This window comes from Nelumbo nucifera, chromosome 1 (assembly GCF_055504915.1).
Source record: "Nelumbo nucifera cultivar China Antique chromosome 1, China Antique-T2T, whole genome shotgun sequence".
NCBI lineage: Eukaryota > Viridiplantae > Streptophyta > Magnoliopsida > Proteales > Nelumbonaceae > Nelumbo > Nelumbo nucifera.
This window is the reverse complement of record NC_142649.1, coordinates 133,821,462-133,893,550: the sequence shown is the minus strand read 5'-3', so window position 1 is coordinate 133,893,550 and position 72,089 is coordinate 133,821,462. Positions and strand designations below refer to the sequence as shown.

The following is a 72,089-nucleotide window of genomic DNA, read 5'->3' as shown; positions in this document are numbered from 1 at the left end:
CTTGAGTGTTTCTTCGTTTCCATGCATCACATTTATTTTTTTCCAGTTCTTTTTTGAATTTTCTAATTGCCACTAAATTTAGTTTTCATGATTTCATATTTTGTAGGCTATTAAATGCTTTCTTGTTGTGTAACATACATGTTCATTAATGTTACTTTAACATTTTTTTTCTTTTTTTATTTGCTAAAGTGCATGACCATTAATGATGTTGCATCCATTATATAGCATTATTGGCCAAAGTATATCAATTTTGTTGGTCTTCTCTTATATTTGACAAGACATTTTTGTTTTGGATGGGATTTGGAGGGTTATATAATCATGACTTTAGATTTGGGTGTGTGCGTTTTTTATATTTTTGTCTAAATATACTGAAATCTAAAGAGAATGTTCTCCACAAAGACTTATAGAATTTCTTCTTCTTCTTCTTCTCCTAGGATTCGTCTCATTTGTTATGGGCTTAAAGATCCTATTTTTTTCATTTTGGTAAAGTAAACGTATTTATTTTTTAATGTTTGCTTCCTCATTACTAATTTGGTTTCTAATACCACTATGATCTTTTTTTGCATCATATTTAATGTCCTTATTTTGTTTCGGCCATCTATTTACTACAAGAAATCAACTAATCACAAATTAACTTTTTATGATTTTTTTTTACAACAAACTCTACTTTACAACCTATAATTTCTCCTATCATTTATTACCAACATCATTTTAAATCAGTGGACTTTTAATATATATGCAAGATATAAAAATATACAAAATATCTATATTTCTTTAACAAATTTTGCATGAGTTCTTATCTTTGACATTAACTTTGACACCCCCTAATTAAATAAAACACTTCATTTGAAAATTTCTTCACTTTATCACTAGCCCTTGCAAATGTAGGGGCATTCTACTAATAGCAAATTATTATAAAAATTCAATTGATTTAACTTTATAGGGCCTATGCTTACCAAAAATAAAATTACCAAAATTGTTCCTTATCCAAACCTGAGTTGTTCAACCCCTAGTTTTGAGTTGGTTTTCTTTTATTAAAATATTCTTTTTCTCATATTTAAAATCATCTCATCAAGGTTAGTTCAATTTAGTAATATTTTTCGCACATAGAGATATGGTCATTACCAAAGCGAAAAAACAAACAATTTAGGAGTATTATACTTATTTTATAATAAAAACATTTTTCTTTAAAATATTTTATATTTATATAAACACAAATTCTTGAATTTATAAGATATAACTGCAATGTACATACATACCTATATGCATGTATGTATACATACGATATTTATACATACAAATATGACAACGCATCAAGTTAAATATGGGTCAAGTTGCCCACAATCTTAACCCTAACACAACCCATAGTTAAATCCGATTCATAATATTCAACCCTAACATGAACTTCAACCCAACCCAAATTAACCTTTAGGTTAGGATCAGGCTAACTCAGCCCAAGTTGTAGCCCTTAGGATTATGGAATGCAACTTGAGCTATCAAGTCCCAAGAGCAGTACTCATATTCTATTCTTAGTGAAGTCCATACTTACATTTTTCCAAATTTAACTAGATAAATGGATTGGGTTTTGGTAGGCAATCATAAACAGAACCCAAACCAAACCTCCATTAATTCAACCCAAAGTTGATTTAACATGATTGGGGTTCGTAAGGCAAGTTTACCAATTAACTCATCTCTAACTTCACAAATCAGGGAATTCAACCATTTGTTTATTCAATAGAGACCTTACTTTACAAAGAGGTTGGTGCCTAGGCATTAGTAACTGTCATTAAAAAGAATTGCTAATTCTCATTATCTAAAGTCCAAACAGATGAAAATAGTGAATTCGGATCTCCTAAACATAAGAACCCTACCCACGCCTCACTATACTTGTACATTGAGAACATCTTCCGTTTTTGCATCTTACCATTCATGGGGAGATGTTTCCAATGTACAGGTGTAATGTCATGTGAGTAGAAGATCTGAATTCAAACATAGTGAATATTAGACTCCAAAATTTTAGGTCAACTAGTATTTTTGAATATTACATCAACACTTCATAGGCGCATCCCACAAGCACCCCATATGGATATCTCAACATGCATTGGTAACATCTCTCATACTTAACATTGGAAAATGTTCTCAATACACAGTTGGGATGTGTTTTGAGAAGCCAATGTGAGCTCATATTCTTGCTATGTTAATAGATTAATTCCAACAGATCATTACGTAACATTTAAAATAAAAAATGAAAAGAAAATGAGTATGAGATGAGATCAATATCAATTTCTTCACCGCTACTACTACTTCTAATCCTATTGATTAACATACTTCTATAATATCACTACAAAAAAAAATGGAAAAAAAATTCTAGATATGATATTACTTCCCTTTATTAATGTTAATTTCTCTCACCACTACTACTTTTAATCCTAATCCAACTAGAAATTACTCTTATTCTTGTATTATAAATAGATACCTTACCTCTCACTCTTATTTGTATATAATACCGTAATCATTCATTACAGTAAGAGTCTCTTCTCCTCCTCTCTATCATTTTTTACATGTTCTTCTTTCATTTTCTATTACATATGATTTATCTTTTCTTTTGTGTTCTGTTATGTTCAAATATAAATGTGTCTATAACAAAGAATCCCTATAATAATTAATGGTTTATTATTGGTTAAGTTTACATTTTAGCAGCAATGCTTTTTTAACATTATTAAATTGTGTGAAATACGATTCATTTGTTTTATTAATAGAGGAGTCTCATAAAATTTTTTCTTTTTTTTATCACTATAATACTTTGTTTTGTTAATAGAGAACTTGCAACAATGTTTGCAAATGGTTAGTTAATAGGTGCTTTCCCATTTCATACAATAAGTTTCAACATGATGCAATTTCACAACAAATTTAGGTAATACATTTTACGTGACAAATAAAATCACATAAACACCAAAAAATGATAGTAGATGCTTCATGGAGAATACATGAATTAACACTTTTCACATTTGATCATTCAACTACCACTCTAATAAAACTTTAGAGTTCGGATTATTATTCGTTTGTACATCAATAACCCAAAACCTAATAGAGAAAATATTACAAAAATTAGAGATTTAATATATTCAAAAAATATATTTGAATAAATATATCAAAATAGAGAAAAGAAACACAAAACATAGGTTAACTTATTCGATTAACATGAACTTAACATGCTTGAATAACACAAAACAAAGTATAATAATAGCTATGTTAAAAAACAAGTACATAAAAGCTCATATAGGTAACAATAGCAATTGTTATAGTGGCGAGCGACAACGATGAACCTCTTTTAAGTGATGAATCAATAGCAACAAGCCTTGAAGACTAACTAAAAAAATTAATAATAGGGATATGTTACAATGATAAAACAAAATAGTAATATAATGGAAAAATTAAGTTGAATCACTTACCCCAGCAATTTAGTGAAGCAATGGTTGGAATATCAATAACGCCTTATGTGAGATTATGATAGTAATAGTGAGACCTTAAAGAATAACAATAATTTTATAATGGTAAAATGTTATATGTTTTATAGTAAAACACACCATGAACTGAAAGTGCGGATAGGATCATCAAAGTAAAAAACTTTCAAAATAACATCAATCAATCAATGAGAAAAAACCATTGACAATATATTGCCCTGTGGTATGGATTGATCCATAATATAGCATAATTCAATCCACACAATGCGTTCACTGAACGTTGAATCTTGTCATGACAAATTTTGAAACAAAATATATAATTGTCAGACCATAATACCGAACACCACACTAATTGGTTATTTTGGTCAAATCTCTTCCATTAAAATGTCTTTCCAATGTCATATTTTTTTTTCTAAAATATTGATTTTGAAGATTGTTACATTTTAAAGAAAATAATTTTTTTATTACTTTTTAACACACAAAGATTTACGTCTTTAATTGCTATACCAAAAAAACATAAAAAACATGATTTAAACATAAGTCACTCACCGACTGAAAATTGAATGAGCCTTAAAAAATTAAGCTTAAGCCATCAAGTTATTTTCTATTTCTATTCCGTCCCTCAATTTCTCTATTTATATATAACTTCAATCTTGATGCGGCACGATCCGAGCACTCCTAGCTGGCTGCTAACTGGCTCCTTGCTGACAACGAGCGGCACCTGAGAAGATGAAAGGAAGGATTCCCGGGGATTTGCCCGGTGGGAATACTCTGATGCTTAAGTTAGTATTGTGTATGGGAAGTAAAGAGAGAAACGAAGGCTAAGAGTGGAGGTCGCGCTTTATCACTATACTCGAGAGATTAGAGGTCTCCAGAAGAAGTTTCTCCTCTGCCCCGAGGGCTTTTATAGGAGCGCTCTTACGAGATCGGGCATAACCGCCACTGGGTCCCTGCCATAGCCGTTACCTGTTAGGGTTGCACAGGTGGTCGTTGGGACGTACCCCTTGCTCGGGCGAGTGACAAGTCCCCAAAGTGACAGGCACGCCTCCGCCTACTGAGAGACGTGAGCGCAGACTGTCAAAAGAATAGGGACTGCGCCGTCAGTTAGGGACGTGGCCCAGTCTGACTGGTACGGCTTATTAAATAGAAGCTTCCTGAGGAATGCTCGTGCGGCCCATTCGCGAGCTACTTTGCAACGAGCTTCAAATACTTCAAAAGTACCCCTAGTAGAATTGGTCCTCGGGATGACTTGTCTTGTTCGGGAGCTCGGGCGAGCTGGTTTTCTTAGCTCGCAAGTTAAGGTTTGCCACGGAATATCCCCTTAGAGGTAGCTCGGGGAACCCGAAGCTCGCGTTGTGGCGAGCCCCTCCTTTAGCCCGCTACCATGTAGCAAGTTGCTTTATGGGCCCATCACTTAGCTGTACTGGGCCACAATGTTGAGCTGTCGCTTATGCTGAGTCAGCATCCATGTATCGTCATTTCATAGGTCGGGTCAAATCATCCTTCATCAATTGCCCCCCACTCCTCGGGCTAAGAATACCACCTTAGCACGGGGAGTTTATGAAGCGCGATGGACTGATTTGACCGAAATTCAAACTTGATTGACTATCCCCATTAAATGCATTTGCGAGAATCAAGAGATCTTCTGACTTCTCTGAGTTTTCGGATTCCGAAAACATGCTGAGGTGGCCTTTAATTCCGAATGTCGTGCGGCTACGACTACCTTAATCGTGGAAGATGAGCCGCCAATCGCCTTCGGTTTTCAGAAGGCATGCGGTCAGGGCGCCCACGGTCCGTTGGATCTGCTTTGATCCGGGTCATCGGTTTAAAAGGGCGAGGGCTATAAATAGGGAGCCCCCTCGGCCCTATCTCCTTCCATGCCATCTTGCTTTGGACTCTGAGGTCGCGTACTTCGCCTAGTCTACTCGAGTTCCTCAGTCCGCTCTGTTCCGTCTACTCTGGTGAGTCCCAATCGCCGTCAGCCATGTCTGGGTACCCACGCCATTCCGATCACAGGGGCGAAAGCTAGGATGATGATGCTCCCTCGAGCTCGGGGGGAGCCTGGGAGCAGATCCCGGAGGCTCGGGAGGCCTCTGGCAACATGGCATCCACTTCTAGGGGGAGGGAGCCTAATACCTTTGGCCCTTCCTTAATGACAACAGAGAGACTCAGGTCTCTGATCCGCTACTTTCGCCTTCCTGGGGACCAGGTTTATAGCCTCCCTACTAGCAACTTCCCCTAGGAGCATGGTCTCAATGACATAGTAATCTTTCAGGAATAGCTCGAGGCTGGTCTGCGTCTTCCCCTACACCCTTTGATAGTGGAGGTGCTAAATCACTTCAACGTCACTATTGACCAACTTCATCCCAACGCTGTTCGAAACATGGTTGGGACTATATCCCTGTGCCACGAGTACTGCCTCCCTTTGGACCTTGACATTTTCGTCTCCATCCTTTGTATAAAGAATGTTGTTCCTGGGGTTCCTCTGGAGAGGCGCTTTTATTATCTCTCTCCCCGTCGCGGCTATAAGTTTCTGTACGAGCTGCCGAATAAGATTCCCGCCTGGAAGCGGAACTACTTTGTGGTCCATAACCCCGAGGGGTGGCCCTTTCCCACCGCTTGGAGGAGCACCATCCAGGACCCCGGGGCCGAGCTAAACCCTGAGATTCGGAAAACGATGCTGTCCTGGGCATCGGTAGGCTTCCTTTGCTCGGACTACTTGGCCGAGGAGAAGCTCGTGTAGGCAGGCTTAAGCCCGGGTAGGTCGGCCTTTTAGGTCGCGTAGTGTCTTGTGACTATTGTGTACACATGCATTTTGCTTCCTGTTGGACTAATATCTTGTGGTCTTTTGGCAACCATCATGTCTAGTGCCGATTCGCGCCGCCTTCTCTTGGGTAGCCAGAGATGCCAGGTGAAGAGGACGTGCCCCGACCGGACCCCTCCTTCGGAAAGCACTGAGTTCGGGTCTACCGAGCCGGTCCTGCCCTCTCCTCCGCCCGAGGTTCCGATGTCCCCTCCTGAGGGGACTAGTGGGATCAACCCTGGGGGAAGCGAGCCCTCTCTACCGGGGGAGACCCCTTTTAACCCCCTTCAGCCCCGTCCTTACCCCCGGTTCCCAGTGGGAAACTGGGAAGGGGTAAACGATTATCTGGTAGCTCGCCGGAGGAGTCGGAAGGCGATCAATAATGACGAGATCGCTCAATGGGGAAACATGGAGCCCGGAGATCTCTCTGCATTCGCCTCTGCCCACTGCATGGTGGTAAGTGGCCTTTTTCCCTTTTCCCTCTCATTTTTCCCTTTTCCGCTATCTTCTAATCTTCTTTTCCGTCGATAGGTAAATTCCGCCATCCATGCCATGGCTCTCCAAACGCGCATCCATCACGTCGACACCCTCGACCAGCGTGCTGCAAACCAGAAGCTCCAGGTTGAGCTTGACTGGATCTGGGGCGAGCTCCATCACACTCGCAAGGGGAGCGAGTCTCAAGAGCTGCTCGTTCACGACCAGGAGGCACAAATCGCTCAACTTACTGAAGAGAGCGCACGCTATAGGGAGGAATCATCGAGGATGGCGGGGGAGAAGGAGCTCCTCAGGCAACATGTGCGGGACTTGGAGTCCACTCTTCTGAACCGGACCAAAAACTTTGACCAGATGGTGGAGGCTGAGTGAGAGAAAGCGGTCTGAGATTTTAAAGACTCCCAGGAATTTCATGACCTCCAGACGGAGTATGGTTCGGGTTCGTACCGCTCAGGATTTAAGCTCTGCCGGTGGCTGGTTCAGAAGAAGTTCTCCGGGCTTAACCTCGATGGCATCACTATGAAGGGTCTGTCCCCTGAGATAGCAGACCAAGCGGATGAAGAGGAGCCTGACTCCCCGGAGGATGAGAAGGCGGATCCTTGAGGTGGCGTTTCTCTGGGCTTCTGTGGCTTTCGGGTGCCGTAAACCCGGTCTTTCACAAGTTTTTCGGTTGGGCGGTTGCACCCCGTGATGATCAAACCTTTCCCGAGCTATTTAGCTCGGTTACTGCACTTGTTGTTTTCTTTTTCTGCTCTTTCTTCTTTTTGACAATGAAAGTTTCTTCCTTCTTCCGAGTATAATGAACTCCCTTTATTTCTACTAAAGCGATCTCATCATTTGAGCTATTGAAGTTACATACCCGAAGTAGGACTCTTTGTCACGTTTAAGGCCTCCGTGGTATACCATGAAGTGATTACTACGTACGTCCGAACTAAGCATTGGTTGGTTATTCCTCAGTTTGACCAACGTATCGAGATGAGTTACACTTCGTAGGGTTTGAACCCGAGCTACTTATGCCTTTAATATTTCATACCTTGCCTTCACCACAGAAGTGACTCTTTCTTCACGCCGAGGTCTTTGTTAGCTCGGTGTTTTGGCCCTTAGGCTTTGAGAGTGACTCGTGGCCCACTCTCGGAGTTTGCCCATGCCATAGAGGCGACTGGGTCCTCTTGTGGCCCTCAGGCTTAGGGAGGAACCCGTAGTCCGCTCCTGGATTCTCCCAGGCCAAAGTGGCAACTGTGGTCTTCTTGTGCTGAGGTCATGTTAGCTCAGCATTCTGGCCCTTAGGCTTTGGGAGTATCCCGTGGCCTACTCGCTTCTTACAGATAATATTGCCTCAAGTTGACAATATTCCATGCTCGAGGTACTTGTTTCCCTTCGAGGGTCTCGAGCTCGTATGTTCCTTCCCCGAGCACTCATTTCACTCGGTAAGGACCTTCCCAGTTGGACCCGAGTTTGCCAGTGCCGGGCTCAGGCACCATAACTTTACGAAGGGCCAGGTCACCAACGCGGAGGTTCCGCTTCTTGACCCTGGCATTATAGTACCGAGCTACTCTTTACTGGTAGGCTGCGGTCCTAATGTACGTGAGGTCCCTTACTTCGTCGAGTAGGTCGAGGTTGGTGCGTAGCTCATCTTCGTTTGTCTGATCACTGTATGCTTCTAGGCGCAACATAGGTACTTCGATCTCTGCGGGGATCACTGCTTCGGTGTCGTAGGTGAGATTGAAGAGTGTCTCTCCCGTTGCGGTTTTCTCCGTGGTCCGGTAGGCCCATAGGACACTAGGTAGTTCATCTGCCCACAATCCTTTAGCTCGGTCTAGCCATGCCTTTAGTCCGCGGAGGATGGCTCTATTTGTGACTTCTGCCTAACCGTTTGCTTGAGGGTGCACGACTGAAGTAAAGTTCTGTTGGATCCCCATGTCTCGGCACCAGTCTTGAAATTTGATGTCCTCGAACTGTTTTCTGTTGTCGGAAATCAATACCCGAGGTAATCCGAAGCGGAATACAATGTTCTTCCAAAAGAAGTTTTGGACATTCCGGGTTGTTATCGTTACGAGGGGTTCGGCTTCTACCCACTTGGTAAAATAGTCCATTGCTACCACTAAGAACTTCCTTCCACCCGTTGCTGGCGGGAATGGCCCGAGTAGATCAATGCCCCACTGTGCAAAGGGCCACAGACTGGTGAGGTATTTGAGGTTGGCAGCGGGTTGGTGGTGAATATTGGCATGTCTCTGGCATTTATCACATTTTCTAACGAGTTCAATAGCATCTGCCTTCATTGTTGGCCAATAATACCCTTGTCGAAGCGCTTTCTGGGCAAGGGCCCTGCCCCCCAAGTGTCCGCCGCACAGACCCTCATGAGTGTCACGGAGTACGAGCTCGGCTTCGGTAGGTCGCAAGCAACGCAGGTAGGGGAGCATGTAGGATCTCCTGTATAGCCGCTCGTCTATCATGACGTATTTAGCTGCTTGGCGTTGCACCCTTCTGACTGCATTGCACTCTGCAGGGTCCCGTGTAACAAGAAGCTCATGAGTGGGTCAATCCAGCTCGGATCTGCTTGAACGACGGGAGCGACCTCCTCTGCCCCCCCCTGAGAATGCTAAGCCGAGATAGGTCCTCTATGTACACGGTTCTCATGGTGATGTCGCTAGTGCTGGCTAACTTGGACAGGGCATCGGCCTCGGTGTTCTCCGACCTAGGGATCTGTCTGATGAAGTGTGACTGGAAATTGAGCAGGGCCTCTCTGACTTTGGCTAAGTAGGCGACCATGGTCGGCTCGCGAGCTTCATACTCGCCCGTGACCTGGTTGACCACGAGCTGGGAGTCACTGTAGATAACGATGTGCTTGGCTTTTACTTCTCTGGCTAAGGCTAGTCCGACTATCAACGCCTCGTATTCTGCTTCATTGTTAGACGCCTCAAACTCGAAGCGTAACGCATATACCAGTTTCGTGCCGCTTGGGCAGTGTAGAACTATTCCGGCACCGCTGCCCTGTTGGTTCGAGGAGCCATCTACGTGAAGGATCCAGGGGTCCTCATCCCAGCTTGCGGTTGGCCGAGCTAGGAGAGGTGCCACACTGGCTACTACTTCACGGGGTTAGGACTCAACCGACCCAGGAGCTTCGGGTTCACCCGAGGTGAGAGCCTCGCGCTCAACCGGCCTGGGAACTTCGGAGCTGAATGTGCATTCGACTATGAAATCTGCTAAGGCTTGGGCCTTAATGGAAGCTTGCGGCTTGTACTGGAGGTCGTACTTGCCGAGCTCAATGGCCCACTTCATCAACTGACCAGAGACCTCGGGCTTAAGCAATACTTGCCTCAGAGGTTTGTCGGTAAGGATGATAACAGTATGAGCTTGGAAGTACGGGCAGAGCTTCTGAGCTGCAATTATCAATGCGTATGCTTGCTTTTCCATCTTCAGGTATCTCGTTTCTACTCCCTGCAATACTTTACTAACATAATAGATGGGTCGTTGGACCCGATCTACTTCCTTTATTAGTACCGAACTGACCACCTCGTCGCTTGCTAAGAGGTAGAGTTCTAAAACATCGCCCTCATCGGGCCAGGTTAGGGTCGGCATGATAGTAAGGTATTCCTTGAGCTCGTTGAACGCGAGCTGGCAATCTTGGGTCCATTCGAACCCTTTGCTCGTTATTGCCTTAAAGAACGGCAGACAGCGGTCCGCCGATTTAGACATGAAACGACTTAGGGCGGCTATGCGGCCATTCTGAACCTCCTTCAGCTTCCGGGGTGGTTTCATGTCTAAGATGGCCTTAACCTTATCCGGGTTGGCTTCAATGCCGCGCCGGTTAACGATGTATCCTAGGAACTTACCCGAGGTTACACCGAACACACACTTGTTTGGATTCAATTTCATATTAAACTTACGCAAAATTTCAAAAACAGAATGCAAGTCTTGTATTAATTCATGTGAGAATTGGGTTTTGACGACCATGTCATCTACATAGCAGTCTACTTTTCTGTTGATTAACGGCGCAAACAATTTATTTACAAGCCTTTGAAAGGTTGCCCCTGCGTTTTTCAACCTGAAGGGCATAACCTTGTAACAGTACAGGCCGAATTCAGTGATGAAGGCAGTCTTTTCTTCATCCACTGGGTCCATCTTGATCTGGTTATAGCCCGAATAGGCGTCCAAGAAACTTAGCAACTCATGCTCTGAGGTCGCGTCCACCAAACAGTCGATTCTGGGGAGCGGGAAGCAGTCTTTCAAGCAAGCCCGGTTCAAGTCGGTGTAGTCAACGCACATGCGCCACTTGTCGTCGGCCTTTTTTACCAGGACGGGGTTGGCTACCCGGCTCGGGTAGTGGACTTCTCTTATGAAGTCCGTCGCGATGAGCTTCTTGACTTCCTCGTCGACCGCTTTCCACCGTTCCGGGGCTAGGTTGCGTTTCTTCTGTCTAACGGGCCTAACTACAGGATCAGTGTTCAGCTTGTGAGTTATGAGTTCGGGGTCTATACCAGGCATTTCTGCCGCGGACCATGCAAAAATATCTAAATTTTGAAGTAAAAAACTTACTAGTTCGGACCGTAGGGGCTCCTGGACGGAAGCGCCGATTTGGAGCGTCCGAGCTGGGTCTGCTGTTGAGGTCGGGACCGTGACTGTTTCTTCTGTGGGCGCGGCTCGTTCTTCGCCTTGCTTCGTGGGTCGTTTCAGTTCAAGGTCATCAGCCACCTTGGTTTTCCCCTTTAGGGCGACAACATAGCACTTGCGGGACTCGAGCTGGTTGCCCCGCGCTACTCCCACACCAGAGTCTATTGGGAACTTCATAGCCAGTGGTAAATAGAGACCACCGCCCGTAGGACATGGGTGATCGGTCGACCTATTATGGCATTGTAGGGAGAGGGGGTCGCTACCACCAGGAAGTTGTGTTCGAATCTGACCACGCAAGGCCATGTGCCGATCTCTACAGGTACTCTTATTTTCCCAAGGGGCCGGACTTCCTCTCCGCTGAAGCCTACCAAAGGAGTGTTTGCAGGCTTCAGGTCGTTTCTCTGCAACTGGAGCTGGTCAAATGCAGCTTTGAAGAGTATGTTGGTCGAGCTACCTGAGTCGATGAGTATGCGCCTGACCTCGAAGTCGTTGATCCTCAGCTTTATTACGAGCGCGTCGTCGTGGGGGTAATGGACCCCTCGCACATCGTCTTCTGTGAAGAAAATTGGCTCTTCCGTTCTCAGCCGCTTTGGGGGGTTCTACTCCTCCTGGGTGACCTCACGAACCAACGTTCGAGCTGTTGCCGAGGTGCAACCCGCAACGATCGAACCTCCCACTATCATGTGGATGGTCCCCCGAACTGGTCTCTCCTCTAGAGGCTGCCTCTGCGGTTGTTTGGTCGGCCTGCTACTGGACTCGGGAGCGTCTTTACCATGCTTCCCTTGCCGACCTGTTCTATTACTATTATTATTGTTATTATTATTTTGTACAAAGTTTCTCAAATATCCACGACGGATGAGCTCCTCTATCTCGTCGCGGAGGTTTTTACAACTCTCGGTACTATGGCCGTGGTCTTCGTGAAAACTGCAATACAGACTCTTATTCCTTTCATTGGGATTCCCCCTCAGACGGGGTGGCCACTTCACGTACGGGGCGTCCTTGATTGCCATCAGGATTTCGGCCCGCTTTGCGTTCAGTGGGGTGTAATCAGCTCGGTCTGGAGCAGGAACCCGGAACAACTGACCCGGCTTTGCACCCCGAACTGTTTCCTTTTTTCTTCGGGTGTGCCCTCACCCTTCTGGTTGATCTCCTCTTCAGTGGCTATGAACTTATCCGCAAGCTTTAGAAATTCGGTTATGGTCACGGGTTGGTTGACGACCATGTGCCACTTGAACTCTTTGTGCTTCACACCCTTCTTGGCTGCTGCAAGGCATACGGCGGGGTTCAGGCATGGTATCTGCATACAAGCGTCGTTGAACCACTTGATATAGCTTCGGATGGACTCTCCCTCTCTTTGTGCTACGTTGAAGATGCTTTCTTCAATCTACGGGCACCGTTTGCTGGTGACAAAGTGGGACGTGAAGACTTGTGCGAACTGCGCCCAACTTCTTATCGACCCGGGTGCCAAGTTCCGGTACCACGTGCGGGCTGCTCCCCTAAAAGTAGTGGAGAAGGCCACGCACATGCATGACTCACTGGCTCGCACCAGGTGCATCTGTGACTGAAAGGCATCTACATGATCATTCAGGTCGAACGACCCGTCATACTTGTCAAGAGGGGGAAGCTTGAAATCCTTAGGCATCGGGACTGCCAAGAGTTCGGAAGACAGGGGGGACGGAACCAAGAGGAGGGGAGCCTTGGCTTCAGCCGAGCCTACCTCTTCTTTGCCCATGAGCTCAGGCAAATCGCGGGTGACAGATCGGCGAGCTCGGCGGCAGCGTCTTTGCTTCGTAGTGGGCTCGGCGTTCGTGCTGCTCACCTCCGTGCTGTCCAGAATGGTTTGCGCCAGGAGTAGCCCGGTCTGCTGGTGATGGCTGGGGACAGAAGGGTCCTGCTTGGAATCTGCTGCCAGGATCTCGAACCGGTTTTCAAGGATCGGGGTTCCGAACTTCGACTGTCGAGGCGACGTTGACCTGCCGAGCCGGGGTCCTCCCGACCTGTCCACCCGCAGCGAGATCAGGGTAGCCGGTCTCTCCCATCTGTCATGGGGGGAAGCCTGGTTTTTTGGGAGATTCTGGGGGGCCTCTCCTCGGCTGGAGTGCTCGCTCTGGCGGCAAGATTTGGCTTGCTGCGAGGCCAGGTGCTGAGGCTGGAGTTGAGGCTGTTGAAGCTGGGGTTGGGGCAGCTAGGGGAACTGCTACTGATACTGGTACTGGGAGACTTGGTGCAGCACGTGCTATTGATAGAGCTGAAGTTGTTGGAACTGTTGCATTTGGGCCTGCATGGCCTTCATGCACTGCATCAGGTCCTCCAGCTGGTTCGGGCTGGCCGCTGGGGGCACAACCGAGGGTTCGGTGAACGTCGTTCCAACTGTAGCGGGGAGTGGGGCGATGACAGGTGCCATTGTGAGAGGCACGTTCAAGTTGGGGATTCTGTCCGCTGAGAGGGGGACGGTGAACTGTCCGATACAGACAGTAGGAAGCTGGGGTTGCTCCCTGGAGTTATCCATTTCCGTGCTTCGTCCGACGTTGCTAGAGGAAGCCATGAGCAATGGATTGCTTCAAGGAAGAAGAAGGAACTGAAAGAGTTTAGAGGGAAAGACCTTTTGAAGCGATTCCCACAGACGGCGCCAAATGATGCGGCACGATCCGGGCACTCCTAGCTGGCTGCTAACTGGCTCCTTGCTGACAACGAGCGGCACCTGAGAAGATGAAAGGAAGGATTCCCGGGGATTTGCCCGGTGGGAATACTCCGATGCTTAAGTTAGTACTGTGTATGGGAAGTAAAGAGAGAAACGAAGGCTAAGAGTGGAGGTCGCGCTTTATCACTATACTCGAGAGATTAGAGGTCTCCAGAAGAAGTTTCTCCTCTGCCCCGAGGGCTTTTATAGGAGCGCTCTTACGAGATCGGGCATAACCGCCACTGGGTCCCTGCCACAGCCGTTACCTGCCAGGGCTGCACAGGTGGCCGTTGGGACGTACCCCTTGCTTGGGCGAGTGACACGTTCCCAAAGTGACAGGCACGCCTCCGCCTACTGAGAGACGTGAGCGCAGACTGTCAAAAGAATAGGGACTACGCCATCAGTTAGGGACATGGCCCAGTCTGACTGGTACGGCTTATTAAATAGAAGCTTCCTAAGGAATGCTCGTGCGGCCCATTCGCGAGCTACTTTGCAACGAGCTTCGAATACTTCAGAAGTACCCCTAGTAGAATTGGTCCTCGGGATGACTTGTCTTGTTCGGGAGCTCAGGCGAGCTGGTTTTCTTAGCTCGCAAGTTAAGGTTTGCCTCGGAATATCCCCTTAGAGGTAGCTCGGGGAACCCGGAGCTCGTGTTGTGGCGAGCCCCTCCTTTAGCCCGCTACCATGTAGCGAGCTGCTTTATGGGCCCATCACTTAGCTGTACTGGGCCACAATGCTGAGTTGTTGCTTACGCTGAGTCAGCATCCATGTGTCGCCGTTTCATAGGTCGGGTCAAATCATCCTTCATCAAATCTCATTATATTATTTACAAAATTCTTTATCATCATCATCATCATCATCATCATCATCATCATCATCATCATCATCATCATCATCATTATTATTATTATTATTATTATTATTATTATTATTATTATTATTATTATTATTATTATTATTATTATTATTATTATTATAACAATTCTCATACCATAAAAATGTTGAATCTCACTAATTAATTCAAGTGCATTTACTATACTTGTGAATTTATAAATGAAAGCACATTTATGCAACATTATCATGATATGCACGATAAATACATTAACATTTGTAACAAGTATATAAAAAAGTAAGCCTATTAGTGATTTGGCTGAACACCAAAGGGAAGAGGTTGAGAAAGAAGTAGAGAAGAAGGTTGAGGAGAAATCATAAAATAAAATTTATTTTCTTGTTGTTTTTCTTTTATAGAATGCAAATAGAGCCTTAATAGGAAAACATGCATAAAATGATTACTTCAACTATTGGGATTAACAATTATGAAAATAAGATTGATGAATTAATCTTTGTATTGATTTACTTTATAAAAATTTATGGGGTTGCTTTGATTGGTTTTTGGTCAAAGCTCTTCTATTAAAATGTGTTTTCAATATAATAGATTTTTTTTTGTTTATAAAATAATGATTTCGGAAATTGTTTTATGTTAACAAGATAAAAATTTTTATATTATTTTTTAACACAAAGATTCATTTCTTTGAATGCTTTACCAAAAAACACAAATGGGGTGATTTGAACATAAGTCACTTATTGATTGAAAATTGGATGTGCTTTGAAATATCAAGATTAAGCTATCAAGATATTTTCTATTTTTCCTTCATACCTCACTTTTTCTTCTCTATTTATACATAGTATTAGTTACATTACATTATTTATAAAACTCATTATTATTATTATTATTATTATTATTATTATTATTATTATTATTATTATTATTATTATTATTATTATTATTATTATTGTTGTTGTTGTTGTTGTTGTTGTTGTTATTATTATTATTATTATTATTATTATTATTATTATTATTATTATTATATAGGTTTATAACAATTCTCAAAGCATGGAAATGTAAAATCCTGTTAATCAGCTCAAGTGCATTTACTGTAATGGTGAATTTATAAATAAAAATGCATTAATGCAACATTACCATGAGATGCACGGTGAATATTATCACAATTGTAATAAGTATAAAAAAATTTAAAACTATTAGAGATTTAATTGAATATTAAAGGGAGGAGGTTGAGAAGGTAGCATAGAAGAAAGTTGAGTAGAATGCATAGAATAAAAATTATATAGGGTTTGAAACATTATTACTTATAAAAATTTTTATTAAGTTTGAGTAAAAAGTATGAAACGATTATTTTTTTAACTATTAGGTGTAACTATTATAAAAATAAAATTGATGAATTAATATTTGTATTAGATTGGTTTATAAAAATTCGCGAGGTTGCTTTGATTGGTTATCGGTCAAAGCTCTTTCATTAAATTGTTATAATTGTTATAACAACTTTTAATTGTTTGATTATACATGCTTTTAATTGCTATAATAGCTATTGGTTCAAGTAGAATTTATTGACCAACAGGTTATCATTATATTTAAACCAATCTCCATTTTATCATCCTTAGCCACTACAACTGGTTGTGTTCATTTGCTTTGAAAGAAAACAAAGAAAATAAGAAAAATATTTTGTCAGTCCACCAAATACAAACTTGACTATATATGGAGGCAAGATTGATAAGAGCGATATGGATTATTTATGTGAGCAATAAAAGTATAATTCTCATTAATCTATAATTAATAATAATAATAAATATTTAATTAATAATTCATTTACTATTAATACGAATTTTTATAATTAATAATTGATAATTATGAATTAATCATTAATAATTAATAGTAATAATTATTATTAATTAATAATAATTAACAACAACATCAACAACAACAACAACAACAACAATAATAATAATAATAATAATAATAATAAAAGTTTTTTGTGTTTTGGAGGTATGATTGGAAAACAAAGAAAATGAGAACTAAGAGACAATTATAAGAAAGTAAAGAAAAACAAAAGTAAACAAAGATATCAGACCCCATGGATGGAAAAGCAGAAATATATTATTAGATTGATATATCCAGATATAGTAACTCAATTGAAACTATCTAATCTCACTCTTTCATCTTTATCTTAACACATTTTAATAATGCAACTACAATATTCTCTAATACATTGATAACTATAACTAAATAACAATCGTTTCATCTAAGCTAATAGTCATCGTAAATCGTTTCTCCTTTTTACTTCATGTTTAGCTTCTTGTCTCTAATGATCAACCAAATCTCCTTTGCTTTTAAATCTATTTTTAATTTTTTTTTTACATTTATGAGTCTATTGTTGATGCAAATTATAATGACTCATGAAACCCTTCTCATATTTAAATTCACTTTCACATTGAAGACACTTAAGTTTATTGGTAGGGTTCTGAACATCGAAGGGATTTTCCATTATTTTGAAAGAATATGCCGATTAATGTTAGAAAATTATGATAACAAAAAATGTCTTGCTTGGGGTTGAAGTTCTGCCATATAAATAGAGGAAGGGGGAGTGGAGCAACATATGCATGAAGAGAAAATCATATATATTGATCATGGAAAATCATGAGTATCTTATTTCAACATTAAGTTTTTTCACATTAATGTATGCATGATCGAAGAGAATCAATCATATACATTGAGTAGTGAAAACAACCCTATTTCCAAGCGAAGATATATTTAATTTCAGACTGTTTGGGCAACAAATAATACAAAGAAAATGACCCTAAAATAACCATTTCATCCCTAGCTACAACTTTTTTTCATTCTTGGCCCTTGATTTTTGTCTTGTTTGAGTGAATTAATTCCTTTCTCTCTTCAAAATCTATACTAATTATAAAAGTGTGAATGATGAGATATTGGCTTTTGGAATTTTTCTTTACAGAAATACCTCTCTTGAATTTAGTTCATCTCCGTTGAAAAGGGATGTAATTAAAAGAATACCATTAAGTACATTCAATTACATCTCATTAAGTCTCACATTTAAGTAATTAAATAAAGGGAGAATGACCATTCAGCCCAGGGTCAGAATTTTTAGGCTCAAATTACAGTTGGGGTGGGTGCCAACTCGGAATTTATGCCAATTCATAGGCGGGCATTAGTAGTGTGTAGAGTGGAGTTTTTAACCTTTTGAATGTTTATTGCTCTGTAGTGGAAATCAGAAATCTGCATTGGGCTCGTCCATACTTCTCCATTAAATAAATCACACTCTCTCATTGGATCAAACATTTATACATTTGTTTATCATCATTAAATTCCACTAATAAATCCATACAAAATAATTATTAATAGAATAAAATTTTATATTTTTAAAATAAACATAGAAATGAAATCATATTTTTCATTTAAGTAGTGGGTAAGTAGTTCAACCATTTGGGCCAAATGGATAGTTTCATGATGTCATAAATAAATAATACAAATTTAGAAATATAAAAAACAATTTTATTTATCATCATTAAATTTTACTAATAAATCCATACACAATAATTATTAATAGAATGCAATTTTATATTTTCAAAATAAACATAGAAATGAAATCATATTTTCCATCTAGGTCATGGGTAAGTACTTCAACCATTTTGATCAAATGGATAATTTCATGATGTTATAAATAAATAATACAAATTTGAAAATATAAAAAATTAAAAAATTGGACACGTTTCTATTATTATATGTGTGTCACATTAAAAGATAACTATGATAAAATAGACATAATTTTATTAATGATGGACATCAAACATACAACTTAAAACTGATGGGAAATTAAACCATCTTCCTATCTAAGGATGGGTTAGTGGTTCAACATTTTAAGTTAAATTGGTTAACCCATGATGTATAATTAAAAATAATTTTTTTAAAATAGAATAGTAAAAAAATGAAACAATTTGGCCACATCTATAATATTATATACTAATAATATAAACAAAAACAAGTATGATAAATAATAATTATTTTATCAATGATATAAATAAAATGCAAAATTTAAAATCAATTTGAAAATGAAACCATTTCCCCCTTTAAGGTAGATAAAATAAATTATATTTAATTGTCAGTTTTCATTAATTTCTTTGGGAAAATTAAATCTTAAATTATTCGTTTCAGTTTTTATAATTATAATTTTCTGTTTTTAATTAATTTTGTTGAGAAAATTTATTTATTTAGTATTTTTATATAATAATTCTATTTTTTCAAATAATAACTATGTTTTCATTTTTAACAAATAATTATGTGTAAAATAAAATATGTAAATCATCTAAGGTAGATGAAATATAATATTTTTATAATTTTTAGTTTTTATTTAATTTCATGGAAAAAATAAATCTTAAATTATTTATTTTAGTTTTCATTATACTATTTTTAACTTATATTAAAGATGAAAAATAATCCAAAAGTACTCAATGTACAATTTTGTCAAACTAGACAATAGAAACAGATTCACCTCCATATTGATGTGTATTGAACCGTATCCACCAATGCGGTGCGATACGGCCCAATATGGAGGCACACAACTTGTAGGATACGTATCCAATTGGTCTGTCCATGTCACCATACCTCTCCACACAAACCCCCTTCCTAATTTTTTATTTTTTTGAATTTTTTATTTTTTTAATTCCACATAATTACCCATTAAACCAATAAGGAAATCACATATATATAACTACTTCTAACAACCATAAAGAAAGAGGGATTTGCTTTTCTAATGTTTAGCCAAGTGGCACCACTTCCTCGTAAATTGTCTCTAACTCCTATTTATCTCCTAAATTATCTCTAACTCCTATTTATCTCTTAAATTATTTCTAATTTAGTAGAGACATTCTCTCTTAAAATATCTCTAATTCCTATTTATCTCTTAAATTATCTCTAATTTAATAGAGACATTCTCTCCTAAACTATCTCTAATTCCTATTTATCCTCTCCCCCACTTTTTATCTATATCTATCTAAAGAAAGTTTCAATTAAAAATATTCAGAACTATTTAGATGTTATAACAAAATTATATACTAAATTTAAAATATTTATTCAAAACACAAAAAATTAATAGACTTAATAATATTCATATTATTAATAATTCAATATTTTTACAAAATTCACCATGAAATTATGTAGTAACAATATAAATTATAATTTTACAAATTATTCAATTTAAATGATATTCAAATAATAAAAATTTAACATTCAAAAATAAAACATTTTTTAAATATTTCAATAACTATAATCTTAAATAAAAAAAAATAAAAATAGATAAATAATATAACAAAATATTTAATATTATGTAATAACATTAAAATAAATAAAATTTAAATAATGAAAAAATTTAAATATTTTACATATTATTTAAATATATAAATAACAAAATATTTAACATGACAAAATTTTAAATAGTTAAAATAATGAAATTATATAATAAATTTAAAAAATCTTAAAAGTAGAAAAATAATTATAATAGAATTCAAAATATTCATATTAAAAATGATTTAATATTTTACAAAATAACAAATTATGTAATAATAGTACAATTATAATTCTATGGATTATTAAATTCAATAAATAATTAATATTTTAAGAATTTAAATAACAATACTATTTTAATAACTAAATAATATTGTAAATAACTAATTTTACTTATATCCATTAATAATTATAGAAAATAACTATCAACAAAATTATATTTATTAGTAATAATTTTACAATAATAGTGTATATTCATTATATATTTCTATATACTATAATTAATATTTGATTTTTTAGTAATTATTTATTATTTTTTTATAAATATGCTTTCAATAATTATTTATAAATCTATTTTTATTTTGTTATTTAATAGAAAATTATCAATAATTATTGGAGATTTAACAACTATTATTTAACTTTTGAAATTTAATTTATCGTATTTATTGTATTTTTGTTATAAATTTATTTTTAGTAATTATATATTTTTTATATTATAGATTAATACTTATTAGATATTAAACTATTATTTGATATTACACTATTCATTGACTAATTTGGTATATTTTCAGTATTTATTATTTTTTGTAATTATTGTATTTTTATTATATATCTATTATATTTTCATTATAAACTTATTTTTAGTGATTGTGTACGCTTGCTATAAATTTTCAATAATTATTGGAGATTAAATTATTGTTATTTATTAAAGATTAGACTATAAATTTAGTTGAAATTAGGAGTGTTCAATGATTGGTTCAGTTCAATTGCAGGTTGTTTTGCTAACCAAATCGGTCTGGTCAAGTCCGTAGCTTGTCACTCGAAACCGCTTGACCATTAGTGAAAATCCACCAACTCGGGTTGTATCAATTTGGGTCTATTTTCGGTTTAGTTTATTTGTTCAAAAGATTTAAACTTAAAAATTAACTTTAAATTTCATAAGTTATAATGATATTATTAAAAAATAAATTACAAAAATTATATCTATGATATAAAATATTTTAGACTAAGAAATATAGGAATTTTCCTACTTTCCCGTATTAAAAACTAAATTTAAAACATAAAATATTAATATATATTTATTAAACCAAAGCCGATCTAAAATACTAGAAAACCGATCAACTTGGGTTGAATTTGATCGAATTGTTTATTAAAAAGTTAAAATATAAAACAATTATATACTCTTATGTATTTCTATTGTTTAACTTTCGCTTAACAAAGCCCCTGCATCGCACGTCACCATGACTCTCCTGGCTCCATTATCCCCACCCTGCATTCTCTTTGACTTTCTTTCCTCCCCCCTTCCCACCACTCCCATTAAGCCATGTAACCCAATTACCTAAAAATATTCCTATAATCTCTCTCCTAATGTATCTGATTTAAACCAATAGGAAAGTATAATGTTGCCCCACTCCCTAATCAATTCCTAAAAGGCATCCCCCCAATCTATATACACTCTTCCTCATTTAAAATATTCATATTAATTAATAAATAGTTAAATATGGTTAATATTTAATCCCACCCATATTCAATGAGTATTAAATAGTGTTATTACCAAAATTTAATAAATACGTTTAGTAAATTACCAAAAATTAAATATTCTTATTAGTACGGTTAGTAAACTACCAAAAATTAGTAAATATTGCTATTAATTAACTCATAACAACATTTTATAGAAATTGAAAATTCTTTAACTAATTACTATAAAATTGAGAATTATATTTAACAATTATCAAAAAGTGTAAAATTTTAGTTATTGTTATTATTATAACTAATAACCAAATACGAATGGGGGAACAAAATATTATAATGTTAGAAAGTAAAATTATTAATTAATTTATATTGAAAAATAAAAGATAAATCAGTGCAATTTTGTTAGTAAACTACCAAATAAAAATATATATTTAATAACAATTTAAAAAATTTCAATAAATCCCCATAGTTACAAAAATGTAATAAATTTTACAAAAATGTTCATAAAACTACATTTTCGAAAAATAACATTTTTGAAATTAAAAGATATAAAGTATTTGAAAGTTTATTTAAAATGTATTAAATAATTATTAAAATTTATTAGAATATTTTGAAAAAATTAGGAAAATTTATTACATTTGATAGATTTTGGAAAACCATTGCAAAATTATGTAATTTTCATTGCAAATTATTAAAGATAAATGACTATGGGAAGTGGAAAGCTATAATTTGAACAAATAATTACACAAATTATTAAGATAAATTAGTATAATATGGGAAAAAGGAAATTATTGGTTAGTTTATATTAGAAATTTTAAGATAAATTAGTATAATTTTGTAAGTAAACCATTTAAAAAGAAAATAATTTATTTAATAAAAATTTAAATAAATTTGAATAAATTTTCAAAATTACATAAGTTCAATAAGTATTCCAAATTTTTCATAAAAATACATTTTTGAATATTAAAGACAATTTAGTCTACTTTTAGATATTTACCATGTGGTTGATACTCAATATATCCTTTTGATCATTTCTATTGTCAAATTGAATATTGGGTTGACGGGAAGAATGTTTTCAAAACTGGATCAAACTAAATGGTTAGTTTGGAAAAATTGGGAACTAGACACCGTTTCACCTCAAAACCACTTTTTGTCCAAAAACCGTTTATTTGGTTAGCAAACTGTTGACCTGGGCGGTCGAACCATCAACCCGAATAACAATTTTTGGCCTTTTTTTGTTTTTTTAATTTTTTTATTTCTTTTTGTCAAAGTGGGTCATCCGTTCGGACTGAACAGTCGGACCGTTCAACCCTAGAGCGGTTCCTTATCCGATCCAATTTTAAAAATTTTGGACGGGGAGTGGGTGCCTTGGCTTGAGCTTGGCTTGGTGTGGGGCATGGCTTGGCCCAAGGCCCAGCCCACGGACCAGCTCGGCCCACGGCACGGCACAGGTCCGTGCGGGCTTGAGCCGTGGGCCATGCCAAACCGACCCCACAAATTATCCTAGAGGGAGGCACGACCTGGGATGCCTCGTGGGCCAGTGCGGCACAACTCGCACTTTGTGCGAGCCACATGCGGGTTGTGTCGTGCCGACCTAGCACAACCCAATTTACACCTCTACTTGAACCCGCCCAATATTGGGGACGGGGCAGGGAAATTTGAGGATTCTCCATCCTTGATGAGGAGTGGAGTGCCTTGCCTTGAGCTTGGCTTGGTGTGGGGCATGGCTTGGCCCAAGGCCCAGCCCATGGATCAGCTCGGCTCACGGCACGGCACAGATTCGTGCGGGCTTGAGCCGTGGGCCGTGCCAAACCGACCCCGCAAATTATCCTAGAGGGAGGCACGGTCCGGGATACCTCGTGGGCCAGTGCGGCACGACTCACACTTTGTGCGAGCCACATGCGGGTTTTGTCGTGCCGACCTAACACAACCCAATTTACACCTCTACTTGAACCCGCCCAATATTGGGGACAAGGCAAAGAAATTTGAGGATTCTCCATCCTTGATGAGGAGTGGGGTGCCTTGCCCCTGAACTCGCCCGACATTGAGGAGTGGTTACCTTGCCCTGAACCCACATGACACTGAGGACAGGGCGGGGATGGGGTAGAGTGTCTTAACTATGGGGCAGGAAAAGGGATGGGATGCCCTACCCTAAACCCATCCCGTTGTCACATTCCTATATAATTGTTAATTATTAGTGGAATTAATAAAAATGTTAGCTTTTATAATTATTTTTATTTATTTAAAGTTAATTAAAATTTCATTTAAAAATAATATTAAAGGGGGTTGAATGACTCAGAACCAATCAATCAACTGGCATGATAAATCTCCATTTATAAGTTAAGATTTCATACTTTCCTCTTCATCCGTCGTCCAACAGCAAAGAAGGTATCCGAGAGACCTCTCCAAAATACTCCACTGATTTATCAAATGGCTTGTATTGCAGAGGAGATGCAAATGAAGGATACATGCTTGAAGATTTTCCTTAGAGAGATCAGGGATGTGGTTTATAGAGCCACTTATACAATAGACGAGTTCATTTATGAATCTCACCGACAGAGTCTGGAAGATGAGAACAATTGGAGCATTTCAAGGACCGGTGCGGGGAGAAAGGTACACGAATATATCAACTTTTCTTTCAACAAGCAACAAATATTGCATAAATATGAGATCCCAAGTGTCAAAACTGATCTGACAAAAGAGCTGGTTGAGATTGAAGAGGAGATCAAACCCAATTATCTCAATTTGATCAGTTCAGATAAATGGGAATTAGACGAGAAGGAAAGAAGACTACAAGCTGTTTCCTCATTAGACAAACGTCAGGAGAGTATTTCCTGTGTTGATGAATCTGATGTTTTTGGCAGGGGGAAAGATAAAAAGGAGATGATGAAAATATTGTTATCTGATCAATAAGACAACAAGAAAATTTCTGTTATTTCTATCGTGGGTATTGGAGGTATTGGCAAGACAATGCTTGCTCAACTTATCTACAATCATCCAAGTGTTGTAAAACATTTTGAAATGAGGGCATGGGTTTGTGTCTGAAGATTTTAATGCTTGGCTATGATTGGTTTGAAGGAAAATGTAGGGAAAGGAAGGGAAAGGTAGAGAAACCTTTACAAACCTTGTATTGGTTTCCCTGTCTTTCCCTTCCTTTCCCTACCTTTTCCTTCAAACCAAACATAGCCTTAAGGTTAAGTAGTAAAATTCTAGTCTGTTACTAGGAAAGAATGCAATATCAGAAACTTAGACCTGCTTCAATGTGAACTTTGAGATGTACTAAGGGGAAAGAGATTATTACTTGTGCTTGATGACATATCGAGTGTTGATCATAAATCCTCATCACCTGGAATGCCCTTCAATGTGAACTTTGAGATGTACTAAGGGGAAAGAGATTATTACTGGTGCTATAAAAACTCTTGATTTGAAACTTTACCAAACAAAGATTGTTGGGAGTTGTTCAAGAAAAAGGCCTTTGATGATGAGGATTTTGGCACAGATCCGAGACTAGAAGAAATTGGAAAGAGAATAGTTGAGAAATGCAAAGGGTTGCCCCTAGCAATAAATACACTGGGTGGACTTCTATGCAATGAGTCAGAAGTGAAGAAATGGGATTTAATTTTGAAAAGTGAAATGTGGGAGGTAGAAGGAGATGAGACTTTGTCAGCTTTGCGCCTGAGTTATCACTAACTTCCAGCACATTTAAAACTGTGTTTTGCATATTGCTCTTTGTTTCCTAAAAACTATAGATTTGATAAGAAAACTCTGGTCCTATATTGGATAGCGGAAGGTTTTATTCCATCCAGACAAGTTGACATTATAGAAGACCTTGGCAGCAAATACTTTGATGAATTGTTGAATAGGTCCTTTTTCCAAAAGTACTCAGATATTGATGAAAGCAGATTCGTAATGCATGATCTCATGCATGATTTAGCAGAGTTAGTTTCAAAAGACCAGTATTGTAGATTGGAGAAAGGCAAGTCACATAACATCATCTCTGAAAATGTTCATCGTATATCAATGGTTAGTTTCCAACTAGAGTCAATGGAAATGGAATTATACAAATACAAGGGTTTATCGACACTTCTGTTGTTTGAAAGAAGTTGGTTTCTTAAGGAGTAAGATATCTTACATGGTCCTCGTCGCTTAATTGAACAATTTGTATGCCTACGTGTGTTGGATTTGAGTGGAATTAATAGTTTCAATAGTTTGCCAAATTCAATTGGTAATTTGAAACATTTAAGGTTGCTTAACCTTAACTGGACTGGCCTTAAAAGTGTTACCTGAGTCATTGTGCAACATCTACAATTTGCAAATATTGATGATTAAAGGTTGTGAGCTTGATGAATTTCCTGAAAACATGGGAAACCTAATTAGCCTCCAACACATAGAGATGGATGATGATAGCAGGACAGGAAGGTACAATATGTGGGATAAATTCACTCAATGAGGTATTGGAAGATTACATTTTCTGAAAACATTGCATTACTTCACTGTGAGAAAGAATGAAAACAGCAGAAGCACAATAGGAGAGTTGAAAGACCTGTGTCATGTTAGAGAAATCTTGTATATTTTGGGGTTAGAGAATGTAGCTAATTTTGAGGAAGCCAAAGGAGCTAACCTGATGAATAAGTATCAAATCACTACGTTAGGGTTAAATTGGAGCAGATATTGTGATGGAAATGTTGCAGGAAACAAAGCAAGTGCAGAAGGTGTACATGAGAGCCTACAACCTTCTACAAAATTGAAGGGTCTCACTTAAAGTCATTATGGTGGATTATGTTTTCCTAACTGGATGATGAAGGAATTCCAGTGCTAGGTTATGTTGGCCCATTTACATCTCTTTGGTTGCAAAAATTGCACATTCTTCCCTGCTTTTGGGAATCTACCTTCACTGAATTACCTGTATATATCTGATATGAAAGAATTGGAATATATAGGTAAGGAATTTTATGGGTACAGAGATAATAGCAACAACAACAATAACATGGGATTTCAAATGTTGGAGTCTATTCCTTCGGAATATGGAAAGTTTGAAGGAATGGTGGGGAGCAGAGGAAGGTGAATTTCCTTTCCTTAAACAGCTTTTCATTGGAAGTTGTCCCTATTTAGTGAAGTTGCCCCATCTCCTTCTTTCTGTGAAAGAAGTAGACATTAGGGCATGTTCTATGTTGAGTTCTCTGCCGATGCTTCCATCAGCTTCTAGTCTATCGTTAGCAAATTGTGATGGGAGAATATTGAGTTGGCTGCATAATTTCCTTTCATTGTCCAAGTTGGAGATTCGTAATTTTCCAAATTCAACATTCCTACCCCCAGCAATGTTGTTGTCCTTGGCAAAAACACTTGAAACACTTGAAATTTGGTGTTTTCAAAGCCTCTTGTCATTGCCAGAGGGATTACAAGATCTTGCTATTCTTCAGAATTTGGAAATCAACAATTGCAATATGCTTCAATCATTGCCAGAGTTACAAACTCTGGCCTCTCTTCGGAGATTGGAAATTAGAGGCTGTGAAAGTCTAGTATACTTGCCCAAGAAACTCAACAAGCTCACATCACTCCAGGAATTGATCATCGAGTGGACCAATAAAATGACACCTGTTTTGGAGGAGGGTGTTGGGTTACAAGATCTTGCTTCTCTTCCCAAATTGAAGATCTATAGATCCAGTCTCTAATCCTTCTTGCCCAAAGGACTGAACAAGCTCACCTCTCTCCAAGAATTGACTATCTATTGGTCTAAAAATACCAAGTCTGTTTCTGAGGAGAAACTGCCCAGCAGCCTCCAATCTTTTGACTATTTGGCAGTGCCCTGAAGAAATAAAAAGTCGATTGCAAGAGGGAGAAGAAGACTGGCCTAAGATTGCTCATATTCCCACAATACGACTCTATTCTTTGTAACATTCCAGCTCCAGGTAAGTAAAATAACCTACTCTGTTTTTAGAACATGGAAAAAGACACAAAATATCAAGGTGTTTCAATAAATTTGTAGCAGAGATTTTAAGTTTTCACTTCTCATAGAAAACAAAGAGGCGTTTAGAGCAAAAGATCTCATAAACCAGTTATGAGCTTGAAAGGAAAACAGAGGTAAGAAATGACTGCCCATGTCTTGTTGTTGGAGTGCATTGTGTGAAAGGCTGACAGTCACAGATGGGGATCCAACTGGGTTGACTGAATATTCCAGATTAATGGTTTACAATGCCAAGAAAAATGTACAACTAACTACTGCTGGTTTATATATAAAATAAATTTTATCAACGCTCACAGTTCTGCAAAGATCTATCTTAAAACAGTAAAACAACACATTATCTCATGATCAAAAAGACAAACACCATCCAGTTTTAGAACCAAATTAGAACTGTGTGTCTAAGCCTGTGTTGCATTATTTGAAAGAACAAATAGATGGCCAGCAGCCTCCACACTTGATAAATACATAATACTTGTTAGAGCCATTTGATCAATTACAACAGATTGTCTTAATTTCTTGCAGTAATACCTTATTAAATTGATCAAAGGAAATGGGTTGGTAAATTTATTAGGGTTGCAAACCAAAAATTATCAAAATAGTATTCATTTCATTATAATATTATAATTAATTACACTAAGAATTGCTGGTGAAGTGTCACACTTCTTAGGATCAACTGTAGGAACAGAAGCAAACACAGAGAGAACTCAATCTGCCCATACAGTAGCTCAAAAGGCTAAGATTTTTGTTTTGTTAATGACCGATAAAAGAACAAAAGACAATACCCAATGAAAATTCAGCAATACCCTATTAAAAACGAATATACCAGTTAATTTTCTATTTCAAAGGGTGGGCGTGTTCACCACATTTTTTTATGCAGCTTACAAAATAACTCAGGAAAAGCTGAACATTTCTTGATGAGAGAACTTGATTGCATAAAAAATACTGTAATTTTTGGCATAATGCATCGGATTTGAAATTACAATTCTTCATAGCTTTAGGGAACAAAATTTGTTTGCATCGACAAAATAGGTTATATACTATTTGTAGCAATCCACAAGAATATGCTAAATAGCCAATGGGATGACAGATATGTTGATCTTTCTACAAAAGATTAACCAGACATAGACTTTAGTTATCGGCAAGAATTAATTTTGGTGAAGCATGATGGATATGAACCTTAAGAAAGGGCTGTAAATAAGTTGAGCTGAGCATATAAAATAACCTGTTATTATACCAATTGATGTAGGACAGCTTGATTTGACATGAAATTTATGTAGGGTTTTTATTTATTTATTTTTTGGTAGAGAAAATTTATTTAAGGTTGACTGCTCCGATACAAATTGATGTGCAATCACTTGCTCTAATGCCAAATAATGTATAAGACTGACTGTTCTGATACCAAACTAATGTAGGATGACTATGACCTAGAAGTGAGTCTAGGAAGATATTGATTAGCTAGAATAGTGTTCATATATGATTTAAGAATACTGAAATAACTTTGTTACAAAGATGAGAAGCATAAAACAAAATAAGAAGATATGGAGTAGTCCTTTACAGCTTCTGCCATTTTCATCATGGTCCTTGACTCTTGAGTCATATGGGAATCTTGTCCCTTAAACAGTATATCTTTAACTTTTCCTTGATTAAACATAGATACTAGCTTGGAATTCAAGCGGAGATTATCAAAATCTAAGCTTTAAAGCCAAACTAAAATATGAATAAGATTGAATTTCCAGATTGGAAGATGCAAGTCTTGTTGTTCATAATTTCATATAGAAGATAGGCTTTCAATCATGTTTTTAGTTGTGTTTGACATGTGGCAAGATGAAACCAACCCATGTTGGGTTCCTGTAAGACACTGTCAAGTGGTCGCAAATCCACATATTCTTTTTATTCAATTAATTCAAACCGAGGAAATGTGAAATTATTTTATCACTAATTCCAAACCAACCAATTGATTCAATTAAGCCATACCACCATTTAATCTCTCAAATGATCTAAATTTACATCTTTATCACTTTATTTTACATTTTAGGCAAATTGGCCTTTACTAATCTTATTACCTCTAAATTATATAATTCAATGTTGTGCTTAGAAATTGGTGAAAAATAAAGGAATGGAAAATTATATTCCATTAGCCAATTCCACGAGCTCTACAAGAAGTCTGAGGAGCTGAGAGCCTACTTAATGACTGAAGTGGCTGAACTGAATGACTTATTGTCTTGTCTTTTAGTGGATATATAAGAGAGCCATGTAAATATAATAAAATATCTAGGGATTTTGCGGTTAATCCAACATACCATTTATCCATTAAGGAGCTGAAAACCTACTTAATGTCTTATCCACTAGAAGACAAAACAATAATTCATTCAGGATGGACAATAAAGGAGCTATTGATGGTTTCTCCCATCCCATGTTTGCAACAGGATGGACACCACACACAAAGGCCTTTGCTCAAGTGATGGGTAAACCTGTCTACGGTTGTAGTTGGAGCTTTTTTTTTTTTTTTTTGAAAAAACAAAGGTTATTAATTACTTTTTGCATTTGGGGTGAGAATGACCAACAGTGAAATAGTAGAGGTAAGTTCTGGTTCCATGCTCTTTTTTACCTTTTCCTTGATATTTGGATTATAACCTGGGCATCAGAATATTCCAACTTTCTTAGAACTTAAACCCTATAATCTAATTCACATTCACAAAGTTGGGCACCTTGCAATTGATTCTCTTTCCCGTGTGGCCTAGGAATTCTATGTTGTTTCTTTCTAGGTTTTGATACTTATTTTTTTGTAATAAATCATGCTTAAAAGGTACTTATTAAAACAAAGAAAAAAAAAAACATGCTTAAAACATCCCATTATATCTACTTTTGTGATGATTGTTTTATGCTTGATGTAATAATATTGATTGATATCTTTCTAAACCCCTCCTAGAGAAAATTGATTTGAACATGAAGGTTTCTGCTTTATTTATTTTAAATTCTATGATAATGTAAATTGTTTTATGTCCAAAAATGAGTATCACATCATGCCATATTCTTTACAAAAAGAAATAAAGCACAAAGAAGTTGGATATTGGATAAGAAAGTCATTGTGGCCTAGAGTTAGGAGCTACTATATTTTTTTCTTGCACTTGTTGCACTAAACAATCAATGTGTCATAGGTGTTCCATTGCACATGTTAAAAGATTTGAACAAGTGAGAATAACTGGGTTTTATAGTCGTGAACTGAAAGTTTTACACCTGTTACTATCATATATTGATTGCTTAGTCGTGAACAAGTGAGATCTGTACTCTGTTGCCTATGGATTTGGGTTCCTTTATCTCAGACTTTGCCTCACATGACTCCTCTTACCTCTTGTTTTCTTATTTGTTGGGAACCCTTCAGACCTGTTGGTGGTGGAATGTGTACTAATCAAAATACCTTAAGAGATGTATCAGGTTGAGATTGGTTTTATAGAGGACCTAAACTCATTGTTTATTTCATTTTTTGCATCTCTCACCTACACTCGCTATTTGGTACGTCTCTTTTCATGTAAAGAAGCCAAAGGGAAAATGCATTATATTTTACAAGTGTTAATGCTACCCAAAAAACACTAATTGCCAATATCATATATTCTAGAATTGCCCATGTTGATAGGGATAGACTTATTTGTGTGTGTGTGTGTGTTTGGTTCATTATGCAATCCAAGTTCTAGCAATCAATAAAAAATCAAACAAACAAATTAGTAATCATATCCTCTAACCAAAATCTAAATTCTTTCAAATATAAAACATACGTATATTAATTAATTTCCAATAGTATCGCCTTCGGGCTCCCTTACTACCAAGGTTGAGGCGTAACCCAATCTGCCAGATTGAATACACCCGTATCGTGACAACGGAACGAACTATGGAAGTATCCTGCAAATGGTCGTCATTGAAGTAGATGGAATCACCTTGCTGCATTCAGGAAAGTAACGACTAGACAATGACATTGAGCAATTGTCACCCAGAAATAGCATTTGATCGCCTATGCTCGTTATCTTCATCCACCTTCGATTCATCCTATCCAATTTGTGGACTGTCATCTTCCTCCTGCCACTCATAGTTCCTTAAGACCAGTATCAGATCCCCCACCTACTCCACCAAATAGAACTTGTCAGCCAATCTTGGTTCTGCTACTCTAGGTGCAATTTCTTTAAGTGATATGGGATCAGAGTCAATATCAACGGTTACCACGGGTCCCCGATTACTGAGAGCATAAAACAATTCATTATAATATATAATATCTTTGTATGGATCCCATCGGGTAGTTAATGTATTTCATCTCTTATCTCCAGGTCTCCAGTCTCCAGAAAGACAATTTCTGCCTAACACAGACCATAGCCATCACCACATAGTTTGATGTTGTATCTGGGTTACAGGACAAGATTGCCTTTTCACTATGAAATGGAAGTCTCGTGGCCTTTTTGGGTTAGCACTGTCTTGAGGGTCCGAGAATGTCGATGGTGATGGTAGCTGAATTTTGTCTCTGGAGAAGGGATTTAGTAGAAAAATCTCTTCCGTAGGGTCATCCACTATAACCAGCCAACCTTCCGATGATCTGCAACACTAGTTTTGGTGTATTTCTGGGAAATAAATACCATAAGTCTTGCCAGAATACAGACTAAAGAAATTGCGGATTTTCGTATAAAAATTTACCGGGAAGCATTAGAAGTGGAACTTGACGGGGAATACACGAACGATTCTCAACTGCAACAGATCGCCAGGACGTGTAAACAGATGCAAAGTTAATATGATTGGAAACACGAACCAATCTAAATACAATCTCCTCCAACAGATCCTTTGGAAATTCAGCAGACCAGTCGATGTTGTCGGAACCATTGTCGACATTGTCGCAACATAGAAATAATTTGGTTGCTTTTGCACTCGGGGCTGGATTGTACATGTGCTTGGGTTTGGAAAATTTGTGGAGGGTATTGGCTTTCTAATTCTCTTGCACATTTACTCTTGATGGTTGTGCCTCAATAAAATGTCTCATAACTCTAAACAAACCAATGCATAACCATTAAATAAAAAACTTTAATTTTTCATAATATAACTTTTCACTTGGTTTTATTTTAGCAAACTACAGGGGAATCCGTGCGATGTACGGGAAAATCTAAAAGATTTATTAATTTTATTTATTATTAAATTAATAATCAAAATTTGTTGTTAATTAACTAAAAGTATTCAAAGTTATTGTTAATATCTAAAATTTTAATAATTGTATTTTCATTTAATGTTGATTTACAAAAAATAATTATTGTAAATTTAATATGAACAAATATTTTTTAATAAATTTAGTTTTATTAATAATTTATAGTAATTTTAGTAATTGTTATTATTTTCACTACTAATTAACAATTATATAGGAATGACAACGGGGTGGGGCACCCCATCCTTGTCCCTACCCCATAGTCAACACTCTACCCCATCCCCACCCCGTCCCTAGTATCAGGCGGGTTCAAGGCAAGGTAACTACTCCTCAATGCGAGGCGAGTTAAGGGGCAAGGCACCCCACTCCTCATCAAGGATGGGTAATCCTCGAATTTCCCCACTCCATCCCCAGTATTGGGCGAGTTCAAGTAGAGGTGTAAATCGGGTCGTGCTGGGCCAAGCCTTGGGTCAGGCTAGGCCACAGACCCAGCCAAGTTATGAAAGGTCCATTTAAAAAAAAATGAAAAATATGTTTAAATTTCTATTTCATATGATTTTTAATGTATACAATTAAACCTATTCATGGGCCAGGTAGCCTGATGGCCCAGCCCGACCTAACCCATTATTTTTTAGGCTTGGACAAAATTTTAGTCTCATGGGCTCGAGCTTGGGCTTTCTCAAATAAGCCTGACCCGATACTATTATATATAAAAAAATACTTATGTTATATATAATAAATATAATATATATATGCTTCTTAAATTATTAATAAATATCAATTTACTATTAGAAAATATAAATTAGTTTATTAATTTATTAATTTATTACTAAATTAATATAATATTAGTTTATAAAAGTATATTGAAAATAAGACATTTTGTGTACAAATCTGGCATTGGGTTTGGGCTTGAGCTTTGGGCTTTATATAAGGGTTGGGCTCGGGCTCAAGATCTAGGCCCGATGGTCGGGTCGGGCTCAAACTTGAGCTTGCACATTTTCTGTTAATAAAGAGGCCCGTGCTAATTATAAAACTATGATTTTTTACAAATTAAAAGTTTTATTTAATTCTAGTCTAGTATAAAAAAAAGTATAACATTTCTATATATATTAATATAAATTTTTTTATTTAAATATTATATAATAATATTTACCATATATGTATATAACTTCCAAGTGGAGCTTATTAGGGATTGTTTAGCTTGGGCCCTATCCAGGGGCAAGCAAAAAAAACCGAAAAAACGAAGCTACTGAAACCGAACTGAAAAATCGATTAACTGAACCAGTCGGTTTGGTGTTTTTAAAAAACTAAAGTTACCGGTTTGGTCTCGGTTAACCAATATAGAAAACTGGCGGTTAACCGAACCGACCGGTATACATATTTTATATATATGTATGAATATTATATATATTTTATATATGCATTATATATATAAATATATATTATAATATATGATATATTATTTATTATTTAAAATATAATATTTTATATATCTATAATTTTTTATTATATATTTATATTCATTTTTATAATATATATTGTAAAATTTTAAAAACCAAAAAACCGACGAACAAAATCGACGGTTAACCGAATTAGTCAACTGGTTAACCAATTGGTTTCGGTTAGGTTTCAGTTACCGGTTTTCCAAAATCGGTAGTACCGGTTCGGTTACAAAAAAAAGGCCCACGGTTTTGTTAACCAAACCATGAGCACCCCTAGCCCTATCCGCTAAAGCCATCAATGGACTCCAAAAGTTTTCTACCCAATTAGACTTCGGATGTGATTATCCTTGATAATGTGTGGGCATGGTGCATATCTCAACTAGACCTAACTCAAAAGAAAATAGTTGCTTGAGCCTACAAAATTATAGATCTAATCGGGTTAGGTTAACTTATAAACGATTTGTTATTTTTTATTATTTATTATTGAAATACTATTAGCTATTAAAATATTGTAATTATTAAATTATTATGCTTATTTAAAATACAATAATTTCTAGAAATTATCATATTTTCAAAAATATTGCTAATTTCTTGGCTAAAACTTTTTGTTAACTAAATGTAATTTTCTACTATTTATAGCTCAAATTATAATTACTTTAATTACAGTTTAAAAATAATTATTGTTAATTATATTACTATTAATAATTAAAATACATTATTTTTTTCATTATTATATAGTATTTTTGCAATAAAATACAATTAATTTAATTTTTAATTATTTTTAGTATTTTAATTAAGCTTTAGGTTTTTCAGAGTTTTTGGATTTTTAATTAATTTTCTTTCAGTAAAAATAAATTAAATAACTAAATAAATACCATAGTTAATAAAAATATAGGTAATTTTCAATAATTTTTGGCTTGGGTATTTTTTTAATAATTTTTGGTATTTTTTAATAATAACATACTATCAATTGTATTTTTTAATTATTTTCAGTAAATACCCTCATGAATATAAAATTTTGTTAATTTTCAATGTTTTTAATTATTTTTAGTATTTTAATTACGTTTAGGTTTTTCAAAATTTTTCAGATTTTTAATTAATTGTTGGTATTTTAAAACTATCAATTTATATTTTTTATTAGCGTTTATTATGGTCTTAACCATGGTTTTCAAAATTGGACCGGACCGGAAAAATCGGGAATCGGTCACCTGATCGGTTCCATTTTTCCCCAAAACCGTTGATTTTGGTCAACAAATTGCTGAATCGGTCGGTTAACCGTTCAAACCATTCGAACGGTTTTGACCGTTTTTCAATTTTTAATTTTTTAATTTTTTTGTTAGAATGGGCCAGTCATTCGGGTCGAACGGTCGGACCGTTCGAACTGGTAATCAGACCCCTGACCGGTTCGTTTTAAAAACCATGGTCTTAACTCATAAGTTATCTAATAATATTATTAAAACTATCAATTAATACTTTTATATTTAAATTTCTTATTTTTATTAGAGTTTATTAAGTTGGATTTTTAAGTCGAATTGAAACATATTTTTAATATTTACTAAGTTTTATTAATATTTATTTGGGTAAATTACAAAGACCCCCCTGTACTTTGTTTTGCAACAAAGACCCCCTGTACTATGATCGTGAGCATGGTTTTCAAAACCGGACCGGACCGAATGGTCAGACCGGAAAAACCGATTCTGTTTTTCCCCAAAACTGTTGATTTTGGTCAGCAAACCGCTGAATCGCCCGGTTAACCATTCAAATTATTTGAATGGTTTTGACTGTTTTTCAATTTTTAAAATTTTTCTTTTAAATTTTTTTTTTGTCAGAACGGGCCAACCATTCAGGTCAAATGATCAGACCGTTCAAACCGGTAACCAGACCCCTGACTGGTTCGGTTTTAAAAACCATGATCATGAGACAAAGACCCCCTTCCATTAGCTTTCCATTGAAATATAGAATTATTTTTTGTGTTTTTAATAAATATTTTAAAGTTATTATATAATTTTATTAGAATACTTAAATAATTTATAATTTTTTAATCTAAACTTTGTTTAGATAGATATAGATAAAAAGTAGGGGAGAGATAAATAAGAATTAAAAATAATTTAGGAGATAAACTCTCTACTAAATTAGAAATAATTTTGAAGATAAATAAAAGTTAGAGATAATTTAAAAGATATTTAGGAATTAGAGATAACTTAAAAGATATTTAGGAATTAGAGATGATTTAGAAGATAAATTTGGATATACAAACAACCACAATAGTCGCACAAAAGCTTGTTATTTGATGCTTTTTATGGGGTCAATGATAATTTAGTGGGCCTTTAGAATCTGGTTTGACATGGAATGTACCAAAAAAACTTGGGAGTTGGAGTCTAGACTTGATGGGAAATAGTCCGAAAAAGAAACCAATTCAAGAGTCCAATTCCGGGTAGGCTGGTACAACGTACGCAGGCGGAGAGTAATTAATGGATAAGAAATCCTAATCCTAATTGCCGTTTAAATCTTTTGTTTCTCTGTTCTACTACGACTAGCATTCTAGGCCTAGCGTTAGATGCTTTGAAACTAAAAAAAAAAAAAAATATATATATATATATATATATATAGCTACCTCGGAGCTATCCGTGTTCCAAAAATTTGATAATTTCAAATTATAATTCAATAGTTCGAGCGAAGTATGGCTTCTGGTTCGAAAGCGACCAACTTACTTGTATGTTGCGACAGTGTCGACAATGGCTCCGACAACATCGACTGGTCTAAATTTCCAAAGGATCTGTTGGAGGAGATTGTATTTAGATTGGTTCGTCTTTCCGATCATATTAACTTTGCATCTGTTTGCACGTCCTGGCGATCTGTTGCAGTTGAGAATCGTTCGCGTATTCCCCGTCAAATTCCACTTGTGATAATTCCCGGTAAATTTAATAAGGAAACCCGCGCTTTCTTTAGTCTATATTCTGGCAAGACTTATGGTGCTCATCTCCCAGAACTACACCGAAACTGGTGTTGCGGATCATCAGAAGGTTGGCTGGTTATAGAGGATGATTATAGGGAAGAGATTTTTCTACTAAATCCCTTCTCCAGAGCCAAAATTCAGCTACCATCACTGTCGACATTCTCGGACCCTCAAGACAGTGCTGACCCAGAAAGGCTACGAAAGTTCCAATTCGTAATGAAGGCAATCTTGTCTTCTAACCCAGATACAACATCAAACTATGTGGTGATGGCTATTATGGTCTGTGAGGAGGAGAATTTGTCTTTCTGGAGACCTGGAAATAAGAGATGGAAGACGTTAACTACCCGATGGGATCCATACGAAGATATTATATATCATAATGGATTGTTTTATGCTCTCAGTAATCAGGGACCCGTGGTAACCGTTGATATTGACTCTGATCCCATATCAGTTATAGAAATTGCACCTAGAGTAGCAGAACCAAGATTGGTTGACAAGTTGTATTTGGTGGAGTCGTTGGGGGATCTGATACTGGTCTTAAGGATCGACTGTGAGTGGCAGAAGGTAGATGGCAGTCTACTCCAGCCCTACAAAACAGTGGAATTCCAAGGATACAAATTGGATAGGATGAATCGAAGGTGGATGAAGATAAAGAGCATAGGCGATCAAATGCTATTTCTGAGTGACAATTGCTCAATGTCATTGTCTAGTCGTTACTTTCCTGAATGCAGCAGAGGTGATTCCATCTACTTTAATGACGACTATTCTCAAAGATACTTCCACAATACGTTCGGTTGTCGCGACACGGTTGTATTCGACCTGGCAGATAAGTCGTTTTATAAGGGCCCTCCCTTTTGTAGTAATACTATAATTTGGGTTACGCCTCAACCTTGGTAGAAAGGTAGTATTGGAAATTAATTAATTAATAGACGTTTTATATTTGAAAAGAAGTTAGATTTTGGTTAGAGGATGATAGTATGATATGAATTCTAATTTGTTTGATTTTTTATTGATTAAACAACATAAAGAAGAGGTTGTTTCTTTTATTTATTTACTTAATTGTTTGTTGTAGTGGTGGTTAATTAAGGTTAATATATATGAATGCACGGTAAAAGTTCGTTTGATTCTCTTTTAGTGATCCAATTCCAATTAATCTATAGCATTAATTACGTAGAATCTAACACTAATCCTATTTAATAGGATGATCTCTATGTCTCTAATTTTCATATCATTTATTTGATTTCGAAGAGAGAAAGGAATTAATTCACTCAAATAAAAGATAACATTTGTTTGATCACCGACTTAATTATTAGCTTATGTCACTTAGAACACGTCAGTAGTCGGTTTTAATTCACCTTCACCATCATTTTAATTAATAGGCCAATTAGTCATCGATCATTCCTAAGAACCCCCTTGGGTAGCAGCTCCTTGCATCATGGCATTTAGCATACCTAATCACTCTTCTCATCATTTTGCATTAGAGCAAAAGATCATTTAGTCTTCATTCGTTTAATAAGTTTCATTAAGGACTCAGTTTTATCATTATCTCATTTGTTTTCTTGAATCGATAATTTATCAAGTCTTGTCTTATGTCCATCCTTCCATCCCTCATTCTTTCATTGGCCTTTTCTATTTTTGTTTGTTAATGTCTCCCTTGGATTCATATGACTTACATTACATCATATATGTTGCATTTGAGTGATAGCAGCCTACCATGAATGCATTTAACGCCACAGCATATTGAAATTCCTTCATTTGCATTAGTTGGGTGTTAACCATTCGTTCATTAAAGTTTTTTAAGTATTGCAATTAAATATTAGGCAGCACAAGTAAGGTTACATTTTCACTACCTAAGCAGCAGATCATTCATTAAAACCGTAAGTCCCTTTTGATTCAACTTTCCTAATTCTCTTACTTTGGGTTTTAGTTTGGGCAAATTTCTTAAACTACCCTTATGGTTTAGCTATTTGACTAATTCTATTCTTTAAATTTTCAATATAAAAATCCAACTGATAAAAAAAAAAATTCAAAATGAAGAGGAAGCTAATCGCAGCTCCAACAATGATGAGACTCTAAACCCAGGTGGAGATATGATCCGACGAGCTATCTCTTGATCGGAAGCAAATGATGAGCTTCACTCCATTGAATTATTTTTCTCTTGGCTGATGATTGATGTGGATAGAGTTGCTCTAATGGGTATCTTTGGCGTGCCAAAAGAATTCTGATTTCTGAAAGGTGAAAACTTTAGGTTATGTTTGGTTTGAAGGAAAAAGTAGGAAAAGGGAGAGAAAGACAGAGAAATTAATACAAGGGTTGTTTAAGTTCAGACAATTGGAAACTCATTATATTTGATTTTGGAAACTTTAATACTTGTCTATTCAATTTGTTTAGTGCCAAGAAAGCTTTGTGATGATATATGTAGGAAAAGAGAGAACAACGTGGATTAGAGGGACAAATGTAAAGACCTGATGTAGCACTAGGTGGGGTCTCTTTTGATTTTGTTATAAAAGGTCAAGGCATGTTGCTTCAATACCCAAATAAAGTATTGCAACATTGAAAACAATGGTTTGTGAAATAACAAATTTAACTCAAACCAAATAATATTGGACCAAGTTAAACCATTCATTGGCAATTCAATCTCATTGTATCACATTGCACCACAAGACTCTAATGAAGGAATGGGTTTCTAACCTCTGGAAAAGAACACAAATGAACAATAGAAACCATTCATTTAACTGAGGCATGGTAAATTACATTATCCTTGAATCAAAAATTTCCCCTTTTGGTATTTGACAGATGCAAAAGTTTTGGGTGTATCTACTCTAGGATTCAACAAACACAAAGCTTTCTAGATAGACCTACAATTTGATATGTCAAGGTATATACTGACTTAGAATACTGCTAGGACTAATACTTAAACATGTTCAAAAATGAAGAAAAGCTTTTTTTTTCTCCTAGGACTAGGACTAATACTTGATAACCAAAATCTAAATGTCATGAACAAACTAAAGAACATCCCAATTCCTTACATGTAGAAAATCAGGATTATGGACTTGGTGGAAATAATCAACACTCATTTACCAACCTACCAATCTAAGTTACTTTAATTTAATTTGACTTGCAAAAATAACATTAAACTCCGGCCCTTTTTCAATAACTTTCAGCTATGCGCGCATACAATGCTTTGGGTCATTGCTGTCCTCCTCCCCCAAACCTCCACCTCCTAAATCCCAAAACACTCTATTGCGAGTCCGGATCTCCTGTTTATAAGAATTTTGTTCACGTCTATCCATATAATATCACAATTATACATGGAGAACATCTCATCCTCCTATATAGTATTATGTATAGGGAAATATACTTAATACACAGAGATAGTGTATTATGGGCAAACATAGGCAAAGTTCTTATAAGTAGAAAATCCAGATTCTTCCATTGCAACCATAAATTGAACACTAAAAACAATTCGCCTTTGAAGAACTTGATCCCTGTAGTGTTATTTTTTGTTATGTTGTATTTTGCTTTGCCGCTTGTAGCCTTTGCAATAGACCATTAATCTCCAAGTTTTTTATCCTATTAACCCTAAAATACTCTGCACAATTGACTAATGATTTGAGGGCTGCTTTGTTCAACTTTCGTACTTGAGCTCCCTCATTCTTTTAATTTTTTCACATCTTTTTCCATTTTTAAAATCCACCCTGTCATTAGTTATTTCATACATTGCTTATGGTTTTAAAATTGAAGTCCATAAGATTCACTTGATACATTCGGTTTTTTGTTATCGTATAGTTTTTTTTCTTAATGCTTATAAGGGTATTAATAAATCAATAATAAATACTATGATATTAATTAATAAATACTAATAACATAATAATCATAAAGTAGTAATAGAATATTAATATGATATTATTACAATAATGATCACATAAAATATTGATAAACTAAAAAACTGAAAAAAAAAACAGTTGAATCCGATTTCAACTCCAAATTAACTAAACAACCAAGGATGAGAATCCGACTTCGATTCCCGTCTGAACCAAACAAGCATTGGGAATAGATGATTCCAATTCTAATTTAAAGGGATTTCAATTTCAATTCTAATTCTGATTCCGATTTCAATCCTAACCGTGATTAGATAGGTAGGATACATCAGTCTATTAGTATATGAATAGAATGTAAGGGTCCATTTGGTTCGAGGGAATACGAATCTAGAATCAGAATTGGAATGATTCATTCCCATTCTGGATGTTTGGTCAAACGGAATAGGGCCCCATATGGGGGAATGCCCATTCCCAACCCCACCCCAAGGAATGCCATTCCCATTCCGGTTTATGCTTTTTTTTATTATCTTTTTGACAAAAATACCCCCACCGTTTTGGACCCTAATCAACCAGAGGAAGAAGTGCCCATTCTTATTCGGTTCTTCCCCTCGTCCTCCTTCCAAATCAGTCAATCCAGGATACTCGTCGTCGTCGAACTGCCCTCCGATGAGGTAAGATCACCACCGACCCATTTCTTTTTCGGTTCTTCCCCTCCTCCTTCTTCTTCTAAATCAACCGCACATTCTTTGATTCGGGATCTGGGATCTTCTCCGATGCAGGATCTTCTTCTTCTTCCCTGCTTCCTCTTCGTCTCCTTCTTTCTTTTTCTTTTTTCTTTTAACTGACTACAATATGATTTTAATTTTTGCAGAACCACCCATGCTCTAATTCGGGATTGATCTATTTCTTCACTGTTGTCATTAACGAGTTCTTCAAATCAGTCAATCAAGGTTTTGCTCTTCAAACCAAGCTCTATTTTACAACTTAGAAATCAGTTCAGTAGATACTCAAACCAGATTGGATAATCGATCATACTCGTTAGGTAAACAGATAGACCTCGTTAGGTACTATCATTGAGATTGTAGGAATGGGTGCAATGTGATGAAATCTTTTTGCGATTTATGTTGCGCCATTGTATTCTTTTTTTCTTCATTGGTTATTATGAAAAGTTTAATTTGAAGCTACTCTTTGTATGTATGTATATATATACTTTGTTGAGATTTCAAGCTCACGTCTTTACAGCCCGTTGCAACTATATATAGTTTTGTTCATGTCAAGATCTGATATTCTCAATGCATAGCTGTATAAGAAGAAACTGTGAGAACCAATTTTGTGAAATAATGGATTAAATTTGACTCTGGGTACATCCAGGATGGATAAGCAGAACTGTTGTGACAAAGTAATGAAAACCAAGATGAACTTCTAAACTAGAACCTTAAATTTCTGAAGCATATAAGAAAAGTAGCAACTTTTTCCAATATTTCACAATATAGGGTAGTTATTTTCTTTTACGGTCTAAAATCTAAATTTTATTATATGATGATATAGAGGTTATATACCATTTTTATTTTCTTTTTACAAACTAAACTTTATTAAAATAATTAGAAATCTTTCTTGTGTCATCCTTTATAGTTTCTTCTTTTAACCTAGATCTACTGCCATTGACGGCTAAACATGCTTATTATTAAACCAGGAATGAAAGAAAGAGGCATTCAGAGTGTTGAACAATTTGTTTTGGAAAAAACAGCACATATGGTTCAAGTCTTTAACATGAGAAAATGTATATATATTACCCATAAACAAGATAAAATTTGGATTCACATCCATGCATATAGCAATCAATTCTGTCAATCCAGTCACTCATGAACCACTATATTTTTCAATAGAAATAAGACAATTTTCATCCTGAAGGAATCAAGGGAGAAAATAGAATAGAAATTTTCTTTTTTTTTTCTTTTTTTGTCCAAACAAACAAAATCCAAGGACTATGTATTCGAAAGATGGTAAGAATGAATAAAGCAATGTTTCAATGCCCAACCCAAAAACTACCATTCAGCATGGGGGAGACAAACAATTACAGCTCTAAAGGCATTACATTTTGTGGGCAATTTAGGATGGCAAACAATTGAATTTTATAGGAGAACCATAGGTGCAAATGTGCAATTCCTCACAAATTAAAGTCAGTTTGAATTGGTGTAAACAAAACCCATTCCAATTGTGAATTGTCTACTATAAAAGTAAATACTTTGTTGGGCTCAATGGCAGCTGGAACCGCACTAAAATACTAGAGTTTTTGGACACAACTTCCAGTGAAACCATAAATGTATTACAATAAGGCTCTGTTCGTTTTTCAGTAAGTTATTTATCTGGGTAAATGCAGTTATCTGGGTAAATGCAGTTATCTGGGTAAGTTTTTTTCTGGAAAACACTTACCCGAATAAATGCATTTACCCATGTTCTTTTATTTCTCGTATAAATAAGGTAATGATCATTTTAGTCATAAAAATCCATAATTAAAAAGGTTTGTCACATTCAAGTGTTGGCAACTTTCCCCCTAAGTGGAAAAATTATTTATCCACCTAGGAGATGGGTATCACTTACTCCAATAAGCGATACCCAGGAAAATAAACTTTCCCCAGTTTCCACAAATCTGAAAAAAAAAAAAAAGAACATGGGATTCTTGGTCAATGGGAACCAAAATCCCATTAACCAACTTTCCCCCCTCTCAAAATCTGAAAGAAGAATGCCCCCTAAGTGATAAATTGATTTGGAAATCAAGTAAAATAGTGACAACCATTTTTGTAAAATCTGCATATAGGACAGTCGGATGGGAGTGGATGGCTTTGTGCTTCAGTTGGATCCTAAAGCCATTATATACAAAGCATGTGCATTAGGTATATGTTTGGCATCGATGCTGCAGATACAATACCGTTTTCTGATGTATGGGTTGGAAACATCATTTTTTGAGAGAATTGTCTTTTTTTCTGTTTGGAAACTTGCTGCCAGGTAGGACGTTTCCTAGAGCAACATCAATACTTTCTGTTTGGTACCAGTGCTCCATATCTGTTTTTAGCACTGGTACCCATTATAGGAAGTCCACGTCACTGCCACATCATGTTCTCGTTGGCAGCAATGAGCTGCAATCTGAGAAAACATCAAATTCGGTGTTGCTCCAAACCACGCCTTCTCGATTTCTAAGGCATTGGCTTGGAGCACCATTTTTTTTAGAAAAACAGTTCCAAATATATTGGTGTTTCTTGGAGCACCGTTTTTCCGACATGGTGCTGATGTGTCATGTTTTCTGGAGCAACGGCATCAATGCCAAATAGATGCTAGGTATCTACTTTATATATCAACACTAGTCAACAACACCATCTTTTAAGATCCTATCCCAACTAGGGTCGTCAATGGATCAGATATTGGTCCAATCCAATCTGGCCCAGTATGAGTCCATTATAGATGGACCAAGTCCAATCCAATCCAATGAATACTCTGGACTGGTCCAATTCAATATTTGGACCGTCCAAACTGTTCAAATTGGATTTAATTTTTAATTGGGTCCAAGCCATACGCAGTGCAGTCTGCTAGTCAATTGACACCCATATTCTTATCTTATGTCAAAGGACCAGATAAAGGTCCAATCTGATCATGTCCAAAATAAATCCATTACAAATGGATCAGGTCCAATCCAATCCAATAAATACTTTAGACCATTAAATCTGGACTGATCCAATTCAATATGTCTTAATGGTCTATCTAATCCATCCAAATTGATTTTAATTCCAACAAATCCAACCCAAATCTGGTCTATTAACACGTTTAATCCCAACCCATTGACATCAACTGGAGACCTTTGCAAAGCACTGGCTGGTGTTAAAAGATACTCATATTCTATAAGGGAGTGATCAAATTCAATTTCCTAATAAAAAAGGAAGCTAACTGAATTGGTTGTAGGTGATAGCTCCATGTTTGAGTTTTATTTTTATTTTTAAAATTAAGGAAAAAAAGGGTCACAAAATCCTAATGTGGTTAGGAAGCAATTTGAGCTATCAACATATTGCCAAAAATTTGATACCCGATTTGACAATCAATCCAATAAAATCCAAGCTGTGATTATATGTAATGTAATAATGCATATATATATAGATAGATAGATATTATATATAATGTTTTATATTTATATACATTTTATATAAATTAAAAAATATATTTTAATTTTTTTATTTTAATAACAATAGAGCGGAGGTAAATTAGGATTTGGAATTTCAATAATTGAACCGGGTTTAGATTAACTGATTTTAATGTGAATCCAACCTAATTACAACCCTATATAAATAGATTGTATTTTTTTTAACAAGAAATTGTATATAGTTGACAAATAATGCAAGCCAGAGATCGATTCAGTCCTCACGACCGTATTCACAAGGTATTCACAGCCATTTTGAGAATATTTTTGTACTTGTATGTTTTAATTTATGAAAAGATATTCTCGATACATAATTGCAAGTGACTGTCTTGTGAGTACTGAATCTGAATTCATGCAAGCATCCAGAGAAAAAAAAAATGAAAAAGGCAGAAAGTTATGGGGGCCCAAATCTAAGTATCCTCCGAGTCCGACCCAAGACCCTTTATAGATGACCCTCAATCTGAAAAGTGAAAAGTGCTACTTTAATACACAAAGAAATGATCAAGGGCATTAGTGGATTAATCAAAAGAAGAGGAGAAAGAGACAAAGCAACCATCTTATCTTCAACCTGTCAACTGTTCATTTGAATTATGAGGCCGTGAAAATTGTTGCCGACGTCGACTGAGTTGGATAGCACTGCTTTCCCGTGAAAACCAACCCCACCCCCCTTTGGTCCACCGAGATCTTTTCCTATTCTCCCCCATGTATCAATAATATTCAATACAACACTCTCCTCTGTAATTACTTTAATACCCTTCTTTCTTCAACATATTATCCAACTTTTAAATAAGGAGGCATCAATCTAGTGATCTGCCTACAGCAATAAATCTTGGTGAAATCAAGGTAAAAAGAACAAAGTATCAATTGTGATATCAAGAAAAGGGTGATATTTGAATACTCAAGCAGAATACTAATCTTTGATTCTGATGAGGGGCATTTTGGTCACCCGCTCAATGGCACGTGGACGTTGTGCTGAGGACAGTGTTCAAATCAATAGGATAGTTCGATAACTCAACACGTGACACCCAATATCAGATGAGAGGCCGAGATGGAGGCAAGTTCGCCTTAATTGCTCCGTACGCCATACCATCGCAGGCACCGTTATCGCAATCGTAGGAACAGCTCACCAAACTGTGTACTACAAGACCTATAGGCGACTTGTAACCGCCACGCAAATCTAGCAATTTGATACATCAGCATGCCTTAAACTACGGAAACAGCTCCACCAAAGGCTCAGAGACATTGCCTAATGGCACCTGACCCTCAAATAGCTATAAAAGGACCCCAAATCCACCAAAAAGATGTATGCACACTGAAGCACTCAAGCTCTTTCATACATTCTCACGAAATCCCCATTCTGACTTAAGCATCGGAGTGTTCTCTTAGGTAAAACTTACCAAGGCACTCTAATCCTTCTTTCTTTACAGCTCTTTCCAACTCGGACGTACAGATACCAACTTGGCTGTGCAGCTTGGCACTGCCAAATCAGAACCTTATCTGAGCCCAATCACTGGACATGAGAGAGCGAACAGATTACGCATCATCAGATTCTTAACGCTCAGTTTAGAAAGAATACAAATACAAATTTGTAGAGTGCAAAACGTTGTATTTTGTATTATTTTGTATGTATTTTGCACTGTATATATTTGTATTTGTACTCCTTCCAAACTGAGCCAATTGGAAGGAGTACAAATACAAATATGTACAGTACAAATCTATACAAAATATAAGGTTTTGCGCTCTACATATTTGTATTTATACTCCTTCCAAATGGAATTTAAGTGGATAATCAGATATCCAATTTAAAAAATTTATGTTGCATTGGGCCCGAATTTATAAAAAGCTTAATCTTAACCCACCCAAGTTGGCACCTGATTTTGCCGATGACCCAGTTGTTGAGTAGTTCACATCAGCACCCCACAGAGCCTCACATGATATCCCAATCGTGTACAAGGAACATCTTCTTATGATAAATACGAGAGATATTTTCAATACATGCTGAGATGTACATGTGGGATACCTGTTGGGCGCTGATATGATCTTATTGTCCAGATGATCACTTGGTACCCTCCAAGCAGGAGGCAGGGATTAAACACATGGATTTGCATTCTCTCCATGGTATGGATCGGTGGACCTCACGTTCACCCTGCTCTGCCCAATCCCAATTCCCCATAAAAAAAATGTTATAATATTATGTATGTATTTATGTGCGTATGTATGTATGCCAATTTTTTTTGTGAAAATTACCAAATACAAAATAAATGTCCGATAGCAAGTTGATCGGTTAATTCAATAGAAAACGGAAGATAACATTCGATTTCATTGGTATCATCCAACTAAATCCAATTCAATTGTTTACTCATTCAATGAGTGAATTTTCAGGTTCAACATATATACATATGTTGACCGGTTACGTATGTATTTATGTATCAACATATGTATATATGCATGTGTGTAGTTAAGGCTATATGTATATCAACATATGTATATATAAATGTGTGTAGTCAAATCGAGCTCAAATTGGACTAAGGTCAGGCTGGGTTTCGGCTACCTAAGGGTTAAGTCCGAGCCCATCCTGAAAAATGGAAAACCCATAATCTTAAACCCAGGCCCAGCGCAAAGACTGAAAATCTAAGCCCAGTTCATACAAAATGCGGGTTAGGTCAGTTTGGACTCAGGTTGACTTATCCAAACTTCACCCCTATAAAACAGAACTGGTTGACTTTTTTTTTTTTTTGAGAATATTGAAATCTGATATACACCTGTTTGGGTAGATTTTTTTTTTTTTTGAAGAAAGGTTATTTGGTTTTGGACCCATTTTCTGTGGAATATTTCCGAACGGAGAATCCATGACATTCTTCTTGGTCAACCATAAAAAGATTCTATAAATATTAAAGAAGAAATTTCATAAATCCTTTGGACTGTGTTTGGTTTGAAGGAAAAAATAGGAAAAGGAAAGGAAATGCAAGGAAATCTTTACAAACTTTATATGTGTTTCCCTGCCTTTCCTTTTCTTTTTTCACCTTTTCCATTAAACCAAACATAGCCTTGGGTCAATTATGAAAAGGTTCCATCTAGATGAAACTTTAGGTACAACCACCAAAATCAAATATGCTTTTATGGGTAGATTTATTTCATTTGATGTTTTCCTGTCAAGGTTTCAAGTATTTAATTTGTCAAAAATTTGAATATAATGTTAATAATAAATAGTAGAAATTGAGAAAGCTTGTATTTTGAGGGTAGTCTTTGAACTTTCAAAATATGCCATTTTAGTACATGAACTTGTAGAAACATACATTTTAAGTCTAACTTTGTTAAATAGCATCACAATAAGAGATGAAATTACAAAATGCCCATATTCTAATTCTTTTTGGGAGGAGTATAAATACAAATATGTAGAGTTTTTATACTATTTCGTATGTATTTACACTGCAAAAATTTGTATTTATACTCCTTTCAAATTAAGCCTCCAAGGGTAGAAGAGAGATGAATAATAAAAAACGTATCATGGGCTTTTTCATAATTTTACTCTTAATGTTTAATTGAACGTAGCTAAATCAAATTTATATGGCACATTTGAATCTAGGACCTAAAATGAAACTACCCAAATTACAGAGTATCTATCTGCAATCCATATATTAATGTAAAATAACATAAAATATCACTCAAAATTCTAGAATTTCAAAAGATTTCATTTAAGGACCCACGGCTGAAACGACCAAAACTTGAGGAATTTAAGATGTGGGTCATGATTTAACTTTGACATTGGCGTAAGCAATTGCCAAGGTGGGGCCGCCTATCAAATGCCACTTCATGGCCCACCAAACCTAAAACGAATATCTGATGCATGTTGGTTGGGTGACTGAAACAATATCACAGCCCACAGGACATTTTAGCCTTTGGGAGGTAGAAGTGCATCATTTGTAAATGAATACATAAATTGAGGGCATCTTCCCAAAATTCGACTGCACCAGTTGGTACCCGGCCCAAGCAGATCCGACATGCCGACTAGTACTTCCCAATAGTTACTATTGTTGACTTCTTGTACTGTATCCTTTATGAGTACGAACATTCGGTACAAACGGTGGACCGGTGGTTAAGGCGCCGAACTCTATTTACAAAGAAAACAACAACGACCCGAACCGGGACCCATATCCGTTACCTTTTAATTAATACAAATTATATACTAAGGCTCTCAATTGACGATTGTATCCCTCATCAGAAAGAAAAGAGATGGATTTTGGTTGTTTGGTGAAAGAATCAGTTATCAAAAGAAGCTGCTGTGGACCAAATTGAAAGTTATCAAAGTTGTTTGGTAACAGGTCTTACTCTTGAAAAATAAAGACACAGGGAAGTGGATATACAACTACAAATTAATATACAACTACCTCCGGTCTCCCTTTTTCTATTATTTTCTGGCAAACCAAATACAGCCTAAGTTTTCTATTTGGATTCCCTTTCTTTGAAAACTTTTAAATGACTAGAGTCATTAGACACCCAGATGAGCTATATAATTATCTGAAGAATCCTTGAGTATTGTTGTAATAAGTTGTTGTAGGCTTGTAGCACATAAAAATATGAGAAGGACGCTGTTTTATCTAGTGGGCGTAGAAATAGGATGGTGGGAGTTCTTTTGCCACGTGGACTGACACGGTAGATTAAGATAATTTCCTCAAACGAGGAATCCTCCTCATGTGAATTAATATTTAATACTTTGCTTGTATATCCTGTGTCCAATATTTCAGAAATGCCCTTATACATTCTTGAATTTTTAAGTGATGTCCTACTTAATCAAAGCATATATGGAGACTTTGAGAGAGAGAGAGAGAGCACCAAATAGTCATTTAATAATAGAAATAAAATGGTAATTTTGTGGGAATTTATACACAATTAAGAAATAAAGCTACTTATGGACTTATGGTTCTCTCTCGCTAAATTCAGATCCTCTCAATATCCCCCTCTTTATTGTTTGGACCCGTTATCCTAAGCAGTTTTCTATTTGCCAAAGACTTTTCCTCACCTACCTTTACTGTTATGAGTTAGAACTTGAATCGAACAAGCTTAAAAACAAATTGGAATGATTCAACTTTATTGATCAACAATTTTGGCTAATAAATAGTCTTTACAATAACTAATTGAGAGAAAAAACAGCCGATGTTTTACACTAACGGATAAAGAACAGAGAAAGAGTCAAAGCTGGAAACTACCTACTTAATAGGGATTTATTAAACAGAACGAATCTAAACAATAATGAAATTTAAGCCTTGACACCCTCCCTTAAACTAACTGCTACATCTGGAACTTCACAAACACCCATGAGCTTCCTTAGCTTCAAAAACGTGTCAAGCTTGAGAGGCTTAGTCATCATGTCTGCAATCTGATCTTGTGTGCCACAATGAACTAACTCCACTACTCCTTCTTTAGTAAGATCACGCAAGAAATGAAAGCGAACATCTATGTGTTTGCTTCGTCCATGCATTACTGGATTCTTTGATAATTTAATTGTTGAGCTATTGTCACAAAACACAGTAGTACAATTACCTTGTGTATGACTGAATTTCTCCAAGATTCTCCTCATCCAAACAGCTTGACATGTACAGGATGCTGCGGCTATGAACTCAGCTTCAGTTGTGGAGAGTGAAACAACAGGCTATTTTTTTGAGGCCCAAGACACAGCTCCAAAACTCAACATGAATACATACCCCGATGTGCTTTTCCTATCCTCCAAATCACCGGCATAGTCACTATCAGTAAAAGCAACCAGTTTATCATTCCCTCCCTTCTTGTAGAAGATCCCAAGATTTGTTGTGCCTTTCAAATATCTTAACACCCTCTTTGCAGCCTGTAAGTGAAGCTCAGTTGGCTGCCCCATGTATCTACTAATTAAACTTATCACAAACATCAAGTCAGGTCGAGTTGCTGTTAGATACATGAGACTCCCTACTACTTGCTTGAAGAATGTTGCATCAACTTTGACTCCATTTTCGTCTTTGAAGACTTTAAAACCTGGAACAATCGGATTATGGACGAAATTGCTTTCCTCCATCCCAAATCTTTTCAGCACATCTGAAGCATATTTCTTTTGTCTGATATAAATGCCATCAGTCTTTTGCAATACTTCAACTCCAAGAAAATACCTCATCTTTCCCAAATCAGTCATATCGAATTCATGCATCATAGAGTTCTTGAACTCATAAAACATTGATTCATCATTTCCAGTAAAAATGAGGTCATCAACATACAAACTCACAATTAAAATTTTACCTCCTTTGCTTGTTTTGACGAACAAGGTATACTCACTATGGCACCTCTCAAAGCCTTCATTCACAAGGTGTGCTTCTATACGACTAAACCAAGCTCATGGAGCTTGTTTGAGTCCGTATAAGGCTTTCTTCAGTTTGTATACCTTGTGTGGATTGTCCTTCTGCTCATAGACTCTTGGTTGCTCAACAAACACCTCTTCACTTAGTTCTCCATGGAGAAAGGCTGATTTCACATCAAGTTGGTAAATCGTCCAACTCTTTTGAGCTGCAAGAGCAATAATTATTCGAACTGTATCCATCCTTGCCACTGGCGCAAACACCTCTGTGTAATCAACTCCATGTTGTTGCATATAGCCTTTTGCTACAACGTGTGCTTTGTGCTTGTCTACATTTTCATGTTCATTAAGCTTTGTTTTGTAAATCCACTTGACACCAATCTTCTTTGCACCTGCAGGTAAGTCGGTTAGCACCCAAGTATCATTCTTTTCTATGGATTTTATTTTAGAATCCATAGCAGCTCTCCACTTTGCACTTTTCACAGCCTCTTCAAAATAAAGAGGATCTGCAGATGCAAACAATGCTAAATTGGTCTCATCTTCTTCTTCAGACAGACCCTCACCCGTTTCATAATCTCTCATCCAAACAGGTGGCCTCCTAACTCTCCCTTCAATGGAACTAGGTGAACTCTCTTCTTCTACCAGATTCGGAGAATCAGCTGCAACCTCTTCTGCACTACTTCCATCTTCAATCTCGGCCTCATCTTCATTATTTGCAGCAGCATTTTCCTCATTGTCTCCCCATTCCAACACAGCTACCACCTGTTCTTCATAGCTCTTATCCCAATCCCAAGATTTTTCTTCTTCGAAAACTACATCTCTGCTAATTACAATCTTCTTGGCTATTGGATCATAAAGCCTATAAGCTTTAGATTCTTCACTAACTCCTAACAACACACAAGTGAAGCTTTTGTCTTCCAACTTGGTTCTCTTGACATCAGGTACATGAACATGTGAGATACAGCCAAACACTCGAAAATGTTCAACTGAAGGCTTGACTCCACTCCAAGCTTCCTCTGGAGTTATGTTCTTCACTGCTAGAGTAGGACTTCGATTTAGAATATGCACTGTCCAATTCACAGCTTCTGGCCAAAAAGTCTTTGGAATCTTCTTCTCCGAAAGCATACTTCGAACCATGTTCATGATGGTCCGATTCTTCCTCTCTGCAACTCCGTTCTGTTGCGGAGTGTAAGCTGCTGTCAATTGCCTCTTGATGCCATTTTCTTTACAAAATTCATCAAACTTCTGTGAAGTGAACTCACCCCCTCGATCAGTACGCAAACACTTAATATATGAACATGTTTCCTTCTCAACACAACTTTTATATTGTTTAAAGATAACTAAAGCTTCAGATTTTTCGACCAAGAAGTAAATCCATACCTTTCGACTAAAATCATCAATGAAGCTAATTAGGTACCTCTTTTTGCTATTTGAGATTGGTGTGATAGGGCCACATATGTCAGGATGGATGAGTTGAAGTTTCGAAGATGCTCTCCAAGTGCTCTTCTTTGGAATTGGATCTCTATGCTGCTTTCCAACCATGCAATCAGTGCACACAGTTTTTGAGGCCTCGAATTGTGGTAGTCCATTCACCATCTTTTTGTTTTGAAGAGTCCTCAATCCTTTATGACTCAAGTGTCCATATCGGCAGTGCCAGAGATGTGATAAGTCTTGTGTGGCTGTGTGAAAGCAAGCTTGTTTCTTTGGTTGCGACGCAGCCAACAAGGTAAACATTCTATTGGCAGACATCTCTGCTTGAATGATCAAGCCCTTCTCAGGATGTTAGACTTTACACTTGCCGTGTTGAATAAGAATTGCTAAACCTTTCTCCTGTAGTTGCCCAATGCTCAGTAAATTGTTCTTCAGTTCAGGCACATAAAATACCTCATTGACTATATGATTGAGTCCATTCATTTTCAGCTTTATATTACCCTTCCCCATCACTGTCATTTTTGAGTTATTTCCCAGCTTCACCATTTGCCTGAAGCTTTCAGTAAAGTCGCAGAAGAGAACTTTGTCTCCACACATATGGTTACTACAGCCCGAATCTAAGAACCAAACATCCTCCCTTTTTGCTTCATTTGTTTCAACATAGGACATTAACATCGCTTCTTCTTCTCCAACCTCAGCATAATTGGCCTCTTGGGCATTCATATTGAAAATGTCCAAGTTTGTGACACTTGTAGCATTCTATAGTAGCTTTGTTAAAGGATTGGCGTCCTCTGCCTCTGCCTCTTCCTCGAAAGGATCCGCGACCACGACCTCTTCCCCATGTACTTTCTTCATGAGTTACCTTCAGTGCCTGCTCTTCTCCTTTGTGCCTATGGAACTTTTGCTCGTGAACAATTAAGGAACTTTGCAGTTCATCAATTGATAGGCAATCAATGCCCTTTGACTCTTCAATTGAGCAAACAATATAATTGAATTTGTCGCTCAATGATCGAAGTATCTTTTCTACTATTGTAACATCTCTCATTTGTTCACCATGAACTTTCATCTTATTGGTAACAGACATCACTCTTGAGAAATAATTAGAGACACCTTCACCAGATTTCATTTCAAGAGTTTCAAACTCTTTGCGAAGAGCTTGAAGAATGGATCGCTTCACCCTTTCATTGCCCTCATACTTCTTCTTCATAGAATCTCATATATGTTTGGATGTGTTCTTCTGTAGGATGGTTTCTAGGATAGTTCGACCGATGGCTTGAAACAGATAATTTTTCACCTTCAAGTCTTTCAGCTTCATCTCATCAAGCTTCTTCTGTTGTGCCTCTGTCAATATTGTTCCGCTTTCTGGCTCAACATAACCAGTCTCCACAAGGCTCCAATACTCCTTGGATCTTAAAAAGTTTTCCATCAACATGCTCCAATGATCGTAATGACCATCAAAGTGAGGAATAGCAGGTTGCACAAAATTTCCTTCAGTCATCATCTCTCTTGCTGCTGCAAATCACAAAGGTTGCTGCTTTGTTTCTTCAAGCCCAGTGGTGGCTCTGATACCAGAATGTTGTGAGTCAGAACTTGAATCGAACAAGCTTAAAAACAAATTGGAATGATTCAACTTTATTGATCAACAACTTTGGCTAATAAATAGCCTTTACAATAACTAATTGAGAGAAAAAATAGCCGATGTTTTACACTAACGGATAAAGAACAAAGAAAGAGTCAAAGCTGGAAACTACCTACTTAATAGGGATTTATTAAACAGAACGAATCTAAACAATAATGAAATTTAAACCTTGACATTTACCTCCCTACGGTTCCAATTCGGACGGTATTCAACCCCTTGCAATCGGATTGTTATGTCAAATTAAATGTGGGTAGAGCTTGTCATGAGACCGAATCTGCACCTCACACCTGGCGCCTCACATGCGCCTCCTATCATACATTGAAAACATCTCCCATACTTATTAATTATTATTCATTAGATAAATTTACAATGCACTGTGAATATGCATGTGAGGCGCCCATGTGTGAGGAGCAGATCTCGTCTCTTCACAGAAACCCTGGTTTATGTGACAGAAGAGGTGTAGTTCGGTCTGAGAATGGGGATTTTATTTGTTTTTTCAATTTTTGCGGTAAAAATAATAATCTGTATGCTGAAGCTTTAGCTCTTCTGGATGGAATTATGCTGGTTAGGTCTCTGGGTTAACATCGACTTCATGTTTTTTTTAAACTTGTAGATTTTGGTGGATATTTCCCTCTCATATTCATAGGAATTTTTTGGATGATAGTTATGGGAAAATTTTCCTCGTTTCTAGATCAGTTTTTCTTGATTCTATATATATTTATAAGCCGAAAACCTAATGTATAAGTTTTCTAGAGGGATAAGGGTTTTATGTCTCCCTCATAGGTTTTTTATTTCATATTATTTTAATAAAATTTACAGTGGTCACCTCTCCACCAGAAATAAGGGTCCGTTTGGTTCGTGATTGGAATCAGAATAGGAATCCTTTGGAATTGGAATCAGAATGGCTTATCCCCCCTACCTGTTTGGATCAAACAGGAATGGGAATCGGATTCCGATTGATGCTGTTTGGTTTATTAAGAGGCTGGAATCGGAATCAGCTATGATTTCCAATTTTGCCCCTAATAAAAAAAATAGAAAAATGCATGAAAATACAAAAAATGCAAAATTTACAATAATTTTGCAGCAAATTAAGAAAAAAGCATGAAAATACTCAAAATTCAGAAAAAAGCAGCATATTCAAAAAAAAATCAAAGTAAAACGTAGTGAAAGTCGTATTTACCTGAGTTGGGATTTGACCTGGACTAGATCGATGTAGCAAGGACAAGTTTCAGTTGATTTTTCACCTTAAGTTGTTTGCTATGAGCCACAATGGCAATCAGGAATGTGGATGGGGGCGATTCACAAGAGAAGACAACCTCACTAGCATGGACTTTGCTTGAAGTCTGGAAGAAAGATGGATTCTCTTGAGTGATTTTCGTTATAGATGATTTTTCTTAACATGTGACAAAGAACAATAACAGGGGAGTCCTTGAAAAACTGACGAAACCGATGGTAAACGAGAGTAAACCCAAAAACCGCAAAAAATCACTGAATATATGTACGAAAACTGGATTCGTGTCGCTACTAGATTGTCGTCTCGTCGGGGAAGACGATGAACAAGTATCCGTAAATGTTGTGCCTTGCTCACCGAAAGAGTGATAGGAATGATAAAAGAAATCAGAAAAAAAAATAGGGAAAATGGGAGAAGAGAGATCAAAAGAGAGGGATTTCGGTCCAATCTGCCGCTACAACGACCATTGCATCGGCAAGGACAGAACAGAGGGAGGGAATGTGAGAAGAAGAAGAAGAAGAAGAAGAAAAAGAAGAGAGGAAAGAGAGAAGAGATTGACCTCCTCACCGGAGATGAGGTTGACAGCAACGGCATGGGATTCTTCCTTCTCACCACAACTCAATCGCAAGTTGGATTGGAGGAATTTTTTTATCCAAAAAGAAGAAAAATGAAAACTATTAGCGGAATGGGAATCGCATTCCGGGGGAAGGGGTCGGGAATGGCCATTCCCCCATATGGAGGAATGGCATTCTGATTCCTCATTCCCATTCTGGTCGACCAAACATCTAGAATTGGAATGAACAATTCCGATTCTGATTCCAGGGTCGTATTTAGTACCCATTTGGGAGGACTTTTACAGACGTGGGGTGGAAAAAAAGGAGTGCTACATTTGCACAAGTTATATTTAGTACTCATTTGGGAGGACTTTTACAGCAGCTTTTGGCGTCCCACACAGAAAGCATGTTTGACTAAAAATCCTGGAAAGTTAAAAATACACTATACATGAGCTGAGAAATTGATTTCCATTTAACGCTATTTTAGATAGCTTCAAAGCAACTCAGTCAACACAGCAGAATCAATGCTGCTGAAGCCCACCCAAACAGGCTCAGGGAGAGCGCTATATATGGGTATATGAAGCAAAAGAAAAAAAAAAAGAAAAAGTTCTATTTGCAGAGAATAACAGTTGAAAAAGGGAGATCCAACTTAGCGAATCCCCCTAAAACGAAGCTCTAATGTCAAGAAGGTCAAATGGTTAAAAGAGCTCTTCTTCTGCTAACAATGTATTTTTGGCAGCTAGCCTTGGGAAGAGCCGTGTATTGGAAATTGGAATTAGTACAAGGAACTAGTTTGCAGCTTACCAATTATATATAGTAGCAACGTGGCGTGAATGTGTTTACAAGTGGAAGTGGAAGTAGCGATGTAAAAAATATAGAGCACGCGTTACAAATGATTTTTGATCAGCTCCATATATATATGTCACCCATGTAGGGTGCAACTTGGGCTATCCTATCCTAGGTCGAGCATTTGTTAAATTTTATATGGATCGATAGAGTGAAATTTTTTTAAATTTGGTACTTGATTTGCATTAATCCCAACCAAGATTCCTTGGGGGAGGTGAGGAAGTAAAATAGCATATAAGTTTGACAAGTTTACAAGCCATCTATACACCCCCTCAAATTGAGCTATAATATAAGCTGCCATGTCTAACAGCCTGAAACTCATAATAAATATATCTAATTTTCAGCAAAAATCGGAAAAAACATGAAATGATATGCTATAATAAATTTAGGGTTATTTAGTTTGTCTTCAAAGTCGGAATCAGAATAATCTATTCTGTTTGGTTTAGATAGAAATAAAAATAAAAATTAGAATTAGCTAGAATAAGATTTCATTTTGAAGGAGGGAGAGAGAATAGTCATTCCCTCAAATAGCAAAATACCATTTCACCAAGAATGAAAATAAGATTCTAATTCTACCCATCCAAACGGTTGAAATCAAAATAATCCAGAGAGTTAGAATTGGAATGAGTTTCGATTCGAATTCCAGACCTCTATTCCTGAGAACCAAACGGGCCCTTAATCTGAATAATCCGAATTAGTGTCCAGTCCCAACTATTGTTTTTACGCAGGAAACGCAACTAGTTGAGTAAACTATTGTTTTTAACATCAGTATCAAAGGTAGAAGAGGCAAAACTCAAACCTATACAACACATTATGTCCTGCTTCTTATGGGCTGCTTTCCACCCGTTTGGGAGGGCAGAAACTTTGGTTGAGCTGTTTTGGAAAAGCCAATAGAAAGAAGTTTCAACAGAAAAAAAAAAAAAAAGCACTATTTTTGGCTAAGGACAGTAAGCTTGGGTTTTTGCATTTTACACCAAATACTACTTTATTTTGGCTACACCAAATATTACTTGTATACCGTCTCGTTGAGGCCCACTTTGCAAAGCCAAAAACCACCAAAGGGAAAGCCAAAATGGCTTTCTGTGGAGAGTCCCACATGAACAGTTTATAAGTTATGTAAATCTAAATCGGTTATCAGTCAGTCATTTGAACAGCTGATTGGCAGCTAAAGTGCTAAACCAGTTTAACCAAATATTCAGCTTAGCCCTCCCCAATACGACTTAAAAAGTTAAACCTGATCCAACCAAAGAGATGAACTGATTCTCTATGTTTACATATAATTATGTAATTCAATATGACATATTGCATTGAAATTACACTTGACATGTTACTCCTAATCGAGTCTTATGGGTCGGGCTTTCATAAACCTGCTCAATAAATTCATCGTGACTTTTTATACCTAAACCCTAGACTATATAGTCACTAGTAACTTTATATACTCTTAGTATCTTATTACATGACTAAATTATTAGTCTACCCCCAACTAAGGGCCAAACCCCTACAGTGATCAGCCTACTTGTGCCCTTAACAAATTTGGTTAATTTCTCCAAAACATATACATTTTATATCAATCATAAAAAAACACTAAGAATGAAAATTAAATTTTTGACATGAAGAGGTTAATGAGTTACAATCATTCGTAGGTAGCATTTGGTAAAATTGAACTCTAATGTCTAAGAAAGCAAGAAAAATGTATCTAAAGTGTGGTTCTAGACTCTAAATAGCTAAAGTTTGGTTTTTTGCTTCTATCCTCTAAATGTAGTCAAACTGGTTGATGAGTATCTGAATGTAATAATATTTGAAGAGATATTGTTTTCAGATTTACCCCTATGCTGTGGTTCAAAGTATTGATATGTATCATACAATATCACAGATTTAGGGTTCGAAATGCAAAATACAAATACAAGGATTTATGGAGGTTCTATAGGTTTAGACATTATAACCCCTCCTAAGATTTTGATTCTTGAAATATTAGATTGATAATATCAAAAAGAGAGAGAGAGAGACTTGATGTTTGAAAACTTGTGATGTGCCATTTTTGTCTATTGTGATTATCAATACTTTGAACCATACCCCTATGAACTTATTAGCTTTTTTGTATCAATAATGAGAAAAAAAAAGGAAAAATTGGAAAGAAAAATAATTTAGTAGTAATACTAGTTCCATCAAATAAAAAGAAGCAAAAGAAAGGCATCATTGTGAAAGAAAGTCAAGGTTTTAGGTAAGAGTAAAAGATATAGATTAAAGGTCATATTTTGAAACAAAAAGTCATAAAACACCTCTTAACTCACTAACAGGTAGATAGACATCTGAGCTATTATTAAGAGGAATCTTAAAAATTATATTGCACTCCACCTCAAAATTTTAAATTCCACTACACACCAACAATAATTCAAAATTTTAAATACCCTCACTTATAACACCAATACCCACCCATGTATTGACATCAATTTTGAGCTCGCACATACCCTTCCCCAACTGTATGTTAGAACTAAAATTTATTAGGGTGGACCGAACAATCAAAACCTCTAAAAATCAAGAATCAGCTCAGATATTATTTCAATGAGTGTCTTTTTTTTTTTTTTCTTTTGAAAGGCTACACAACGGGATAGTCTATCCCCAACCCATAACCCCCCAACCTAGATGCAGGCGGGATTTGATCCCAAATTTCCGCTACAACCAACAGGGGATCTTACCGATCGTTGGTTGGCACCTTGCAAAGAATGCCCATTTGGTGCAAACAAATGAGCCCTATAGACCACTACAAAACTCCAAAGCATACCAGCAATTTAGGATGTGTTTTGGTACAGTGGCATTGCATTACTGTTCTTGATCAACATAAATTTGTGAGAAATAAGTACTGCTATATCATATATGAGTGTGATTCCAACTAAAATAATGTATATTTGTAAAGAACATCAAATTCAACGTTTTGAATAAAAACAACAATTTATATTGATCAATTTAAAAACATTTTAAGTAAAAGCTCTCTCACACAAATTTACATTCATCAACTCAAAAAATAAAAACAAACTATGCCACTGTACCAAACAGCTCCTTAGTTAAATACACAACAACAAAAGTAAATACACAAAACCAAAGACAACAATTTATATTGATCAATTTAAAAACATTTTAAGTAAAAGCTCTCTCACACAAATTTACATTCATCAACTCAAAAAATAAAAACAAACTATGCCACTGTACCAAACAGCTCCTTAGTTAAATACACAACAACAAAAGTAAATACACAAAACCAAAGAGATTATCTTGAACGGTCCCACTCATTACTACCATCATTTATATATGTTGTATATAACGTAGTTGGTCCATAAATTCGGACCCTACCCAAAAATTAAACTTACTTTATGACTGCAATATTCTACAAATTCTAAGCTTAGAATCTCTGACCGAAAAGAGGTTATCGGATTGTTTGATCATTTGGTCCGGATGTTGGAGAGCCCGGAATGGTTTGGACGGTACACTGTAATCAGTTCTCAATGCGTCTTCCAAAATGGAAATAGGAAGGGCATTTCCGTTATTTGGACCAGACATGGAGGGTGATTATTTGGTCAATGGATCCTCCATCATCCCAGCGTGGAGGCAAAGCTACCGAAAGCTAAGCAGTAGTGGATAAGGGTGTCAAGCGTAAATATCTCCCGGTCGACGTCCATCCACTTCGACGCTATTCTTTTGACGCCGTCGTGACACCCTTTTTTCCACGTGGCGACCATTGAGGTCCAGTCTTCTCTTCTTCTCTTTTCTTTCAAAAAGAAGAAGCGTAGAAGGTAGAAGAAAAACCAGTGAGACTCTGAAGAGAGAGGGGGAAGAGAGAGAAAGAGAGAGGGTGGGGGAGAAATTTAGGGTTTTGGCGGAGGGAGCGTTAGATGGTCTGTGCTTGATTCCCTAGAATTTGGGAGGGAGATGTACTTTGGTTCCATGCGAAAATCCTTTAAGGATTCCCTGAAAGTTCTTGAAGCGGACATTCAGCATGCCAATACACTGTAAGTGTTCTAGTACTTTTTTATATTTTAATTTCTTTCAGAAATGTTGTTTCTGTGTTGAATTCGCTTTGTATATGTTTTATCTGTTTGATTTTACTTTTCCAAATTTCTGCTGAAAATATCGGTTATCGTTGTGGTTCGAAGACGATGATTTTTGCCTCCCCTGCCCCCCTTTTTTTCTTGAAATTTCATGTCTTTCCAGTCCCTTTTCCGAAAGGCTTCGTTTTTTTCCCATCCAACTGCTGCTTGGAATTGATGCTTTGTGTAAAAGCCATAACTTTTAATGTTAATAAGCTTCTGTGTTCCTTAATTCCTTTTTGGTCTTTGCCCTATTGAGAAATAATTTTTGGTTGGAGTATTTTCATTTTGCTCTCTCAAGTTATTTCTTTCTCCAACTCCTAGTTGTTATAGTTCTTGAATGCCTGCTTATTTTCTTCTTTTTCTACATCCTATCCGTGATTTTGTTTTTTTGGTTTGTTAATGTCGGTATGATAAGCAAGTTTCTTCTTCTAGTCTCCTGTGTTTTTGGCCCTCCCTCCTTAGATTTTCAAAGATCTCTCTACCGCAATTCGTTGGGACTTGCAATGTTCATAAAATTTCTATGTTATCTATTCAAATTAATGCTTTCAGGTTTAATTTCAGTTATCTTATGATCGATTCTCAATATCTTTCTGTACGATACCAATATGAGATTGCTTTCATCCCGAAGTTTTCTTCTCTTGTTTTCTTCATAGGAAGCTGTGACTCTTTTGCCTCTTGTAGGCCTTGATGGTTGCAATGCCCCTTGCTTCCGTTTCTCTTTGAAGTCTTTTGACCCATAAAAGGCATTCTTATCCTAGTAATATGCTTATCTCAGCTTTTTCTTTGTTAATAACTGGACATTCTGAGTCTTCTTCAGTATCAACACTTTTAACTGTTTGAAAAATCTTTTGACCGAGTACTGATCAAAAGATCTTTTGACTGAAGCCAAGAAAACTGTTGCTCATAGTACAAATTTCGACATGGAAGCCATGGAAAAACATTACTAGAACTTGTATCAGGCTTCCTACCAACTCAACAAAAGCCTTGTCCCAACTTTACGGGGTCAGTTATTTGAATCCTGTTCTGCCATTCTTCTCTGTTCAGTGCCATATCCATTGTTAAATTATGGGTGCTCAAATAATTTTTTTAGTGTTTAAATCATTTTTTAGCTCTTCTAAATCCTTCAACTTGCAACAGACCACATCTTACTGGTGCTGTAGATGTGCACTGAATCATGAAGCATATAGAATGTTAATAAATAGAAGAGACAATGTGAAACATATAAAAGGCTATGCCAATAGATAATGATTTTGAGCATCTTTGCAGGTTCAATAGTTCAAGTATCTTAGCTTACATGTGAGGGTATGTTTTATGGAATGGTGGAACCATAAATTATAGGCTTGAGTTTCTAGTTTACTTACCTCGCAAAGAAGAGATGAATAAGGAGAATATTGTTGACAGGGAATGGGACAAGTGTTTGAAAGCAATCTGATTTTTTATTTCACACATTTGGACATGATTCATTGACACTTGTTTTGCTTGCTTGGATTCATATGCTAGTGCCAGTGGACTGTGGGCTGATTCTGGTTATGACGTAGCTGCAACATCATAGTGTGATATTTGTATGCTTAGAGAATTAAGAATGCTTGCCTTGCATTTGCTGTTTAAGATGATGCTTGAAATTGCTTGATGAAAACAGTGGGTCTCCATTTTGCTTAAAGAACCATGTTGTGCATCCTCTAATATACTTTCCTGTCTTAAAAGAACTTTGTTCAACACGAAGTTTGGGAAATTTTGGAAAGCTAGGGCTTGCGCTAGATGGATTACCGGGGGAATGAGTACCGTGGCTGATGGTCTTGCCAACTTAGGAATATGGAACTTTTTTCTAGTATTGAGAGATGCTTTTCTATATTTTATGCATGAACCAATGTAGATAATCTCTTGTGCTTTCCTGCTTTTTATATATAATATGTTACTAGAAAAAAACCTATGTTGTAGTAGAACTTATCCACTTGACTTCAGAGACTCTTATATGATGTGGGATGCTTGTTGAACAATGCAAATTGTGTAAATTTCATCATTTTAGTGGAGTAGACAAGATTAAGCTCTTGAAGATTCTGTAAGTACACAACATAAGTAGCCATTTCAAGTTTGAGAATTATTAAGTAGTGATAATAACAGGAGGCTTCAAAGTAGGCTTTGATTTGCAAATAGGAAATTCTTCAAAGCAACAGATATGTTTCCCATAAAAGAGACTGCAGGAGAAATGTAGTTATGAGGAAAAAGATAAAAGGGTTATTATTCAATGTTGGTCCCAGATATCTGGTACTGGATACAGACCTGACCTTTAGCATTCTTTTTTTTTTTCTTTTTCTTTTTCTTTTTTTTTTGTGCACAGAGTGGCTGCTTGCAGACTTCAACACGTTCTCATGCTTGCAGTCCAAGAATATGTGGGAAAAAAAGATATTATCTCTTTTAAATTTAGTGTTTTACTACTTTCAAAAACGGTATCCTTTATCAATTATTCAAAGAAGCTATTGGTGTTGTTTACTTTCAAGGCTTCAGGTCTTTTTAATCAGTTCCCTTTAAAATGCATTTCTATCTTCTTCTTTCTTCTTATAAAGGCTAACTCTTTCTTTTTCATTGTTCATTATTCACGTATTCTTCTGTTTCAAACAAGCTTCTTAGTATCTTCTAGTCCATTTACTAATTTGTTAGTGAAAGTTATAGGGCGTCAGATTTTCCAAGGGAATATGATGGTGCCTGCCTTCAGATGAGAATGTCATACAGCCCTGCTGCACATCTCTTTCTTTTTCTAGTGCAGTGGACAGACTGCCACCTTGCCGGTGCTCTTGGACTGCTAAGGATCTTGATTTATAAGGTCAACATCCATTTCCTTTCACCCTTTACTTTTGTTGTGAATAGCTTCTTTGCTTGGTTGAATTTCTAGGAAACTTTACTTGCTTTTCTATTACAAATTTGGTTATCCAATTTCATGCTACAGGTCTATGTGGATGGAACAACAACCATGTCTGTCCATGAAAGAAAAGCAAGTATTAGAGAGTTCTATGGTAATATTACAAATATAGGCTAAATATAGCAGTTAATCTTTAACTGATGTAGCATGTTGCGTTGTTTTCTTACCCAATGTCCTATTGTGCCAGCTGTAATTTTCCCCTCGTTACTGCAACTTCAACAAGGCATTACTGATATGGAAGATAAAAGGCAGAAGGCAGTGTGTATGGAGAGGTACAGAAGAAGAGATGATGAAGATTGCAGGCAGTTTTCAGAGATAGATGTTGAAAGGGAAGAAGAATGTGGAATTTGCATGGAGATGAACAGTAAGATTGTTTTGCCCAACTGCAATCACGCTATGTGCATGAAGTGCTTCCGTGAATGGTACTCATGTCTACTCTCTTACTCTATCATCCATGAACTTACTAGCAATTTCCCTGATCCTACAGGGTACATCAACCTTGAAGTTTGTTATTCAACAAAATAGTTAGAGTAGACATTTTGCTCTATTATTTGAAATCTCATCATGTCTCACATCTTTTCTTTTTCTCACGGATAACATATTGCAGTGTTTTCATAATTTCTCATTTGTACCGCTCTTTTACAAGGGGACATGTACATGCACATATGGCTAATATGCACATATTTATACAAATAATTTATGGGTTTATTTTTCTTCTTCATGATTTTGCATATGTAGTTTTATATGCCATGTCACATTCACATATGTTATTTCAGCATGGAACATCTTCACCCAAAAAAGCATGGAATAAAAATATAAGTTTGTACAATCTTTTTTATCAACACACCTAGTCCAGACACTGAAATTATTGGTTGGTTAAACTTATCTCTGGGTTTATAAATGAAGCTTGCGTGCTATAACTTGCTTTTTTTCACCGGATGATTATTCAATGAACCAAAAGGAGCTATTTGATTAGAGTGGTTTTTGACTTTGGAATTTGTAGTGTAGCAATGGAGTATGAACAATCCAAAGGGTAAGCATGGATTTCCATGCTAATCGTTACAACATCAGGTAACACGTCAGAAAGAGGTTGATGGGGTAACAGCCGCTGTTTAAAGATAACAGCTAAGTAATTCTGTGTTGTGTTATACCACATATAATGAAAACAAATACTGGCCATTATCAACCATGATAGCCATTATGGTGACGGTTTGCATGATTTTTGATGTTTTAGGGTGCTAAAATGCCAATTAACAGTTACTTGCTAAAATGTAAAATAATTACTTTATTTGAAAAAATAAGTTGTGTTTCTTTAGGTGTATCAGTACCTTGTGATTATAGTCCACCATTAATCCCATCATTTCTGGCACTTGGATCAATATTTTTCAATTTTGTGATACTCGAGCATTTTTCCACAGTAAATCCATCCAATTCAGCCTTCTCTGAAGACAAGTTCCCGCCTGCTAATTTCCTGTCTATTTCCTGGCCTTAGAAGGTTTCCTTGTATTTGGATGGAAGTCTTTCTGCTGGTGCTATGTGCGTGGGAGTGCTTAAAATAGGATTTCTTCTTTGGGTGGAAAACTTCTGAAAATCATGGGTGTTTGCACTAATGTTAGCTTGTAATCATAGAAACCAATATTGCTTCGCTAATTTGTTTTACTTTATTATTTTAAATACGTTGAGGTGTAAAAGTAAACTTCAGGTGACAAATTGTGCAGGCATTCAAGATCGCAGTCATGCCCCTTCTGCCGGGACAGTCTTAAGAGAGTGAACTCAGGTGATCTTTGGGTCTTTACTGACAGCAGGGACGTAGTAGACATGGCAACCCTTACCAGGGAGAACCTGAGGAGGCTCTTCATGTACATAGAAAAGCTGCCCTTGATCGTCCCTGATACTGTTTTTGACACCTATGACTGCCATGTAAAATAAGGATCCACCATTAGGGTTTGATGTTTGAACCCAACATCTATTTTGTTGTCCTACTTATCTGCGCCTCACCTTCATTTTGGTCTAGTAAGGAGCAAAAATTTGCTTTGGCTGATTTAGGTAGGAAACTATAAGTCTAGAAGTGCTTCTTCCCATTGTCTGATTGAAAGAACCCGCCTAATTTATTGTAGAGAGGGCAGGGTGATTTAAGGCAGGTAGCTCCATGGGGAGGCTCTGTAAATTGTAACTAGAGGGCTCTGTATATGCCTGTACAGACTTTTGTCCATAAAAGCAGAGGATTCTCATTTCCGTGCTGTTTACTTGTTAATATGTGGCATTTTTGCCAGGTCTATAACTCTATATTATTCACCGAGTTTGGTTTGCCTAAGAACTCGTCCAGCCTATAGAAAGTATAACTAGCTTATTTCTGTTGTGTAACATGGGTTAGTACACCAAACCAAAAGTAAATATTAAACACGTACAGCTGTATTTACTATTTAGCATGCATTCAAAGAATTTGTTCTGATGAATAAATTGTGATTCTAAGAATTGAAAATTGCAATGAACAGAATGGAATGGTGAAACAGGATTCCTGTAGCCCTTTATGGTTGAAGGCTTGATGATGATGATTCCAACAATTGAAAATCGTTGAAACGGATTCCTTTTTCTGGTCTCAAAGCTCATTCCAAGAATTGATTATTTCTTAGCTTCAAAATGGTATCTGTTTGGATCAGAACGTTAATTTTATCAATAAAAAAGGAGTTCTGACCCAAACAGAACCCATTCTTCAAATAGTGATTCTTGGAATCAGAAATTTTACCAAACGGAGCATTGTTACTGGTAGACTTGTTCAATGGGGCAGACTGACCTGATCTTTGTGGAGCTCGGACATGTTTTTGTTATTTTCTTTCAGGCTCAAGATCGAAGCCCAATGGCTTGAAGTTGAATGTATTCTGTTAATAAAGAGAGAAAGCTTGGCTTGGCCTGCCCATAAATTGATGAACATGTCTAATTACCGGTAAATCCGGGAATAGTAGGATTTTTGGTAATACATTTGATATTAAACGACAAAATCGTGAAAATACTCGTTCAAAATTTTGTATTCTTTTGTAGTGTTTTTTTTTTTGTAATTTCCTCTTTTTCTTTGTTTGCAATTTTATGCATCTTTATTGTATTTTTTTCAATTTATTTTTTGTGTTTTTTTTTTTTGCAATTTTCAGTATGCTCCCTATGTTTTACTTTTCTTTGTCTGCAAAGTTTTCAATTTTATTTTGTTTGTCCTCTTTTCTACAATTATTGTATTTTTGTAGTTTATACAATTTCCTACTTTTACTTTAATTTTTATTATTTTTGTTGTATTTATCAGTTTTCTGCAAGAGGGTCTCATAAATAAATTGGTATATTTTAGAAGAGGGTCTCCATATATTTTAGAAGAGGGTTTCATAAGGACAGTTTGGAATTTTAAAAATGTTTAAACATGCACACGAATACACGATAATCACGATTAAGAATGGGAACGGGGTGGGATGGAGTTTAAATCAGCGGGAAGATATTCTCAATACAAGGTTGGGATTAAGTATGGAAGATGATGAGACATTATCGGAAGATATTCTCAATACAAGGTTGGGATGTGTGGTGGATCATTGTGGGGAGTCCTCTTGTGAGGTGCTGATGTGAATCCAGCCTGTCCCATTTGGAATGGGTGCGTGTGAAAAATTGCCGTCGCCACACATGAGAATCCTTTTTAAAGTGATGGAATAATTATACGGGAGAAAAATATAGAATCTGAAAGATAATGGTGGGATTTTGTCAATCGACTAAATCGATCAACTCAGACTGATCCAATCTGAGTTGGTCGGGTTTTCTTCAGTACCGGTTGGTTTCGAGTTATAAAAAATTATAAATCGATGATTTAGTTTGGTTTTGGTTTTCATGTATAAATCAAAATTGACCCGAATCGAACCGATTTATTAGTTAGTTTCTAGTTAGTAGTTACAACATATTTAGTTCCTACTTAACTAAGTTGTCTCTATCCTAGTTACAACCTACTTAACTAAGTTGTCTCTCAGACTCTGCTCCCTCCACAATTGGATCCATAGATGGGCTACAAAATATTAAAGAAATGTTGGTTTCTTTTGGGAAAGTAGAATCAGAAATGAACACTTGAACAATAACTAAGTCACCACTAAGTAGAACCAAAACCAACTCAAACCGATCCAAACTAACTCAAACCGATCAAGTCGATTTTGCTTAACATAAAATCGATTCAATTTCAATTTCAGATAATTCGACTAGATCGAATCAATTGAAAAAACATCAATAAACTAACCCAACCCGACCGTGAACAGCCCTAAATTCATCACCCCCAACATTGAGGGTGGCCGTAACTTTCTCTTTTAAGTTTTATTTTTTTTTATTTTATATTTCTTATATCTATCTCTATATTTAAAGCATTTGATGGATGGATATACGGTGACCCCTAAATATTCGATACGTTTACAGTTTTAAAAAGTTTTATACTCGACACGTGTCCGATGCGTATAAATAGAATAGAGACCGATTACCCGTTGGACAATCCGATGACCTGTTGGACCGATGGACAAAGGCAGATTGGCCTTGGGCAGAGCCCGATGGAGATGCTTGATCACCTCTCTCGAGGTGATGCTTGCCGAACAAGCCACTCTCCTCTCTTAATTCTCTCTTCTCCGATTCCTCTCTCTCAGTTATCTCTCTTTGTATCTCTCCCTACTCGGTTGCTCAGTAGTTGCAGTTGCAAAATTCGTTTTCCAATAAGCGAAGAAACTGACGAAGGGAGAGTCTCTCGAAGTTCGAGATGCTTCTTCCCAAGTTCGAAGGGAGAGTCTCCCTCTTCGAGAGATCTCCTTGGCCTTATTTTCCCTGTCGTTGCGAAGGGAGAACGAAGGAGGGCCTGTCTCCTCATCGAAGGAAGGTCTCTTTCGTTTTGATGTCTCCACTTCGCGTAGATCTGATTGATGGTCCTGTTTGCGCTGCTGTTGAAGACGGAATATCTCGCTTCGACATTTTCACAGGCTACAGCTCGATTTCTGAAAGAAAGTGTCACATTGTTGGGTTTTGCGAAATTTATAGCTGCTCTTTTCTAGGGTTACCGTTCAGATCAAAGCTTTTCCAAGAATGGAATTCTTGAGTTGTTCTTGTTCTCATTGCAGGTCGTGGAGGAACGGTGAACTGCGCCAACAACGGTTTTTCACGTTTGCATGTTTTCCTCGTCGACTCGGTCGACGAAATTCTACTCTAATTCGAGTTCTGCTCGACTGTTCCAGACTTCCAGGTACAAATATCTAGTAAGTATTCTTGATTCTTGAATTAATTCGACTTATTATTTTTAAATCGTTAATCTGTAGTAAAGCAGAAATTAGGGTTTTTTCTGTTGGGTTTGATATCAAAATTATTGATTTTTCTTCGGATAAGAAGTCGCGGTATTCGATCGAGCCTTGGTCTTGTCATTAGGGCTCCTTCTTTCAGTGCAAATTGAGTTTTGCAGTCTCAATTAGGGTTTTCTGAAACGATGTTTTCTTCAGGGACTCCTTTAAGAAACCTTCCACCCCCAAGTTTGCAGTATTTCTCGTGAAATTTGACCTATCGTAGTATTTAACTTCTCTCTTTCTTTTTACGTAAAATCAATTTTCCCAAATCTATTATATTTGTTTCAGCAGTGCATTTTTTGAACTGCGTATTAGTAATTTGGGAGTTACACTCTATTAGGGTCAATTTTTTTTGTGGAGCTTATCTATTTTTTAAACTTGCTCCGATTGAATATATTGTTGGCAGTTTCAATACTTGGATGTTTTGTAGTTCGTCTTTCCTATTTTTGCTCTCTCTGAAGCTGGTTCTCTCTGGCGTCGAGAATCAGAAAAAAAGGAGCTTAATGTTTTTCTTTAGCCTTTCCCCTATTGAATATAGTTTTTAGATTTCGTAGGTTTAGAAGATAGAGTCTGTTCTATGTATCTATTTTTTTTTTATATTTATCTTATTTTTTGTGCCTGTTCTTATAAAATTTAGGAGAAGAGAAGATTAAGTTGACATTTAGAAGTTGCCTAGCTGTAGATTGAGGATCATTTCATCTAGTTTTTCCTTGGCATTCTAACCCCCAGAGGCGCAGATTCATATATAAGGTGGAATATTGTTTGAATTATTTTTTTTATAGGTAACGAGAGATAAAATTTATATTACCAATGAAAGGTAAAGGGTAAGGTAAGCATAAAGGGCGGGCAAAACTCCCTCAGAAGGAACAAAGTAGTTCCACAGCCCTGTCCGCACCTGAAAGAAGGAAAGCACACCAAATCATAAGCAGGTGACAGAAGCAAACGCACTTAACTCACTGCAGAGGTGAACCATACAAATAACCATCCCATCCTGCAAAAAGGATGACTTTCAAACAAATCCACCATAACAGACCTCCAGTCCAGTGATTTATCTTATTCACCTAGGAGTGGTATTCTCCAACCATCTTCTGCTTTTATCTGGCTAATGCCAAAATCATCAACCCCTTTGCCTGTATTGCCTATAACACAACGATAACCAAGTGAAATTCATTTGATGAATCTTTTGAAATAATATTAGAATCTGTGCCAATTTCATTATAGATGATGATTTTCTGCTTTCCATATGGTTTTTTGTTGTCCCATAAGTTATTGGAACTTACTTTCAATTTGGATATGGGTCTGATTTGTGTTCTTCTAAATGATGTGCCGAAACAGCTCATAGAAGCGATGACGAGTCTGCAAACTTATGCCGGGCTTAGTTTAGTGGGCACACTTTCTATAATTTATCATGCCTTCAGCAGTAGAGGTCAATTTTACCCAGCTATGGTGTATCTGTTCACATCCAAGATCAGTTTGGTGCTTCTTTTAAATATGGGTCTGATCGTCATGTGCATTTTGTGGCAGTTAATTAAGCACTTGTTCCTTGGGTCCCTCATGGAAGCAGAAGTTGAGAGATTGAATGAACAGTCATGGAAATCCTTTTTGTGATCACAATATTCCGACAAGATTTTTCTGTTATGTTTCTTGCAATGGTAACTGCTCTCCTGTTAATTAAAGCTTTGCATTGGTTGGCTCAGAAGATGGTTGAGTACATTGAGAGTTTGAGACGACTCCATCTGTTCCCATGTTGTCTCATATCCGGATTGTGTCTTTCATGGGGTTCCTTCTTATCTTGGATAGTCTCTTCTTGTACAGTTATTTGAAACAGACATGGCAGGCTTCTGTTTCTATTTTCTGTTATGCTTATGCATTTCTTATTAGTTATATACTTGAGATTAAAATGTTTCTTGCTATTGATTGTACATTTAGAGTATCTGTCTCCAACTATTTTGTCATTTTAAATTTTTATCTTAAAAATACTTACGTGCATTGCAATAGTTATTTGCACTTTTCCCCTATACATGCCTCGTGTCTTTTTTGTATACATGCAATAGGCAGCATATTTTAAAGAATTGCCTATGGACTTGACTTGGCTATCTATCCCTGTCTACTAAATAAGGGGTATGGAACAATTTCATGGATGCTTTTGGAAGCCTAAGGAAAAGTTTATTGGCTAGAAGTAGCATAATGTTCCACCCAAAAACATCCATGAATTTGTTCTACTTCCACGAGGAATTAAGGTCCAGTTCAAGACCTTGGCCTCATGTATACCTGCATTTCTATGCATGGAAATTATAT

General features: G+C 36.6%; 3 protein-coding genes and 1 pseudogene across 11 annotated transcripts; 3 read left to right on the top strand and 1 right to left on the bottom strand.

The window, feature by feature from the left end:
* Positions 1 to 24,244: 24,244 nt before the first annotated feature.
* LOC148803847 (putative disease resistance RPP13-like protein 1) lies at positions 24,245 to 28,534 on the top strand (annotated as a pseudogene).
* An 8,622-nt stretch (positions 28,535 to 37,156) lies between these two features.
* On the top strand, positions 37,157 to 38,329 carry LOC104586468 (F-box protein SKIP23-like). Its single transcript, XM_010243718.1, has one exon. The coding sequence runs from the start codon at positions 37,157 to 37,159 to the stop codon at positions 38,327 to 38,329; it is 1,173 nt and encodes a 390-aa protein (XP_010242020.1).
* Positions 38,330 to 53,540: 15,211 nt separating this feature from the next.
* Positions 53,541 to 54,687, bottom strand: LOC148803846 (uncharacterized). The gene is made up of 3 exons (XM_088898089.1): positions 54,484 to 54,687; positions 54,052 to 54,390; positions 53,541 to 53,948 (listed from the first exon to the last, which is right to left on the bottom strand). Exons 1-3 carry the CDS (start codon positions 54,685 to 54,687, stop codon positions 53,541 to 53,543), a joined length of 951 nt encoding a protein of 316 aa, XP_088754215.1.
* A 6,548-nt stretch (positions 54,688 to 61,235) lies between these two features.
* LOC104586431 (E3 ubiquitin-protein ligase AIRP2-like) lies at positions 61,236 to 71,724 on the top strand. 9 transcript variants are annotated; one of them, XM_088894338.1, is made up of 7 exons: positions 61,236 to 61,463; positions 62,198 to 62,301; positions 62,430 to 62,546; positions 64,215 to 64,365; positions 64,489 to 64,555; positions 64,649 to 64,883; positions 66,180 to 66,773. In XM_088894338.1, the coding sequence occupies exons 4-7, from the start codon at positions 64,258 to 64,260 to the stop codon at positions 66,388 to 66,390; spliced, it is 621 nt and encodes a 206-aa protein (XP_088750464.1). In that variant the 5' UTR covers positions 61,236 to 61,463; positions 62,198 to 62,301; positions 62,430 to 62,546; positions 64,215 to 64,257; the 3' UTR covers positions 66,391 to 66,773. The 9 variants fall into 9 exon arrangements, 8 of the variants coding, with proteins under 8 accessions (XP_088750464.1, XP_010241970.1, XP_019051402.1 ...); XR_016080188.1 differs by lacking the exons at positions 62,198 to 62,301; positions 62,430 to 62,546; positions 66,180 to 66,773 and adding exons at positions 69,576 to 69,710; positions 71,127 to 71,217; positions 71,316 to 71,724 and having other exon boundaries at positions 61,250 to 61,463; XM_019195857.2 differs by lacking the exons at positions 62,198 to 62,301; positions 62,430 to 62,546; positions 66,180 to 66,773 and adding exons at positions 69,576 to 69,697; positions 71,127 to 71,217; positions 71,316 to 71,724 and having other exon boundaries at positions 61,250 to 61,463.
* Positions 71,725 to 72,089: the final 365 nt, after the last annotated feature.

Coding starts and splice junctions, on each gene's coding strand:
- LOC104586431 (XM_010243667.3), top strand. CDS start 61,384: ATGTACTTTGGTTCCATGCGAAAATCCTTTAAGGATTCCCTGAAAGTT. Junction 64,366..64,488: donor TAAGGATCTTGATTTATAAG/GTCAACATCCAT, acceptor TTCATGCTACAG/GTCTATGTGGATGGAACAAC. Junction 64,884..66,179: donor ATGAAGTGCTTCCGTGAATG/GTACTCATGTCT, acceptor CAAATTGTGCAG/GCATTCAAGATCGCAGTCAT.
- LOC104586468 (XM_010243718.1), top strand. CDS start 37,157: ATGGCTTCTGGTTCGAAAGCGACCAACTTACTTGTATGTTGCGACAGT.
- LOC148803846 (XM_088898089.1), bottom strand. CDS start 54,687: ATGACTGAAGGAAATTTTGTGCAACCTGCTATTCCTCACTTTGATGGT. Junction 54,391..54,483: donor TGAAGCTGAAAGACTTGAAG/GTGAAAAATTAT, acceptor GATTCTATGAAG/AAGAAGTATGAGGGCAATGA. Junction 53,949..54,051: donor GAGAAGAGCAGGCACTGAAG/GTAACTCATGAA, acceptor AAGCTACTATAG/AATGCTACAAGTGTCACAAA.